The 60348-nt window shown below is 46.7% G+C and overlaps 3 protein-coding genes across 3 annotated transcripts; 2 read left to right on the forward strand and 1 right to left on the reverse strand.

The window, feature by feature from the left end:
- The first annotated feature begins 24532 nt into the window (after positions 1-24532).
- On the forward strand, positions 24533-28910 carry LOC112902478 (disease resistance protein RPP13-like). The gene is made up of 2 exons (XM_025971583.1): positions 24533-25495; positions 26543-28910. Exons 1-2 carry the CDS (start codon positions 24693-24695, stop codon positions 28572-28574), a joined length of 2835 nt encoding a protein of 944 aa, XP_025827368.1. The 5' UTR covers positions 24533-24692; the 3' UTR covers positions 28575-28910.
- An 8812-nt stretch (positions 28911-37722) lies between these two features.
- Positions 37723-39386, reverse strand: LOC112903584. The gene is made up of 4 exons (XM_025972834.1): positions 39062-39386; positions 38765-38977; positions 37897-38499; positions 37723-37802 (listed from the first exon to the last, which is right to left on the reverse strand). Exons 1-4 carry the CDS (start codon positions 39384-39386, stop codon positions 37723-37725), a joined length of 1221 nt encoding a protein of 406 aa, XP_025828619.1.
- An 8206-nt stretch (positions 39387-47592) lies between these two features.
- LOC112902477 (disease resistance protein RPP13-like) lies at positions 47593-51899 on the forward strand. The gene is made up of 2 exons (XM_025971582.1): positions 47593-48545; positions 49558-51899. The coding sequence occupies exons 1-2, from the start codon at positions 47734-47736 to the stop codon at positions 51602-51604; spliced, it is 2859 nt and encodes a 952-aa protein (XP_025827367.1). The 5' UTR covers positions 47593-47733; the 3' UTR covers positions 51605-51899.
- Positions 51900-60348: the final 8449 nt, after the last annotated feature.

A 60348-nucleotide genomic window follows, 5' to 3' on the forward strand; every position in this document is an offset into this window, starting at 1 on the left:
ACGCTGCTCCGATCATGCTCCGCATGGTCGGAGCAGCGTCGTGTTTATCTGTTTATCTTTGTGTTTCTCGTACTGAAGCGTTATTGATGGCGAGTAACACTAGTTATCTTAAACGGTTACGATACTGCATCAGTTATTGATAGTATATCTATGCTTCGCTTGCTGTTCGTAATCATTTGGATGCCCTTGCGCGTAAACCTAGGTGCAAGGGCAGCACCTTGCTCTGTTTTCGGCTAGTAGATCTAATCTGTTATGGTAGTTCTTCGTATCTGCAAGAATTCGGTTTAATATGCGTATGATTAGGCCCTTCAAACGGGTTGAATGTTCCGGCTGCATGATTGGTGCTTTATGGTAATTTAAGGAGGGATTGTTCCCGGAATCAGTTTATTAGTTGGTTTTTAGGTCTCTTTTTAGGTTAGTGTCCTGTTATCTTTCATGTTCGTTAGGCTTAACCACGCGTGGGATGTTCCGGTTGTACGGTGAAGACTTTTACTATCGTAGATTAGATCAGCTTGGTGATTACAGAGCAGGCTTTTGTCTTTTCCATCAGATTCGTACGGACATTCGTATATTTGTAGATCCGATCTATTAAATGAGTACAATCGGCTTCTTTCAGCCAATTTTGTGGGTTACCCGGAGGTCCGACTCAGTACAGAGGCTCCATCGGCTCTTCCAGCCGATCTTGGGAGTCGTTTTAAGAGCCGATTGCAGCTTGGACTAACGTTTGACGTGGCTGTGAGTGCAGGAAAATAACTGATAACGACTTCTACACCTTCCTGATCAGGTATAGGTCAGGTGGCACGCCGAGCACTTCACCAAGCCAGGGCGTGTGCCGGACTTCTGGGCCGTTGACCGAGGGACCGGGACCCACCAGCCATCTCGGAAGCCTCCCGGCTCGTGTTGCCTGTCGCTGCTCGCCGGTGGATTTTGACCGACAACATATTCTGGCACGCCCGGTGGGACCTCATCGACTACTTCATCGACCACATCGACTACTTCATCGACTTCATCGACTACTTCATCGACTACATCGGCTACTTCCCTCGACTACATCGACTACAACCGACTGCATCATCTTCTTCGGCTACATCGACTTGTGCTATCAAGATGCCGAACGAGAACCCGATTACATATGAAAAGCTGTCTGATGAGCACAAGCAGAAGTATAATGAAATAAAGGTTGCTTTTGAAGCCGATCTCATCGGCTCATTTGAAAGGACCCGTCACCACGGCATCAGATGGAAGGGATTTTCATCTGAAGGTGCACTTGACGAAGTGGATCTGTCTACTCCTACGGAAGAACGCACGCGAGCTCTCTGCCAGGAAGTCAACTACATGGTGGCTCATTCGTTACATCGACATTCTGAGAGTTTGGTGAACACCCTTGAGCGCGTCGCGGTACGTATGGTGCAGGAGATTATGAAACACCAGTACTCTCCAACAGGACCTGCTTTAGGGAGTCACAAAGGGGAGTTGCCTTCTCAAGCCAAGCCACCAGTGCCTTACACATTTGCAGCTCCAGAGCAACATAATTCTCCAGCATACGTCATATATAAGGTGGGAGGCGACCCTGCTGATCTCCAATTCTTCAGTGAAACCCCCCAAGGAGGTACCGCATGGGTATGTTTGTGCGTATATACCGGATGGCGGTAACCCGGCGCAACCCACACAGAGAACAACTGGGGGAACATCTGTAGTCGATGCCGAAAAACAGGCATGGCTGGCTACTTACGCGACGGGGCCGAGTCACGAAGGTACGCACTCGGCCCCAGGAGTTCATACAGTGGATCAGATTAGTGCCATTTTGAGAGATCAATTTGGCATTCTCCCAAGAAGGCGAGCGATCGGCTACACCAAGCTGTATCCAAGCGAGTACGACTTGGTCCCCTACCACCCAAGTATCGGCTGCCTGAGTTCACCAAGTTCAGCCCCATAGAGCACGTGAGCCGATATCTGGCGCAGCTAGGGATGATTTCGGTGTCGGATCCATTGTGAGTGAGGTTTTTCTCGCAGTCTCTCACAGGGCCGGCTTTTGGATGGTACACATCATTGGGTCCTGATTCTATCCGCACCTGGAAGTAGCTAGAGGAACAGTTCCATATACAATATCATTCAGAAGTTGCAGAGGCTGGGATTGCTAATTTGGCACAGGTCCGCCAGAAGCGGGGAGAAACGGTGGCGGAATACATCCAGCGTTTCAGAGAAGTTAAGAACCGGTGCTACTCGACTCGGATTTCAAAAAAAGAGGCAGTTGAATTGTCATCTTTGGGATTGGTAAAACTGATTAGAGATCTGGTTTTCCAGCTGGAGTTCAACTCTTTGGCACATCTGGTACAAAAGATGATAGTATACGAGCAATGCCACCTAGAATTATACCAAGACAAATTCAAACGTCAAGTAGTAATGGTTGACGCTGAAGACTCCGAAGATTCTGAGGATGACCAAGAGATAGCAGTTGTAGAGTGGGCACGGGGGGCAAAACCCATGTCCTGCAAGTGGATGAAACAACAAGGACCTTCGAAAGGATTTGATTTTGACGTGAGCAAGGTTGAACAAATATTTGACTTGCTCTTGAAAGAGAAGCAATTGAAGTTCCCTAAAGGTTGCAAGATCCCAACAGCTCAGGAGCTCCAGGGAGATCGTACTGCAAGTGTCATAACTCTTTCACTCACGGTACCGGTGACTGCAAGGAACTCCGGCGACAGATACAATCGGCTATTGAGCAAGGCCAATTAATTTTGGGGCAGTACGCCATGAAGGTTGATACTCAACCATTCCCGAATGTAAACATGGTGGAAGGGTACGATCAATCAACATGTCGTCAACTAGATTTTACGTTCGGTATTAGCATGGCAGGACACACATCACGTCAGTATGCAAGTAAGCAGAAGGCCGATTCCCGCGATCGGCCCCAAAAAAAAGAAAGGGACTATATCACCGAAGAGCAGGTGAGACACGTCAGGAACCAACGAACAGTTTCCTCTCATCTTCTAAGAAAGTACGAGTATCAATATCAACAGCGTCTCCAACGTGAGACTGAAGAAGAAGAGTACGAGCGGCGCACTGAGAAATGCCTCAGGAAGCGAGAGGATACGCGAGATCATTGGCATTGCCCGTTCTTCAAGTACTGTTGGGACTCTGGCATGAAACGATTACCCACTCTTGAGGATTGCCCAAAGTGTAAGTCTCAGAAACAAGATGCAAGGAGTGCCTCAGTTTTTCAGCGTTTAGGACCAGTGTAGCCCCGCCATGGACAAGTCGAGTCATCACGCATAGTGGGGAACTCAGAAGATGAGGAGGACAAATGTCACCGACCGCGCTGGTGCCCTGACGGGCTTAACCAGTCCCAGAAGCGGAGGGTGCAGCGGCTGCGTAGCCTAGAAGAAGCCGAGGCCCAATATTTAGAAACACTGAGGAAGGCGCGGCCGGATTTGGCGGAGAAAGTTCACCGGCCTCAAAAAGCAGAGAGTTCTTCTAAGAAGGTGTGGCGTCCCAAGAAGTCGAAAGCCAATGTAAAGACATCGGCTGATGCACACATGGTATTTGTTCTTCCTGCAGAGTTTCATGCACCAGGCCACGAGGAGGTGCCAGTGGCTCAGCTTGACTTGGGGCCACGGCCAGTCATATTTGAGAAGCCCCGGGAAAGGAATTACAGGCACTTGAAGGCTTTGCATCTCAAGGGTTACATAAACGGCTAGCCTGTCAGCAGGATGCTAGTCAACACAGGAGTGGCGGTTAACATAATGCCGCACTCAGTGCTGCGCCGGTTGGGGCATTCTGTTGGGGATCTGATTAAAACCAACATCACGTTAAGTGACTTCAACTGACAGACTTCGGAGGCGCAAGGAGTCCTCAGCGTGGATTTGACGGTAGGAGGCAAGACCGTCCCTACTTTGTTTTTTGTTGTCAACAGCAAGGGCTCGTACACCGTCCTACTTGGGAGAGATTGGATCCATGCCAATTGCTGTATCCCTTCTACAATGCACCAGTGTCTGATTCAATGGGATGGAGATGAAGTAGAAGTGGTCCATGCGGACGATTCTGTTGAAGTTTCACATGCCGCCATGAGTGTCTGGGACGCGGAGGACCAGGAGCCAATCTTAGGGATTAGCTTGGAAGGTTGTGACCGCGTGGAAGCTACAAAAAACGGGGTGAGGCTGGTCTTATCCACCGGCCTTACGGAGTAGATGGAGTGCCAAAGTTAGTTTGTACCAAGGTAACAGGAGAGGCCGATCCCTGCGATCGGCCCCAAAAAATAAGAAGTGAATTGTTTTTATCATCCATGTTACATCATTATGATGATCACAAAGAGGCCCGCTCGAGCAGCCGGCCATGTGTTGATTGTAAAGTGGCACAAATTAATGAAAAGAACAAGTCGGCCGGTCCCTGCGATCGGCCGAATCCTTTTACATCATATTCATTGTTTATTTGCAGTGTCGACTTAATGGATGAAGGGAAACTAGGATACGGGTTTACATCTGCTGACGAGCTGGAAGAAAATGACATTGGTCCTGGGGATAAGCCACGGCCAACATTTATCAGCAAGAAGTTGTATCCAGAGTTGCGAGAGCCGATGATAGTGCTGCTGAAAGAATATGCGGATTGTTTTGCCTGGGATTACACAGAGATGCCCGGGTTGGATAGAAGTACTGTTGAGCATCAGCTCCCTCTTAAGCCAGGGTTTCGGCCGTTCCAGCAACGAGCGCGGCAAATGAAGGCCGAAGTCCTAGAAGAAGTCAAGAAAGAAGTTGAAAAGATGTTAGAAGCAGGCTTCATCAGGACATGCAGGTATGTTGAATGTATTTCCAGTGTTGTGCCTGTACAGAAGAAGGATGGCCGGTGGAGAGTCTGCGTAGACTTCAGAGATCTTAACAGAGCTACACCAAAAGATGAGTACCCGATGCTAGTTGTGGAGACGTTGATTAATGCAGCTGCTGGTCATAAGATGTTGAGTTTCATGGATGGCAACGCTGGTTATAACCAAATTTTTATGGCTCTAGAGGATATCCATAAGACCGCATTCAGAGTACCAGGTGTAGTGGGATTATTCGAGTATGTGGTCATGACTTTTGGGCTGAAAAATGCTGGTGCTACATACCAACGGGCCATGAATTATATGTTTCATGACTTGATCGGTAAGCTGGTGGAAATTTACATTGATGACGTAGTGGTGAAATTTGCATCGGCTGAGGGGCATTTAGGAGATCTACGGCGAGTTTTGGAACGAACCAGGAAGTTCAGGCTTAGAATGAATCCAAAGAAGTGCGCCTTTGGTGTATCGGCCAGTCAGTTCCTGGGTTTTCTAGTTCATGAGCGAGGAATTGAGATCGGCCTAAAAAGTCAAGAAGCTGTAAGAACAATGGTGCCACCTACTACAAAGAAGGAACTCCAACAACTCATTGGCAAGATCAATTTTTTCAGGAGGTTTATTTCCAATCTGTCAGGAAGAATCGAGCCATTCATGGAGTTGGTAAAAATTAAAGCCAATGACGAGTTCCGCTGGGGGGCAGAGCAACAACAGATGTTTGAAGATATCAAAGAATATTTTTCCAAACCGCCTGTGTTAGTCCCACCCCAGCATGGTAAGCCATTCCATATTTATCTATCAGTAGGTGACACTTCCATTGCTTCGGTCATCGTACAAGTGCATGATGGCAAGGAGAGAGTTATTTTTTTACCTCAGCAGAAGGATGTTAGATGCAGAGACTAGGTACCCCGAAATTGAGAAATTATGCTTGTGTCTATTCTTTACCTGTACGAAACTCCGCCACATCCTGCTTTCCGCCGAGACGGTTGTCATCTGCAAATCAGATGTTATCAAGCATATGTTGTTGGCCCCAGTGTTGAAAGGCCGACTCGGTAAGTGGATGTTTGCTTTGTTAGAGTTTGATATCCGGTACCAGCCTGCGAAGGCAGTCAAAGGGCAGGCGCTGGCCGACCTCGTTGCAGAAAGGACCGGCTCAGACATAGCAGCGCTTTCCATCCGCGCATGAGCATTGTAATTTGATAGGTTGGTCTGTGGAGATGGTTCTGGCATAGGTATCCTGCTCGTTTCGCCTCGGGGGGCAACATATTCCTTTTCAATCAGATTGCCAACACCTTACACCAAGAATCTAGCCGAGTATGAAGCAGTGCACAAAGGTATGGAATTACTTCTTGAGGCCGGAGCAGAAGCAGTAGAAGTTTTTGGGGATTCAAAACTGGTTATCTCTCAGCTCACGAAAACGTACCAATGTGAGAGTGAGTTGTTATTTCCCTTGTGGAGACAATGCCAGGAGCTAATGGCCCAGTTTAGATATATAAATTTCTACTGGACACCAAGAGTACAAAATTTTGAGGCCAATGATCTTGCCCAGATGGCTTCAGGTTACAAGGATACGGCGGATGGAGCTGATTTCCCTATAAACCTGCTGGATCAGGGGGATTGGAGAGCCAATATCTTCAATTACTTGAAGGATCCGGCTCGGGGGCACCTAAGAAGACAGGTTACAAAGCCATGAAGTACGTCTTGATAGGGGACAACTTGTTTTACAGGACTCTGGAAGGGCTACTGCTTAAGTGCTTGGGGCCGATTGAATCCAATCGGCTTTTACATGAAGTCCATGAAGGTACGTGTGGTACTTATCAATCAGCCCACAAGATGAAGTGGTTGATTAGACGCTCGGGATATTATTGGCCTGATATGCTGGAAGATTGCTTCAAGTATTATAAAGGATGCCAGGCCTGTCAAAGGTTTGGGAAAATACAAATAGTACTAGCATCAGCAATGAATCCTATCATCAAACCTTGGCCGTTCAGAGGCTGGGGCATCGACATGATCGGTAAGATTAATCCTCCATCGAGTAAAGGCCATCAGTTTATTTTGGCTGTCACAGATTATTTCACCAAGTGGGTAGAGGCTGTTCCTATGAAGTCAGTAACATCGAGGGACGTCATCAATTTCGTCAAAGAACACGTTATTCATAGGTTTAGGATTCCTTAGACCATTACAACAGATGGAGGGTCGGTGTTTATATCTGATGAATTCAAAAAGTTCGCTGCGACATGGGGATTAAATTGATCAGGTCATCTCCATACTACGCTCAAGCAAACGAACAAGCCGAAGCATCCAATCAGAGCTTGATCAAGCTGATCAAAAGGAAGATTGATGAATACCCACGGCGTTGGCATGAAGTATTATCAGAAGCGTTATGGGCTTATCGTGTTTCATGCCACGGGGCAACAAGAACTTCACCATATCATTTGGTGTATGGGCAGGAGGCCGTATTACCATAGGAAATTACGGCCGGTTCGAGATGGATAGAGTTTCAGAATGATTTGACTGCTGAAGAATATGCTGCTCTAATGAGCGACAATGTGGAAGACGTTATCGAACTTAGGCTTTGGTCGCTGGAAAAGATCAAGGAAAATAAGGCCAAGGTAGCCCGCGCGTACAATAAGAAGGTTAAACCGAAGGAATTCCAAGTTGGAGATTTAGTATGGGAAGCGGTGCTAGCATTTGGGACTAAGGATGCGACATATGGTAAATGGTCTCCAAATTGGCATGGGCCTTTGTTGTCGGTCAAAACCCACCGGCGAGCAACGACAGGCAACATGAGGAGCCGGGAGGCTTCTGGGACTGCTGGTGGGCCCTGGTCCCTCGGTCAACGGCCCAGCGATCCGGCACACACCCTGGCTTGGAGTCGCTAGGCGTGCCACCTGACCCTGCACCTGATCAGGAAGGTGTGATGTATTTAATTCCTGTATGCACAGACACGTGTAAAGATCAGCCCGAGCCATGATCGGCTCATCACCTCCTCCCCGGTATCGGCTATGTAGAGCCGATTGCAGCAATACCAGATTGGATCTTTGGAATAGGCAATGTATATACATGCTTAAAAATAGATCTCGCTTCGCAAATACCAATCTAATCCAATCTGTGACAACTAAGCCCTCATTGCACGATCGGAACATCCTACACGTGATTGAGCCTAACGAATACGCGAAAGCATCGGAACAAACAACCTAAACAGAGATCCTAAAACAGCCGAAAAGCCGATTCCTAGAGCGACCTCTACTCAAGCTATGACCCGATACTGAACATACTGCCGGAACCTTCAACCCGTTTACAAGGCCTAATCATGCATATATTGAACTAAATCCCCAAATAAGCGGAAACTAGCCATAACAGATTAGATCTATTAATAAAGACGAAGCAAGACGCAACCGTCGCATCCATGATTGAACACAACGATTACTAAGCATACATAAGTAACAAACAAAGCATGATCGGGATACAGAGAAAATAATGTTACTCTATGCACGCTAAGATAACTAATGCTACTCGCCATCTACAAGGCTTCAGAACGAGCAACATATGAAAACGAACGGGTAAAGATGATGCTGCGCCGATCACGCATAACGTAATCAGGGCCGCACGGCACATACCCGAGAAAAACCCTAGAACAGGGGAGGCGATGCGCCGAGAGTTGTTGATGAATTCGATTCCTTTCTTGTTTATTCATGGTACATATTTATAGTCCGTAGACTTGTCCTTCTTAACTAACCCTAACCAAACACGACACGATTCTTAACAACTTATATCTGTATTACACGGCCTTTCTGGCCCCAATCATCCGCACAAAGGCCGATTCGCAAGCTTATCATAACTGTCTTCTAGGCCCATCCTGCTCCATGGCCCACTTCCGGCCCGTCCAGCTTATGGCGATAACACATGCCCCTCTAGTTTCGGCAATGGTAATTCTGAAATCAACTATTTAAAATCGCCTCGATCCTTCGGCTTCCGACCTGTACAGTCACGCCCCTTCAACTTCCAATGAATTTGACTGCTCTGTATCAGTCTCCTAGGGAACCGTCACAGTGTCGATTCACTTTACCTCTCTGTTTTCCTTTATAAACTTACCCCCGGTATCTTCCCCAATGGTCTTCCTCTCACAACTATTGACATTTGCACTCCTTTCCTCCTCTTGCCATGGCTTCTTCTTCCTCTGCCTCCTCCGTCATTTCTTTTGAATCCGAATCTTCCTGAGAGCCCACTCCAGAATATGATCCGATAGCCGCTTATGAAGTCCGTGCCCCTCTGCATTGGGATGCAGAGGAATGGGACTTCCATTCTCAGTCAGAGGATGATGAATCCCTGACTGACGGGGAGGATCTCGCACTCCTCTTCGGAGCCAAGCTGGAGGAAGATGAAGATGACGCATCTTGGGGGGAAGACTTATCTTTTCGGAAGAAAGAGCCGATTCCCTCTCCTCCGACGAAGATCTGATGGCAGGTAACTTCCTCTTTGACCGGTCATCAGATGAAGCTTCCAACGACACCGAAGAAGCCAAAGACGATGACGGCTTCACCAGCAACAGCAACGGGAATGACGACAGCGGCAACAGCAGTAGCGACGATAGTGGTGCTAGCGTTGCTCCGCCGACCAAGCGCCGCAGGACCACTGGCGTGTACTGGTGGTAGGCTGTAGCACCACCATTAGGTTGTTTCAAGGTGCAGTCGGCCCCTCTTTTGTACTTGCTGCCTTGCTGTGAATAAAATCTTCTTTTGCATCAGTAAATTTCTTGCACATAACTACCTGCTCAAGAGCCGATGGCAACGCATCGGCCTTAGAATATACCAATCCGGACCCGAAATCACTTTTCAATTTGTTTTACCCTCTGCCGGGCCTCGAATCCAAAACAGATCTCTAGAGATTCTGGGATCTAGGCTAACTCCAAACTTCTTTTGCTCATAAACCCTAGCCGCAAAAATCCTCCTCTGATCCTTGAGGCGCACATCCGATCCTGCGCCACCAACCCTAGATCTATTCCCCAAGATCTCGATTCAAGACTCCCGATGGCGGAATCGTCGAACACCGCCACCGTCGTCTTCGGTCTGAAGGTAAACTTCGACCCCCATTAATTTAATGCAGCAACCGTAATATTTACTTGCGTGGTTAAATGACTCCTTCCTCGGCAACCTTGTTTTCTTGGGGTTTTTTCAAGCTTCCGATATCTTCTTACCACACCCTTCTTCCCCCAATTCTTTCTGCCTCGGGCCTCGTTCCTACGAGAAGCCCGTAGATCTGATTTCATCCGAAGCCAATCGGATCCCTTTCGTGAGTCAGGACATAGATCTAGAGTCCTAGTCGGATAGCCTCCGTGCTTGGCCAAATCCTCCTGAAGGTTGGATAGTTTGGTATAACAGAATGGCAGATGCCTACCAGCCCTTATGGGAATCCATCGGGATAGCCGATGCTCTGTCTTTGTCCCTTTCTCCTCTTGAAAAAGACAAGAACCGTCTGAAGACCATCGGCTACTTCTGGTCCGATGCCTTAAATTGTTTTCTTTTTGGACATGGTCCGATGACACCAACGCTGCTAGATGTTATGATGATTACTGGCTTAGACATATCATCAGCTTGTCCCTCTGCTTACAGGCTCTCTGTAGTCCCCTTCAAACTGTCCTCCAAAGCAGAATGTACTAACTGGAGCACATACTTGAACCAACACCAGAAGAACAAGGGTCCTGTATCGGAGAAGGAGCACACGGCTTTTCTCAATTTGTGGCTTGAACACTTCCTCTTCTGTGGCCCTTCTCTTGCTCCAACCAAAAATTACCTCCCCCTGGCTTATGAGCTGGCCAAAGGCAACCCTGTTGGCCTCGGTAAATTGTTCCTTGGGGAAATTTATAGATACCTTCATCTGATGACTTCGAGCCTTCTTTCTCAGAAAAAACTCAGAACTGGTGGTTCATCCAGTTATGGGCTCATCTTTACTTCCAGAGCTTCATCCCCAATTTCCCCTCTCTAGTTAGCAATTCTTTCCCTGACCTGAGTGGGAGGCAGATTAGATGCACCAGCTTCGGGCAGGCTTTGTACAGTCTTCCCGGTGGGAAATTGAACCCTCCAGATGCCTTACGTTGGTTTAGGATCTTCTACCGAGGCCTAGATAGCCCAAACTTTCTCCCATATACCGACTCTGAACTCTTTGAGAACCCAGCCATGTTCTGCTGGCCGATTTTGCCCATGACATTGACACCAGGCGTCTGTACTCCATTATGGTAAGGCCCTGTCTTCTTCCGGTCGGCATGAGCACCTCCAATCGGATCATAAAGCTGGGATATGAGTTTTACCAGCCGGTCGTAGCGGCCCGGCAGCTTGGTCTTGGACAAATACCGCCTCACTTCCTTCTTCACCTCCTAACGTCGAATAGAGTGGATCTCCCTGATGCTGTGACCACCCAGAGGTGTTACAGTCTTTTTTCAGACCTTCCCCTATCTGTTCCTGCCGATCTTGTCTTCACTTCTTCGGCTGTTGATTTTGATGGGTGGTGGTCGATGTGGAAAACTCACGTTTTCCGAAGAGCTCTGGGTCCGATGCTGCAGCAAATCCACTCTGAATACGAAGTTCCTGCCGGAGAGGTATTGCCTACTAACCAACGTTTCCTTCTTTTCTGACTTTTATTAATCCCTTTCTGATTTCATTCTTTGCTTCTGCAGCAGGAGGATGGCCCAGAGCCGATGAATGAAGATGGGTCCCCCTTTTGTTTCCTGCCAGTTGCCCCTGTGGTCCTCTTCGGCAAGAATGCGCCTCCTCCTTCAAAGAGCATAATGCAAATCCAGCCGAGCACTACCAAGCTGACCCCCAAGCGGAAGCGATCCTCAGAAGCTGTTGCCCCCCGAGCTCGTGCTAAAACGAGGAAAGTTCTCGTCAAGAAAATCAGGAAGGAAGCAGCACCATCTTCCCCTAACCCAGAAGTCCCGGTTGCCAATCAGGTTTAGATCATCTTCTCCTTTTTATATAATCTGTGTTCTGTTCACTGCCACCCTCTCTAATTCCACTCCTCCCCCCTGCAGCCTGTCATTGTGGATGTCTCTAGTGGGGAAGAACCCCCACGCCAGCAGGGCTTAGCTTTGGAGGTACCGGAGGATGTGGACGTGCCCATTAGAGCTTTGATCACCCTTCATGATCCTGATGCGGCAGTCCTGGAGGGTCCTTCTGCATCGGCTAACGTCCCGGCTGCTTCGCCAGGTCCGCGGGAGCCGGTCGTAACCGCGTCCCTTGTTAGCCCCTCTCTGGAAGGACCTTCTACCGCCTCAGCTACCGCCGATCTCCCTGCACGAGAGGCACATCCAGCAGAGCAGACCATTATCTCATCGGCTGTTGCTCCAGCAAAGCCGACCGCTACCTCATCGGCTGCCGCTTCTTCTTCTGGAGGCGTGGCTTCTCTGGCCTCTACCGTCACCGTTCATCCTTCGGAAGGGACGCGCCCCCAAGAGCCGATCGTTCCTTCATCGGCTATCGCTACCTCCCTCTCGGGACATGTATGCCTTTATTCTTTCTAATTACTTCGGTCTTTTCCCGCAGTGCCTTGCTTACCCTCTTTTCCTCCAGAATCTGAATCTTTCGGAGCTCCTTGCGTTCGATCCTACATCAATCAGGTCGGCGATACTGGAAGCCGATGACTCTCCCCTGGATGCGGCCAGCACTACCAATCGACTTCTCCACGTGAAGAATCTCCTGTCGGGTCCGATCGTCGCCTTGATCCAGGATTCCAGCACGGTGAAACAAGCCCTCGATGAGGTCAACCCCCAGCTCCCTGTGAGCCTTCAGGTCAAGCTTTTGCCGGCCGGGTGCCTCTCTTCTTTTCGAGCAAAGGTGGCAGAAGCTCGCCATAGGATTGAGACTCGGCGCTCTCAATCGCTCCTAAGGACTATCATCGCTGAGACGTGCCAGTCGGTCAACAAGAAGAAAGCTGCACTCGACACCAAGGTTGACACATCCACCTCCGCCCAGCGGCTTCATCTCCTGGAGAGAGAACTAGAAGATCTTGAGGCTAAAGTCTGGGCCACCAAGCAGCGCATTCAGGAGGAGAAGGATCTTATCGCGAGCTCTAGGCAGGAGGCAGCGGTCTTGACTGCCGAGCTGAAGGCGGACTTGGCCGAACTGAGTGGCCTGAGCAAACAAATGGTGCCGGGGCGGATGAAGAGGACGAAGCGGTGATTGCTGAAGTTGACCACATCCGTCTTGACGCCATTGCTGCCATCAATGATTTCCTCTAGAAGACCTGCCCAAGATGAACTCTGTATTTTCATGTCATGACCCTGAAGTCGATGGTCAAACATCGGCTGTTTGGTAACCTGTGGTGTTTAATTGCTAAAAAAAAAATTCTAAAGTCGATGGTTTCACATCGGCTGTTCTAATGCCTCCAGCTAACGTATGAGCCGATCGTACTCATCGGCCTCCTTTTCTTTTATTTACCATCGACTTTGCCTGTGTTGCCTCGCTTCAGCTCGCTGGTTACATCGGCTCGTCGCCTGATGGGTTGCTATCGGCTTTACTGCTCGTCAGCCCACATACTTGGGAAGTATTTCTTAAAATGTTGACCATTGACTGCCACTGGAAACTTGACGCCATCCAATTCTTCAAGCATGTACGCATTCCCGGGTAGGACTTGGTCAACCCTGTATGGTCCATGCCAATTTGGGGACCATTTGCCATATGCCGCGTCTTTAGTTCCCAATGGTAATACTGCTTCCCAGACCAAGTCTCCTACTTGAAATTCCTTCGGTTTGACCTTCTTATTATATGCACGGGCTACCTTAGCTTTATTCTCCTTGATCTTTTCTAGTGACCAAAGCCTGAGTTCCGTGAGGTTCTCAACGTTATCATTCATCAGAGTAGCATATTCTTCAGCTGTTAGATCATTCTGGAACTCTACGCGCCTTGACCCGGCCGCAACTTCCCATGGTAACACAGATTCTTGCCCATAGACCAAGTGATAAGGGGAAGTTTCCGTTGCTCCGTGACAAGATATACGGTAAGCCCACAATGCCTCTGACAAGACCTCGTGCCAGCGTCTAGGGTATTCATCAATTTTCCTTTTAATTAACTTGATAAGGCTCTGATTGGACGCTTCAGCTTGTCCGTTCGCCTGAGCATAATATGGGGATGATCTAATCAGCTTGATACCCATATCAGCGGCAAACCTCTTGAATTCTACTGAAATAAAAATGGAACCACCATCTGTTGTAATGGTCTGTGGGATCCCAAATCTGTGAATGACGCGTTCCTTGATGAACTGAATAACATCTTTAGATGCCACCAATTTCATTGGAACCGCTTCCACCCATTTGGTGAAATAATCTGTGATAGCTAAAATGAACTGATGACCCTTGCTAGATGGAGGATTAATTTTGCTGATTATATCCATACCCCGGCCTCTGAACGGCCATGGTTTAATGATGGGGTTCATCACGGACGCTGGCACCATCTGGATCTTTCCGAACCTCTGACATGCTTGACACCCTTTATAATACTTAAAACAATCTTCAAGCATGGTGGGCCAATAGTACCTTGATCGCCTAATTAGCCACTTCATCTTGTGAGCCGATTGATGAGTCCCACATGTTCCTTCGTGGACTTCGTGCAGGAGCCGATTGGATTTGACCGGCCCCAAACATTTAAGCAACAACCCCTCCAAGGTCCTGTAAAACATGTCATCTCCTATCAGGACATACCTCATGGCTTTGTACCGTATCCTCTTGGGTGCCCCCCGAGCCGAATCCTTCAAGTAATTGAAGATATCGGCTCTCCAATCTCCCTGGTCCAGTAAATACACCTGATGATTTGTTCCATCGGTTTTGTATCCTGAAGCCAGTTGCGCCAGATCATTGGCCTCCGCATTCCAAGCTCTAGGTATCCAATAGAAATTTATATACCTGAACTGGGCTATTAATTCCTGGCATTGCACCCACAACGGAAATAGTAGCTCGCTTTCACACCTGTATTCTTCCGTGAGTTGGGAGATTACCAATTTTGAATCCCCGAAGACTTCTACTGCTTCGGCTCTGGCCTCCAGAAGCAATTCCATGCCTTTATGCACCGCCTTGTATTCTGCAAGGTTGTTGGTACAGGTAGTAGGTAATCTGATCAAGAAAGAATACGTTGCCCCCCGAGGTGATACCAGTAAGATGCCGATGCAACATCCGTCTCCACAAACTGATGCGTTGAAGTACATAGCCCAGGCTTGTACGGAGAGCGCTGCTATATTGGTATTGACCCTTTCAGCAATGAGATCCGCTAGCGCCTGCCCTTTAACTGCTTTTGCGGGTTGATATCGGATATCGAACTCTGATAATGCAAACATCCATTTTCCCAATCGGCCTTTCAATACAGGAGCCGATAGCATGTGCTTTATAACATTCGATTTGCAAATGATGATTACCTCAGCCGATAGCAGGATATGGTGAAGTTTGGTGCATGTAAAAAATAAGCAAGGACAAAGTTTCTCCATATCGGGGTACCTTGTTTCTGCGTCCAACTTCCTCCTGCTGAGATAAAATACCACCCTCTCCTTGCCATCATATAATTGTACTACCACTGAAGCAATAGAGGTGTCACCGGCTGACAAATATATGTAAAATGGCCTATCTTGTTGTGGTGGCACCAACACAGGCGGTCTCGACAAATATTCTTTAATTTCTTCGAATGCCCGTTGTTGTTCTGCCCCCCAGCGGAATTCTTCATTGGTTTTGATTTTCACTAACTCCATAAAGGGTTCGATCTGCCCAGATAGATTAGAAATAAACCTCCTGACGAAGTTAATCTTGCCAATAAGTTGCTGGAGCTCCTTTTTGGTAGTGGGTGGCACCATAGCGTGTACTGCTTCCTGACTTTTTAGGCCAATCTCTATTCCTCTTTCATGAACCAGAAAACCCAAAAACTGCCCGGCTGACACGCCAAAGGCGCACTTTTTTGGGTTCATCCTGAGCCCGAACTTTCTAGTTCGTTCCAGAACCTGCCGTAGATCATCCAGATGTCCCTCGACCGATGCTGACTTTACCACAACATCATCGATGTAAATTTCCACCAGATTACCGATCAAATCATGGAAGATGTGGTTCATGGCACGCTGATACGTAGCACCAGCATTTTTCAAGCCGAAGGTCATAACCACATACTCGAACAGGCCCACCGCTCCAGGCACTCTGAATGCAGTTTTGTGTATATCTTCAGGGGCCATGAAAATCTGATTGTAACCTGCATTACCATCCATGAAACTTAAAATCTTGTGGCCGGCAGCAGCATTGATTAATGTCTCTGCAATAGGCATTGGGTATTCATCCTTTGGAGTGGCTCTATTGAGATCCCTGCAATCCACGCACACCCGCCATCGGCCATCCTTCTTCTGTACAGGCACAACGCTGGAGATCCATTCGGCGTACCTGCAAGTCCTGATAAATCCAGCTTCTAACATCTTTTTCACTTCTTTCTTTACTTCAACCAGGACTTCGGCTTTCATCTGCCGTGCCCGCTGTTGGAATGGTCGAAATCCACTCTTAAGAGGGAGCCGATGCTCAACTATACTCCTATCCAGCCCAGGCATCTCTGTGTAATCCCAGGCGAAGCAATCGGCATATCCCATCAGCAAAGTTATCATCGGCTCTCGTAGGGATGGGTGCAATTTCCTACTTATAAACGTTGGTCGTGGCTTATCCCCAGGACCAATATCTATCTCCTCGAGTTCGTCAGCGATGTGAAACCATATCCTAGCTTCCCATCCTCCGTTAGATCAATGCTGCAGATGGAAAAGGAAGATAGTAAAAAGAATTTCGGCCGATCGTTGAGACCGGCCATACCTTTATCTTTAAAGTCTTCACAAAAAGAATAAGGCCAGCTGCCAGTGCAGGCCGTCTTATAATGACTATGTAAAACACTTGACATAAAAAATTTAATTTTTTGGGGCCGGGGATCGGCCTCTATAAGTTCGCTATAATGACTCATTTTATGCAACTCCTTTACTCTGTAAGGCCGGTGGATAAGACCAGCCTTACTCCGTTTTTTGTAGCATCGATGCGGTCACACCCTTCTAAGCTCATCCCTGAAATCGGCTCTTGATCTTCTGCATCCCAGATGCTCATGGCAGCATGCGAAATTTCAATTGAGTCGCCTGCCTGCACTACTTCCACCTCGTCTCCATCCCACTGGATCAAACATTTGATGCAGTGTAGAGGGGATGCAACAGTTGGTGTGAATCCAATCCCTGCCAAGTAAAACATTGTAGGTACTTTTGCTGTTGACGACAAAGAACGAAGTCGGGACGATCTTGTTTCCAATGGTGAGGTCCACACTGAGGACGCCCTGAGCTTCTGAAGTCTGCCCATTAAAAACACTTAGCGTGACATTAGTCTTGATCAGGTCTCCGGTGGATCGCCCCAAACGGCGCAGAACTGAGTATGGCATGATGTTAACTGCTGCTCCCGTATCTACCAGCATTTTATTAACAGGCTGACCAATAATATACCCTTTAAGATACAAAGCCTTCAGGTGTTTATAGTTCTTGGCTTGTGGCTTCTCAAATATCACCGGCCGTGGTCCCAAATCAAGTTGGGCTACCGATGGCTCTTCACGGGTTCGGGCATGAAACTCTGCAGGGAGTACAAAGACCATGTGTGCATCAGCTGATACCTTCTTATCGGCTTTTGTTGACTTGGGCTGCCATTCCTTTCTGGAAGGGCGCAACTCCTTCTCCTGCACATAATAGACTTGTTCTGCCAGATCCGGTCGCGCTTTTCTTAAGGTCTCGATGTATTTGTCCTCGGCTTCTTCCAAGCTACGTAGCCTCTGAACCCTGCACTTCTGGGAACGATTAAGTCCATCCGGGCACCAACGTGGACGATGGTACCTATCTTCCTCTTCATCTTCCCTTCGTGGTGATCGAACCCGCTCTTGCCGGGTTGGAACAGGTCCTAACCGCCGGAAAACTGAATCCCTTGCCTCTAGCTTCATAGATCCACACTCTGGGCAATCCCTGATAGTAGGCAGTCGGCTCATACCGGAATCCCAACAGTACCTGAAAAAAGGGCAGTGCCAATGATCACGGGCATCTTCGTGCTTCCTCAAGCGCTTTCCAGTGTGACGCTCATATTGTTCTTCCTCAGATTCCCGCTGGAGGCGCTACTGGTACTGGTATTCATATTTCCTGAGAAGATCAGAAGAAGTCGGCCGTTGATTTCTTACATACCTTACTTGTTCTTCTGTGATATATTCTTTTTCTTCTTTTTGGGGCCGATTGCTAGGATCAGCCTCTTTGTTCTTGACCTGGCGACGTGATGTTACCCCCGCCATGTTGATACCGAGCGCAAAGTCCAGCTATCGACTTGCCGATCGGTCGTAATTTTCTACCATGTTCACACTAGGGAAAGGCTGAGTGTCAACTTTCATGGCAGTCTGTCCTAAGATCAATCGGCCTTGTTCAATAGCCGATTGGATTTGCCGACGGAGCTCCTTGCACTCACTCGTGCTGTGGGTAAAGGAGTCGTGCCATTTACAATATGATCGTCCTTTCAACTCCTGCACCGTGGGTGGCTTGTATCCTTCTGGAAACTTTAACTGTTTCTCTTTTAATAACAAATTGAAAATTTGTTCGACATTACTCACATCAAAGTCAAACCCCTTTGTAGGACCAGTTTGCTTCACCCACTTGCAAGGTACAGGATTTGCGCCGCGAGCCCATTCCGCAACTGATACTTCCAGTTCTTCCTCAGAGTCATCGGCTTCTTCTGTATCAGCTACCGCCACCTGACGCTTAAATTTTTCTTGGTACAGCTCAGGATGACGCCGCTCATACGTCGTCAACTTTTGGACTAGATGCGCCAAAGAAGTGAATTCCAATTGAAAAGCCAGATCTCTGATCGGCTTCAATAATCCCAATGATGCCAATTCCACTGCTTCCTTTCCTGAAATCTGTGTTGAATAACATCTGTTCTTCATCTCTCTGAAGCGTCGAACGAACTCCGCCATGGTCTCTCCACGCTTCTGTTGTACCTGCGCCAGATCGGCAATTCCTGCTTTTGCAGCTTCTGAATGATACTGAACATGAAATTGTTCTTCCAACTGCTTCCAGGTACGGATAGAGTCAGGACCTAATGATGTATACCATCCAAAGGCTGGTCCTGTGAGTGATTGCGAGAAGAACCTTACTCGCAACGGATCTGATACGGAGATCATACCCAGTTGTGCCAAGTATCGGCTCACATGTTCAATAGAACTAGAACCTTCTGCCCCAGTGAATTTGGTAAACTCAGGGAGCCGATACTTGGGCGGCAATGGGATTAGGTCATAATCACTTAGATACGGCTTAGCATAGCCGATCGCTCTCCTCTTTGGTAATATGCCAAACTGATCCCTCAGAATAGCGCTGATCTGCTCCGCTGTTTGCAACCCAGGGGCCGAGTGCATACTGTCGTGACTCGGCCCGGTAGCATAAGTTGCTAACCACGCTTGCTTGTCTGCGTCAGCTCCAGAAACCCCTCCAATTGCTTTTTGTGCAGAATGTACCGGGTTGTTGCTATCTGGTATGTACGCACACACATAACCATGTGGGATCTCCTTGGGTGGCTCGCTGAAGAACTGGTGATCCATGGGATCACCTCCCACTTTGTAAACCACATAAGCTGGAGCGCCATGGGATTCTATAGCTGCAAGCGCATAAGGCAATGGAGGTCTGGTTTGGAACGGCAATTCTCCCTTATGACTTTCCAAGGTCGGCCCAGTTGGAGAATGCTGATGCTTCATAATTTCTTGGACCACACGCAAAGCGACACGCTCGAAAGCATTGACTAAACTTTCAGAGTGTCGGTGCAATGAGTGAGCCACTGCATAATTTACTTCCTGTCGCAGAGCTCTGGTATGGTCTTCAGATGGGCAGACAGATCTACTCCATCGAGAGCACCTTCGGGTGAAAACCCTTTCCATCTGACACCATGGTTACGAGTCCTTTCAAAAGAGCCGATGAGATCGGCTTCAAATTGAGTCCTGATTTCATCGTATCTCTGCTCGTGCTCAGCAGAAAGCTCCTCGTAGGTGATCGGATCATCTCTTGCCATCCTGCCGACCACAATTGACGAAGTCGACGAAGACGACGAACTCGATGAAGATGATGGCGATGATGATGACGAAGTCGATGAAGAAGGTCCCACCGGGCGTGCCAGAATGTGTTGTCGGTCAAAACCCACCGGCGAGCAACGACAGGCAACACGAGGAGCCGGGAGGCTTCCGGGACTGCTGGTGGGCCCCGGTCCCTCGGTCAACGGCCCAGCGATCCGGCACACACCCTGGCTTGGAGTCGCTAGGCGTGCCACCTGACCCTGCACCTGATCAGGAAGGTGTGATGTATTTAATTCCTGTATGCACAGACACGTGTAAAGATCAGTCCGAGCCATGATCGGCTCATCACCTCCTCCCCGGTATCGGCTATGTAGAGCCGATTGCAGCAATACCGGATCGGATCTTTGGAATAGGCAATGTATATACTTGCTTAAAAATAGATCTCGCTTCGCAAATACCAATCTAATCCAATCTGCGACAACTAAGCCCTCATTGCACGATCGGAACATCCTACACGTGATTGAGCCTGACGAATACGCGAAAGCATCGGAACAAACAACCTAAACAGAGATCCTAAAACAGTCAAAAAGCCGATTCCTAGAGCGACCTCTACTCAAGCTATGACCCGATACTAAACATACTGCCGGAACCTTCAACCCATTTGCAAGGCCTAATCATGCATATATTGAACTAAATCCCCAAATAAACGGAAACTAGCGATAACAGATTAGATCTATTAATAAAGACGAAGCAAAACGCAACAGTCGCATCCATGATTGAACACAATGATTAGTAAGCATACATAAGTAACAAACAAAGCATGATCGGGATACAGAGAAAATAATGTTACTCTATGCACGCTAAGATAACTAATGCTACTCGCCATCTACGAGGCTTCAGAACGAGCAACATATGAAAACGAACGGGTAAAGATGATGCTGCCCCGATCACGTAGAACGTAATCGGGGCCGCACGGCACATACCCGAGAAAAACCCTAGAACAGGGGAGGCGATGCGCCGATAGTTGTTAATGAATTCGATTCCTTTCTTGTTTATTCATGGTACATATTTATAGTCCGTAGACTTGTCCTTCTTAGCTAACCCTAACCAAACACGACACGATTCTTAACAACTTATATCTGTATTACACGGCCTTTCTGGCCCCAATCATCCGCACAAAGGCCGATTCGCAAGCTTATCATAACTGTCTTCTAGGCCCATCCTGCTCCCTGGCCCACTTTTGGCCCGTCCAGATTATGGCGATAACAGCCTTATAGAGTTGATCAAGTTCTACCAGGGAATGCGTACATGCTTGAAGAATTGGATGGAGTTAAATTTTCGGTAGCCATCAATGGCCAACACCTCAAGAAATATTTCCCGAGCATGTGGGAAGACGAGTGATGAAGCCGATGTAATGCATAAGGCTATGGACCAACACAATCAGGGTATCCGTGAGGAAGGCCGATGTGATACATCGGGCTGCAAGCCGACATGATCGGGTACTTTATGATACATCGGGCTGCAAGTCGAGATGATCGGGTACTTTGTGATACATCAGGTACTTTAAAAGCCGGTGCAGTGCATCAGGCTGTAAGGTAGAACGAGATGAACAAGTCAGATCTGTAAAAAAGGAACAGTGCAGGTCCGTGCACGGAGCTAAAGATTGAATAGCCGATGTTAAGCCATCGACTTTAGAAGCAATAATCAGAACCTGCAAGTCTCGGGCTTCGATAAAAAGCAGAGAAGTTGATTGCAGGTGTCTTATCAAGGTCGGCAGAATGGATTCTGCAGCGCGACTCAAATCAGGCAAACTACAAGGGTCTCTTGATCTTAAAAGAAAAGGTTCGACTTCTTTGCGGGTTTTTCTTGATAATCATATTTTTCGACTTGATTTGGGCTCGGGGGGAAGCAGTAACAACAGGAGCACGTCTGAAAGCCAGTTTCAAGGAAGAGTCAGACGAGTTGCCTTGGCATACAGCTGGATGGCGAAAAGTTGCCTTGGCATACAGCTAGATGGCAAAAGAAAAGTAGGGATGGATCTTGACAGAGTACTCTTGCTATTGGCGAAATCATTTGAAGGGTACTCGAGTTCTCGAAGATCTCTGAGATATCTGATCCGGAATAAAGGAAAAGCTTGGGATTGGATCGGACAATTCAAGGAGAAAGGCCGATGCGATGCCATCGGACTTTAGAAGATTGGATTTTTAGACATTGGATTACTGAAATAAAAGGGTTCATCTACGAGAAATTATTACAAAAGAAGCCAATCTACCGGCTCTGTGCATAACGGCGGAAGACCCTACGAACTACCACCAGTAAGTCCCTAAGGACTTGCGGCGCTTGTATGGGGGAGACGCGCTGGTGTCATCATCGCTGCTGCCATCGTCGCCGCCGCTGTTGCTGCTGCTGCTGCTGCTGCCATCATCGCTGCTATGACCGGCGTTGTCGCTGGCGTCCCCGTCGTCTTCTGAAGTCGATGATCCGCCGCGCAGGAACCCTCCTGCTGCCGAGTCGTCGTTGTTTGAGGTGTCCTTGGTATCTTCTTCTGAGGAAAAGAAGAAGTCATCATCTCAGGAATCTTCATCGCCTTCATCCAGATCCCCATGGAGGAGAATCTGGAGGTCCTCATCATCGGTCAGGGACTCATCATCCTCTGACCAAATGTTGAAGTCCCACTCCTCTGCGTCCCAATGCAGAGGAGCGAGAGCCTCATATGAAGCTACTAAATCAAACTCCGGCGTCGCTTCCCTGGAGGTTTCGGAGTTAGGAGAGGTGATGGAGATTATGGAAGAAGAGGAAGAGGAATTGGAGGAGGCAGAGGGAAAGGAAGCCATCGCCGGGGGATGCAGAATATGTTGGTGTGGTTAATGCACAGAGGAAGGAGATTAATAGAAGTAGATCCCCCGATGCCAGTTTATAAGGGCAGAGATGGAAGGTGAAGCGGCGCTATGATGATTTCCGAGGGAGAAGTCGAAGGGTCGCGTCCGGTGGCCTTGGGAGGCAGCGCGCGCGTACAGGCTCTGGAAGCCGAGGGGTCACGTCCGATGGCGTTGGGAGCGGCATGTACGTGTACAAGTCTTGGAAGTCGAAAAGGCGATGGTTTTGGAATTATCATTGCCAAAACCAGGGGGCATGTGTTATCGCCATAATTTGACTGGGCCAGAGGATGGGCCGAGAGCAACATGGACTGAAGGAGATCATCGTGATGGTTTGAGAATCGGCTCCTGTGCGAGCGTATTAAGGGCCGGGATGGCCGTGTATCTAGTAAGGCTAGTTTAAATGTAGTAAGTTAGAGATTGTATCGTAATCAGTTAGGGTTAGTTAAGAAGATCAAGTCTCCAGACTATAAATATGTATCGTGAGATTCAATAAAGACAACAATCCAACATTCCAACATTCACAACAAACTCTCGGCGCATCGCCATCCCTTTCCCAAGGGTTTCTCCAGATAATCGGCATGCTGCTCCGATCATGCTCCGCATGGTCAGAGCAGCGTCGTGTTTATCTGTTTATCTTTGTGTTTCTCGTACTGAAGCGTTATTGATGGCGAGTAACACTAGTTATCTTAAACGGTTACGATACTGCATCAGTTATTGATAGTATATCTATGCTTCGCTTGTTGTTCATAATCGTTTGGATGCCCTTGCGCGTAAACCTAGGTGCAAGGGCAGCACCTTGCTCTGTTTTCGGCTAGTAGATCTAATCTGTTATAGTAGTTCTTTGTATCTGCAAGAATTCGGTTTAATATCCGTATGATTAGGCCTTTCAAACGGGTTGAATGTTCCGGCTGCATGATTGGTGCTTTATGGTAATTTAAGGAGGGATTATTCCGAGAATCAGCTTATTAGTTGGTTTTTAGGTCTCTTTTTAGGTTAGCGTCCTGTTATCTTTCATGTTCGTTAGGCTTAACCACGCGTGGGATGTTCCGGTTGTACGGTGAAGACTTTTACCGTCGTAGATTAGATCAGCTTGGTGATTACAGAGCAGACTTTTGTCTTTTCCATCGGATTCATACGAACATTCGTATATTTGTAGATCCGATCTGTTAAACTAGTACAATTGGTTTCTTTCAGCCAATTTTGTGGGTTACCCGGAGGTCCGACCCAGTACAGAGGCTCCATCGGCTCTTCCAGCCGATCTTGGGAGTCGTTCTAAGAGCCGATTGCAGCTCGGACTAACGTTTCACGTGGCTGTGAGCGCAGGGAAATAACTGATAACGACTTCTACACCTTCCTGATCAGGTATAGATCAGGTGGCACGCCGAGCACTTCACCAAGTCAGGGCGTGTGCCGGACTTCTGGGCCGTTGACCAAGGGACCGGAACCCACCAGCCGTCTCGGAAGCCTCCCGGCTCCTCGTGTTGCCTGTCGCTGCTCGCCGGTGGGTTTTGACCGACAACATGCATCCGCTTCTAAAAATACATTTTTACCTGCCACTAGAAACTTTTAAGTAGTGTAGCAGTTAAATACGTTGAACGGCACATATTACAAGTCACCTCGATCAAAACACAGATTTTTAAAAACATTTATGTCCGCGTTGATGTGAACAAGCTTTAACGTTTTGTATGGCTACTTGCTGAACCACCATCTAAAGCAGGCCATTTACTTAATGAAGTTGGAGCAGGTATATCCAAAGTGCAGTTTGGCGTGTGCTGTAGCAGGTATCCACAAATTGATATCCTCTCCTTTAGTTTTAATAATCTCTAGGTCCCCACACGCACCATCGGCGAGTAATTAACCTGAGAATTGAAGTGCGCTTCCTCTCTCACACCACTACAATCGAGCTAGCATTTGGCTTAGAGCGAGTGCTTGCGAGGCGTGATGGCCGAAGTGATGGCGAGCGCAGCAACGGGCGTGATGGGCTCCGTGATCGGCAAGCTGACCGCCATGCTCGGCGAGAAGTACCAGCTCGCCCGAGGCGCTGAGGAAGGGATCTGCTTCCTGAAGGAGGAGCTGAGCACCATGGACGCCGTGCTGCAGAATCTCGCGGAGAAGGACGACGACCAGATTGATCCACTGGCCAAAGATTGGAGAAGCAAGGTGCGTGAGCTATCCTACGATATCGAAGATTGCATCGACCGTTTCAGGCTCAATCACAGCCATGGGGGTTCCAAGGCCAACTTCGTGCGCAAGGCTGTGCGGAAGGTGAAGATCTTGTTGCAGGACCGGGGATTGGCAGAGGAGATCCAAAAACTCAAGAGCCTCGTGATCGAGCAGAGCGAGCGGGCCAAACGCTACGACATCCACGCCGCCTCACCTCAGCCAGTGCTCTTGGATCTTCGAGCACCTGCACTCTTTGCAGAGGCGAGGGATCTCGTGGGAATTGATGGTCCTCGCAAGGAGATCATCGAATTGTTAACATGTGAAGAGATGCAGCACAAGGTGGTTTCCATCTATGGAACCGCTGGGCAGGGGAAGACCACTCTGGCCATGGAGGTATACCGCAAAATCACTGAAGCATTTGATTGCCGGGCCTTCGTGTCTGTATCTCAGACTCCAGATATTAAGAAACTCCTCAGAGATATATTGTCTCAAATAAGCAACAACCAGTTTGACGACCAGACCGAAAGGTGGGAGATGGAGCAGCTCATACGCAATATGAGAGACTACTTAATTGACAAGAGGTACACAAGATAGTTTTCTTCTACTAATGGTTACATTATGTGTGTATGATATTTATTTCAGTAGAAAATTTACTCTGTGCCACTGAATACATTTAGATTCAGCAAAACTTTCTGGATAGAGAGAATGATTTTGCAAACCTTTTTTTAAAAGATCATACGCATTTAAATAATGGGACTCTGTTCTAATGTGACACTTATCATTTGGGAGGTTGTAGTCTTTTTATCAGATAACGGAAGTAGGTTCCAGCCTAAATCCCTAGCACGTGTAATCACAGTCACACGGAACGCGGTATGTTGCGACGTTCCCCGTACCCGGTATTTTCGTTCCGGATCGCGGAACAGGAACGCAGCGGTATAGTCGCAGGATCGTGGATGGAACGTATTCCGGTGGTGCTGGGTCGTCACGCGGGAGCTGACGACGTCGGCGAGGGTGGGAAGAATGGCGGGGCACGAGCTGGCGACGCCGGAAAGGGCGGGAAGAAGGCGCGGCTAGCCCGTGCGGAGGGAGGAGACGTACGGTGCCGTGTTCCCGTTCATCCCGCCCTCCCGTCCGCGGCCGCCCGTGCTGCGCCGCTCGCTCTGCCCGCGCCGCGCCGCCATCCCGCAGCCATGCGGCGCTGCTCTGCCTACGCCGCTCCGCATGGGAAGGGAGGCCGGGGAGGGGAGCCGGCGGGGGTGGGGGAGGAGGGGAGCTGGCGGGGGCGGCGGAGGAGGGGAGCCGGCGACAGCAAAGGAGGGGAGGGGGGATCCGGAGGAAGAGAGGAAGGGAGGGGAGAGAGGAATCCGTAGCTACGTTCCGGGTATATCGTCCCAATTAACTAGGGATCATGATCCTAACCTCGATCCAAACGTCCCTAGGAGGTATACCCCTAAGACCCGGGAACTTAAAATTATCGATTCACGTTCCTCGTACCTACGTACTGGGAACTTTTGTTGACTGTGCGTGTAATACACTCTGAGAGAAAATTATGCCACTTACAATCCATCTCTTTTACATTTCGCAGATATCTGCACCATTTAATGTAGTTCCACAACCAATGCATGCAGGTACCTAATCTTGATTGATGATATATGGAGTGTAGCAGCATGGGAGCTTATAGAATCTGCCTTACCTCGCAATGACAACGGAAGCATAGTAATTACTACGACACGCAGTAAAACTGTAGCCAAATCATGTTGTGCTGGTATTGGTGCACGTATGTACGAAGCGCAGCCACTTGGAGATGACGACTCTCAGAGATTATTCTTTAAAAGACTATTTTGCTCCCGTGAAGATTGTCCTCAAGATTTAAGGAAAGTATCCAGTGATATTCTGAAGAAGTGTGGTGGCTTACCACTAGCCATAATCAGTATAGCTGGTTTATTAGCAAACAAAAGGCAAACGGTGGAAGTCTGGGTCAATACATTGAAGTCCATTTCTGCTGCAGTTGACAAAGATTCTCACATTGATAAAATGAAAAGAATATTGCTGCTCAGTTACTTTGACCTTCCTCGCCATCTAAAGAGCTGTTTGTTATATCTGAGTGTGTTTCCGGAGGACTATTTGATTGATTGCAGAGAGTTGATATTGTTATGGGTAGCCGAAGCACTGATTCCTGGACAAGACAGAGAAAGTATGGAGCAGCTTGGGAGAAGTTACTTGAATGATCTGATCAACAGAAGCTTGGTCCAGCCTGCCAAGGTTGGGGTAGATGGCTCAACAGTGAAAATTTGCAGAGTTCATGATGTCATACTTGAGTTTATTGTATCAAAGGCTGTTGAGGACAACTTTGTTACTATATGGAATCGTAATGGGTTCTCTCAAAATTATATTTGTAACAAGATCCGCCGTTTATCCATACAAAAAGACATTTCTGGCCCAGTTGAAGAGATGGTCAAGACAATAAAACACGCACATATTCGATCCATTAATATTTTTGGCTGTAATAATTCAGGGCTGGTAAAGCACGCCTTCAAGTTTTTAAGTAACCAAGTCTTGCGAGTGCTGAATATAAGAGGTCTTCGGGTTGATGGAGAATGCTATCTTGGACAGGTTAAAAGAATCAGTCAAATGAAGTATTTTGGTATTATAAATATTGGGCCCAGCCGGGGCTGCGAGCTCCCAGAAGATTTAGAAAAGCTGCAACATCTAGAGACACTAGACATTAGTAAAATCAACATTAGAAAACCAGCAAGTATTATCCAATTGCAGAGATTAGTGCGTCTTAATGTGGGTTATTGGATGCAACTACCCGATGGCATTGGAAATCTGCAGGCCCTGGAAGAGCTGTCAAGTATCGATTTGAGTTTTCAATCTGTAAAGTTTATCCAAGGGCTCAGCGATCTGACCAATTTGAAGGTACTTGCAATTGTCTGGACGGACGCTACTGAAGTACGTGACGTGGAAGGCCATGAGAAACAGAAAGCATGTATCTCCTCGCTCACCAAGCTGTTCACAAGACTTCGACAGTTTAGTGTGGTGGGGCATCCTGTTGCCACGCTTTCATTCATGTCATTATGCGTCAGTACTCCACCACCACTTCAGAGGCTTGTCCTTGGTGAGTTAATAAGTGCCGTGCCCCATCAAATCAGCTCGCTACTCAATTTGACCCACCTCCGCATCGGACTTTGGGGTGAAGTAAGCAAGGAAGGAATAAACATCCTAGCAAGTTTACCCATCCTAGTCTCTCTTTCTGTTTTCTTATTCCCTGGCAATGAAGGAGATTCAGGCATCTTCCACCCAAGGCATGCAATCAAGAGTCAAGGGTTCCAGAGTTTGGTCAAATTTACATTCCGCTGTTGGTGTGAGGGAGCGTTGGAATTTGAGCCGGGAGCCATGCCAAAGCTCCAAAGGCTCAAGCTGGTACTCCCGGCACGGTGCCAATTCAAGTATGGGGACGGTGGCCTGGTCCTTGGGCTGCAGAATCTGGCAGGCCTCAAATATGTCGATCTCCATATTGACTGGAAAGCTGCTACTTCTGACGAAGTGGATTCTTTGGAGGATGACATCAGAGGTGTAGCAGGAGTCCATCATAACCGTCCCATAGTCCAGGTCGAAAGGTGGAATCAAAATTTGATGGCTCCACGGGTGCAGCCATAACCTTGAATTCATGATGTGGAAAAGAAATATCATGACCATGACCATACTAGAAGAACCATGACCATGAATGCATGATGTGGAAAATAAATATCAGTATCAGTAATCATCTGTTTGTCTGTTTCAGCCCCCCAGGGAGCATAAACTGGTTGTCGCAATTGGTACCGCAGCTTTAGTTTCTACTTTTTGATAAAGGGGTAGTCTATTTCATATAGTAAATGAAAGAGGCCCTAGCCTCCGTATTCTTTGATACAACCATGTTTTGGAACTATTGCCTTACACATCGTAATGGCTGTAACCAAAATTTTTTCTCCTAAGATTATTCTTGTGTCCATTTAACCATGTCTTGAACACTCATTGGATGGTGTAACTCAAAAGGAATCTTGAATGTTCGCCAAATAAACTTAGCAAGATTCCATCCGAAGAATAGATGTTATATATTTTCATTGGAATTACATAGGCTACAATTTTTATCTCAGTGCTAATTTCTTCGAGGTCATATTTGGTGAGAATAATCTATTTATAAATAAACCAGTTAACATCTTAATCCTTAGTGCAAGTTTAATTTGTGAAAAAAAATCCAAATTACTCCCCTCATGTATGGCTAAAATCTGGATAACCTCATGAACTATTTTTTTGGGATCTCCCATCATATATGGCTAAAATCTGGATAACCCCATAAACTATTATTTTGGATCAATTTACATGCACAACTATGTCAGTAGATTCAGTTTACCCCTTTGTATTTTTTTCTCCACGCACAAGTCGAGTCCAAAATTAAAATTTTACGTGATGATATCAGACATCATAACGTACATTAAAAATACATATTGGAATTTTCATTATTCTCTTGATATGATAGGATATTTAATAATAAATTAATCCTCCAATTACAATACAAAAAAGACTAAATATTTATAATACATTTTTATGACGTCCCTTACTTTTGTGTGAAAAACAATAATACCAAGAGGTAAATTGAACCAAATAATATAGTTTCTGGAGAACTGAACCAAGAAATAGTTTAGGGGTTCTCCGAACTTTGGTCATATTTGAGGTGAGCAATTTGGATTTTTTTCTAATAATTTGTAGAGAAGTTAGAAGTCATATGTATAGAACTAAGGCATGATTGGTTTCCTGTATGCCTGTGTCAGCATCCAGTGATGCTTCGTGAAGAAGACGTATTCAATAGAAGGTGTTTTGTGGTGTCGTTTACACAGTTATCACACGTATGTGCATTTTATGTAATAGCTGGGCCATGGGTCCCATAGGGCAGACGCTACGCCTGTGTTTAAGTTCCCTTGCTGTAACAGACTCGGTAACAATCTTAATTCAGAAAGCAAACAGAGTGAGGAGTTCATTTTCCTCCTCAAGCTATCCGTCTCGATTCTCTCTTTCACCTCTCACGTATCGGCGGCGATCGTCGACGACCAAGGGTCGTGACAGTTGGTATCAGAGACTCCTATCCTCGGCGTGGGTGACGTGCCTATTTGGCGGCGCGGGCGGTGGTGGACGGCACGGGTTTTCTCTGCGGCGGCGTGTGGCGGCGGTGGAGTGACCGGATTTTTTGGCGGCGATCTGGGCGGCGGTAGATTCTTCGGCTTCATCAGGTACGCGGCTTTCGATCTCGTTACGCCGTCGGTCTTGATTCATGCATCGGATTTGGTCTGGGTGTGTGATTGGTTTGGCACATCGCTGAGCCGATTGCCCCTGTAATTCCCATCCACGCGTGAGTTGACTTGCAGGAGATCAGCCACGGCGCCTTCTAAACCTTCCGTGCAAACCCAATTTATTCTCGACGCAATGGATCATGAAGCTCAACAGGATCTAGATCGTTGGGATAAATTGAATGCTAGTCTGGACTTGTTGTTCACTCGGGTAGATGAAATTAACCTGAACCAGCAACAGGTAATCGCTAAGTTAAACATCAACACTAAGGCAGTAGGACAGTTGGCTCAGCATCAGCAAGTGATGGCAAAGCAGAGGCTAGATTGACTACATCAGTTGCATGATGATTCTAATTTTGACTCTCTTAGTCCTTCTATGTTGTCTGATACTATTAATCCCTTACATTCAACTCGGGCTGGTCCACATGCTGGGAGGCGAGAGAATCATGAGAGAAGAGAGAGGGATGCCCCTGGTTTTACTCGCTATAATCTACCTAAACTGACTTTTCCAATGTTTGAAGGTGTTAATCCTAAGATTTGGTTGAACAAGTGCAATGATTACTTCAGAATCTGTAACCTGCCTGAAATTATGTGGGTCACTGCCGCTTCTTTACATGAGGAAAATGCTGCTAGATGGTGGCAGGTGTTTAAGGTTACTCAAGGGGCCGATGATTATCGGCAAACCACCTCTGATCTGTTGGAGTACAAACAGTTGAATTCTGTAGAAGAATATGCCAAGGGCTTTGAGGATATGAGATATGTGTTGTTGATGCACAGTACTGGGTTGGGAGAGATGTTCTTTGTTTCTCATTTATGAAGGGGCTGAAGTCTGAGTTGAAAGGTCCAGTGATGTCACAAATGCCAAGTTCAGTGGACAAGGCAATCTCACTTGCTAAGATTCAGGAGAGACTCTGAGATCAGGGGAAATTCAAATCCAACAAGCCAGCACCTAGCAGGCATACTACTTTCTCCAGCAGAGATGATAATAGAACCAATCAGGGGGGTTCCAGTTTGTGGAAGGAGAGGCAACTCAGAGACATGAGAAAGGCTAATGGCCAATGTATGTATTGTGGGGAGCCTTATGACCCTACTCATCCTGAGAAGTGTAAGGAGAGAGTTAAGCCCCAAACGAATGCACTAATTTGCAATGATCTGGATCAGCCTTTATCTGAGGAGGTGTTGAATCAGTTGGCTGTAGAGGATGCACTCACCAATGAAATTTTTGCAGCTCTCCCTACATGCAATCAGTGGTACTGAGACTGAAAGCTGTATCAAGCTCAGATCTCTGGTGAAGAACAAAGTGATGTTGACACTGGTTGACTCTAGCAGCACAGCAAGTTTTGTCAGTGCTGCATTTCTGCACAAATTGGGCCTTTCTGCTACACCTTGTACACCTGTCCAGGTAAGGGTGGCCAATGGGCAGGAGGTCATCAGTGATACAATGGTGTGTGGGCTAGAATGGTGGTGTCAAGGTTACACATTCAACACTGATATGAGGGTTTGTTGATTTGGGTGCATATGACTCTACCTTGGGATATGATTGGCTATCACAGAGAAGCCCAATGAGCTGTAACTGGAAGGAGAAAACAATAGAATTTGTGGAAAATGGAGTGCCACTGAAGTTGCAAGGGGTTCTCAAGCCTCACCCTGAGTTACATGAGATTCATGCTGAACAATTGGTGAAGTGGTGCCATGGTAATGAAGTATGGGCAGTTGCTGTTGTTGAGAATTTTTCTAAGGCCATTAAGCAATCTGTTCCAAAAGCAGTGCAGGAACTCTTGAGGAAATATAGTGATGTGTTTGGGTAACCTAAGGAGTTGCCTCCTATTAGAACTTATGATCATTCTATACCCCTTATACCTGGTGCTGTACCAGTCAACTCTAGACCTTATAGGTATTCTCCACTTCACAAAGATGAGATAGAGAGGCAGGTGAAAGAACTCTTGGAGGCCGGACTGATCACTTCGAGCAATAGTCCTTTTGCTTCACCTGTGCTCTTGGTTCAAAAGAAGGATGGGTCTTGGAGATTTTGTGTGGATTACAGAAAGTTAAATTCATTGGCTATCAAGAATAGGTTTCCCATGCCTATTATAGAGGAGATCCTGGATGAGTTGTTTGGCAAAAAATTCTTTACCAAGTTAGACATGAGGGCTGGGTACCACCAAATTAGGATGAGAGTGGAGGATGAATTCAAAACTGCTTTCAAAACTCATCAAGGGCATTACCAGTTCAAAGTTATGCCCTTTGGGCTAACTAATGACCCTGCTACATTCCAGTGCATCATGAACCAAATCTTGGGTCCCTACCTCAGAAAATTTGTAATGGTTTTCCTGGATGATATCCTTATTTACAGTCAAAATTTGGAGAGTCACTTAATTCATTTACAACAAGTATTGAATGTGTTGAGAACACATCAGTTTTATATCAAGCTATCAAAATGGTCTTCTCCTCAGCAGGAACTGGAATATTTGGGACATATCATTCCTCAGGAAGGGGTATCTACTGATCCTAGTAAAACAGAAGCTATGTTGAAGTGGCCCACACCAACTAATCCTACTGAATTGTGGGGATTCTTAGGATTAACTGGATATTACAGAAAATTTGTAAAGGACTATGGGATCATAGCAAAGCCTCCAATTAATTTGTTGAAGAAGAAGCAATTTCTGTGGTCTGATGTTGCAGAACAGGCTTTTCAGGAACTCAAGAAGGCTACGAGTTCTACCCCTATGTTGGCTATGCCGAATTTCAATGATGTTTTTACTATGGGGACTGATGCTTGTGCTTCTGGAATTGGAGTTGTGTTACTGCAGAAGGGACAGCCAATTGCCTTTTTTAGCAAAGAATTGGCAACAATGCATCAGCATTTGTCCATTTATGAAAAGGAGTTTCTGGCTGTGATTATGGCAGTAGAGAGGTGGAGACCATATTTGCAGCGCCAAGAGTTCATAACTATAACAGACCACAAGAGCTTGTCATGTCTGGGGGATCAATACTTGCAATCTGAATTACAAAAGAAAGCCATGACAAGGCTTATGGGGCTTCAGTTCAAAATTGTATATAAGAAAGGTTTGGATAATCTGGTAGCAGATGCTTTGTCTCGAGTTGGACATGCTATGGCTATTCCAGCTGTGTCTGAGATACTACCATTGTGGATTCAGGAGGTGATAAACTCTTATGTCACTGATTCAGAAGCTCAGCAACTATCGCAGCAGTTGGCAATTACCAGTCCTGATAACAGTGGGTACTATCTCAACAAAGGGGTGATTAGGCAGGGCAGTAAAATCTGGGTGGGCCACAACTCAGCCTTGAGGACCAAACTAATTGCTGCCTTTCATGACAGTGCCCTGGGGGGACATTCTGGTGTCCAGGGCACCTACCAAAGGGTGAAAAGGATGTTTGTGTGGGAAGGCCTTAAACAGGATGTGGACAGTTTTGTCAAGCAGTGTGGGGTTTGTCAACAGGCCAAACATGAAAGGAGCAAACCTGCTGGTCTTTTACAACCCCTGCACCTGCTGGAGCTTGGCAGGATTGGACAATGGATTTCATAGAAAGTCTGCCTAAGTCTGATGGACAGAACACCATCCTAGTGGTGGTGGATAGATTTACAAAGTATGCCCATTTCATTTCACTTAAACATCCATTCACAGCTCCTGTAGTGGCCAAGGCAATGATGGATTCTGTATTCAAATTGCATGGACTCCCTAAATCTATTCTCTGATAGAGATAAGATATTCACAAGTGATGTTTGTAAGGAATTATTCAAGCTGTGGGGAACTACTTTGCTCATGAGCACCCGTTATCACCCTCAAACTGATGGGCAGAGTGAGAGAGTGAATCAATGCCTTGAAATGTATCTCAGGTGTGCAGTGCACAGTTCACCTAAACAATGGAGAGGTTCGTTGCCTATGGCTGAGTTTTGGTATAACTCCACTCATCATTCTTCGTTGGGTTGTTCACCATTCAAGGCACTGTATGGGTATGGCCCTGTGTTGTTGGCGGTTCCTGATCCCTGTCCTCCAGCCACTACTATAGTCCAAGATTGGGTGACAGAAAAAGAGGCTCATAACACTATGCAGCAAATGCTTGCTACTGCCCAGAATAGAATGGAAATTCAGGCTGATAAGAAGCGAAACTGACAGGCAGTTTCAGGTGGGAGAATCAGTTCTGTTGAAGCTTCAGCCTTAGGCTCAACATTCAGTGGTGAACTGACCCTGCCCTAAGCTGGCTTACAAATATTATGGACCTTTTACTGTTTTGGAGAGAATTGGACTCGCTGCCTATCGTCTGGAGTTACCTGTTGACTCTCAAATTCATCCAGTGTTTCATGTTTCGCAACTGAAGCCATTCACACCAAATTATACACCGGTGTACAATGAGTTGCTAAAGGTCATTGATCTGGAGAAGGAACCTCTGATGCCTGAAACTATTCTCCAGCGTCGTCTGGTGAAACAAGGTGACACGGCTATTCCGCAGGTGCTGATTAAGTGGGGTAATCTTCCTGCAGATTCTGCTACTTGGGAGGACTATTATGTCATCAGCAAGAGGCTTTCGGGTGCGCTCGCCTGGGGACAAGCGAGTTCAGCTGGGGGAGGAGATGTCAGCATCTGGTGATGCTTCATGAAGAAGACGTATTCAACAGGAGGTGTTTTGTGGTGTCGTTTATAGTTATCGAACGTATGTGCATTTTATGTAATAGCTGGGCCATGGGTCCCACAGGGCAGACACTACGCCTGTGTTTAAGTTCCCTTGCTATAACAGACTCGGTAACAATCTTAATTCAGAAAGCAAATAGAGTCAGGAGTTCATTCTCCTCCTCAAGCTATCCCTCTCGATTCCCTCTTTTACCTCTCACGTCTCGGCGGTGATCGTCGACGGCCAAGGGTCATGACAGCCCGTTCAGCCTAACTCGTGGGATGCAACGTCCTTACAATTGGTTGTGTGAATCAGTCTTTGAGATAGGCCCGTTCGATGCAAAATGGCTTCCCCAGCCTCTGTCGCCACATGCCAAAAATTTCGGCGTTTCCCCACAATCAGGTCGCACGGCGCGAGGCATGCACATGAGCAAGCAAGCAGCGGGCAAAATGGTGGATTTTTTTCGGGTAAAAAGAGAGCTTTATTCACTAGTTGGAAGGCGTACAATCATTTGCTACTGTGGACTCGACGCACGCAGGTGCACGACCTAACCACACCGCAGTATGCATAGACCTTTTAGCTAGCTGGGCTAAATCATTAGCAACTAGATTACACTCTCTTCTAACCTTAGCGACACGCCACTCCGGCAACAGTCGCGCTTGAACCTTCGCTTCCATCAGGATGAAGCTAATTGCAGATCGATCCTCCCTTTCCTTCATGGCCTGAACTATCCGTGCACAGTCGGATTCGATTATGACTGGCCCTTGCGTCCACTGAGCAGCCAATCGGAATCCTTCACGACAGGCCCGGACTTCGGCCTCCACTGCACCCTGACACCTGAAAAGCACCCGCCTGGCCGTGAGGATAACCTGCACTGAGCTATCGCGAGCAATCACGCCAATTCCCGCTTCACCAGATTGTTGCACAAAAGAGCCATCAACGTTGAATTTGACCCAGCCCACTGGAGGCGGCTCCCATTTAGATTTCCTCTCCTGCTCCTCAACCACCGTTTTGTTCTTCTTCTTCTTGACGGACAATGAACAGGGCGCCTTCCCTTTCCCGTTTGGCCCATCTTCCCCCGTCAGGATTCCGGCTAGTGTAGCCTGCATGGAACACAAAGCATGAACCGCCTCAGGGATGCTAGTTGGTCCTTCCTGGTGTGTGATATTGTTGTGCATTGCCTATGTTTTCCACAACAGCAGCTTGGTGACATCCTGCTCGGTATCTGAACATTGTTCCAGGAGGAGGAGCAACCAGTCCGGCCATGTTTCGTCCAGCAACTGCCAGTGCTCGCGCATAGCCATGTGAAGCCCTCTTGCTTGTGGGCATGATACTGTGGCGTGGAAACTTGTCTCAGCCTCGCGATCACACAAGGGGCAGTGGTCATTTGGTTCCAAACATCTTATGAATTTTGCCCACCGGGTTGGGAGTATATCCCTTGCCAATTTCCAAGTGAAAACATTAACTTTGGGAGGCACTTCATCCCTCCAGACCCTCTGCCACAGTTTCCTCTCACCATCCGGAGCAGAGCTTGATGCTTGGACGTCCGGGCTGAGGTTATAAGCACTGCGCACCGAGAAAACACCACTTTTCTCCAAATGCCAAGCAATAAAATCCTCTGGTAGCCTTGCAGGAATCTTAGTTTTAGCAATTTCTTAAAGATCTGGATGAGCTTGTTGAAATCCCATCCCCTGCCATCGATGTCCAACAGCTCGGACACCCAACGCAACCGACACCTTCCCTGTCGAGATGTTACTCTCAGTGACAGTTCCCTCGGTATCCATGGGTCACGCCATGTTCTAATTTGCTTACCGTTTGCCACTCTCCATATTATTCCTTGGTTGAGCAGCTCCAGTCCGTGCATAATTGCCTGCCATGGTATCGAGGCATTAGAGCAGAATGCTGTATCTACCAAGCTTCCTCTGGGGAAACATTTTGCTTTTAACAACCGCGCACAGAGGCTGTCAGGGAACTGAACTAGGCGCCAGGCCTGGCGCGCCAACATGGCTTGATTGAACAAGCGCAGGTCTTTAAATCCCATCCCTCCACAGCATTTTTTGAGAATCATTTGTTCCCATGCCAACCAGGCCATTTTCCTCTTTCCATTTTCCACGCCCCAACAAAAGCTACGGATGGTGCCAGTGAGATCATCACATAACCCGAGAGGGAGCTTGAACACGCTCATAATCAAGGTTTTCATTACCGGAGAAAAAAAAATTATCGGAGGTTACAGATAAACAGGATAATCAGGATATATCAGATCAAATTCAAATTTTTTAAAATTTTTGGCAGAATTTCACTTGAAACTGCATCTAATCCATTAGTTATCACTGATTGCATATAACACCAAAAAAATATTGCAATAAAGGAGCATATATGAAAGGCTCAGCATAGAATGTAACTAAGTGACACATATTACAGTCACATGGGCCATATTACAGTCCATTGGATAGCAAAGTATTGGCTGCCTTAAATATTAGCATGTTACAAAAGTTTGGAGTGCATTTAAGCTACAGCACAACCACACAAAATTCTGAACCAATGAAGCATGCCACATCTTTTCCTCGGAGTTGTACAGCCCTACAAATAATTACATAGGAAATGTTTAAACTCTATTCATGAAATGAAATCACACTAAAGCAATGGTTATAAAGTTAGCAAAGGAAAGGGTCATCAAACCTTTTATAGTTTATTGATGCTCTTGAGAGTTGGCTTCTTTTTCCTAGTTGATCTTGGCCGTAGAGGAGCTTATTCCCCATGATTAGCACCTACAATGTGATCACATGTATTTATTTTTCTCACCAACCAATACAATTCTAGAAAGCCTACTTGCAAAAGTATGCAATTGTAGTTTAGTCACCTGAGCTAAAACCATCTGATACACCTACATGAGCTCTAGTACCACCACTTCCTTCACCATCATCATTATCACCTTTGCAAGAAAAAATAATATTCCAAAGAACAAAGAACAAAATTTACATGATGTTAATAGAAAATCTAAACTAGAAAATTGAACTGAAACTCACCATCACCTTCATTGGAACTACTATCACCTGACTCAGCATAAATTGGGCTGCCTTGTTCATGAGAAGAATCAGATGCATAGTCCTCTATAACTTCTTCTTCTTCATCCCATTGCTTTCTCTGTTTCTTTTTTCTGCCATTTTTTCCCAAGCAAAGCTTCCTCTTGAATGCAGCCACCTCTTCTATGTCCATTTCCAGACTTTCAATGAGAAAGCTGCTAGGTGTGTTCCAATCAAGATCATCATCATCGTATTCATCGAGAATTGGTGTGGAATCGCTCATTGAATTATTTAGCCAATCCATGATTGAGTTTTGTTCATCATAAAGGGCAACATCCATCATCATAGCACATGGATCAACATCTTTTTCTTGAAGGCTTTGAAAGTCAGCTTCGAATTGTTGGATCTGTAGCTTCAAGTTATAATGCACTTTCACCAACTTGTGCAGCTTGTCAAAGCCTAATTTATTTCTTAATTTTGTGTGAACAAGAGCAAAGGTGCTCCAATTTCTTTCACATCCACTAGATGATACGCATTGTGAGACAATGCGTCTTGCAATCTTTTGCAATGCAGGGCATTGCCCTCCATATGAACCCCACCACTCAACTGCAATTAATTAAAAAAATAATAATATGCAACAACAGCACATAAAGTAAGTTTCTATACATTGTAACTTGCTGCACTAGTAACTTGCAATAAATGATCCAGCAAAGAGCACATTGGATTATTTCACTAAGATTCTCTGCACTAGTAACTTGCCAAAATGATCCAAGAACAGTAGCACAAGATTTTCTGGTTTCAACTAAGGACACAAGGAGTAACTAGGCATAGATATGCTTGTTTCAACTAGTAACTAGGCATAGAAGTGTACCTGGACTGCTTTTGCCATGAAGTGCTGACCAACGAGCTTCTGGATCTCCAAATAGACCCTTCTTTTCAATGAAACAAGAATATTGGTCAATTGCAGTAGCAGCCTCTGAAGTTGAAGTAGCCAGTTTCTTTATTGCCAAAGTTACAGCCAATTGATAACATGATTTTTTTGCATGGTTTGATCTGTATAGCTCTCCAGGGTCAAGTGCAGCAGCTACAAAGGAAAAAAAAAAGACAACAATATTAGAGACATGAAAAAATACACATGAATTGAACAAACTTTCTGTCCGGTTGTTACCTGCAAGCACAAGTGTCTCATTAAGAAGATATCGTGTTCTCTTACTTATTACTTCGGCTGTTTTGTTAAGGAGATCTCTTTTTCCCTGTTCACCTTTTCTCAACTTAGCACATATATCATTATATGCCTGTATCATCTTTGGAAGTAAGCCGGATAGAGTAGCATTCTTTTGCCGGTCAGCAAAGCGAAGAACAAAGAAGATGGGTCCAACAGCATTAAGCACCGATTCCATCTTATCCCACCAAACCCTATTTGTCAGGCAATCATATGCAAAGGCATGGTCTTGCTCATTTCTCCATTCACTGTTTTTCCACTCAGAGACCATCCATGACTTCAACTTGTCCTGCCTATCCCAAAAACTCTGCAAGCACAAAAACACTGTGCCAAACCTAGTGGCATTCCACCGAATCAGCTCTCCACCAATCTTCTCCCTCATCATAGCATGAAGTCTATTATGGTTGTAGAAGAACCTACATATGCGCTTTGCGCTATCCACTACATATGCAACATCGTCAAATCTTCCTATATCCTTCAACATCAAATTAATAGTATGAGCAGCACATGGCTGCCAAGTAATGTGTGGATGTTAGTAGTTTGCTGCTTGCATGCTTTTTTATAATTTGAACCATTATCCGTCACAATCTGAACGACGAACTTAGCCCCAACTTCATCAACCACTACATCTCTAATCTTCTCATAAATAAATTCTGCATTTTGAACTTCTCCGGTTGCATTCACAGATTTATGAAAGAACATGCGACCATTGCAAAAAATCATGAAATTGATAATACACATCATTGTAGGGCTTGTCCATGAATCGCACATAATTGTAACCCCATAACGACTCCAATCTTCCTTAAAAGATTCCATATGAGCTTCCAAGTCATTATAGTTCATATCTAACAGTGGTCCATCTATATCTCTTCCTTTTGGGATAGGTAGTTCCCCAAGCTGTTGAGTCAATTTAACTGCAGCCCAAAAGTACGGGTAGTCAGCTTTCCTACCAGGTAAGTCATTGGCATGAAACCACTTCGCCCAAGCCTTCCAAAGCTTAAGCTTGGAATCCCCATCAAGCATAATATCCACTCGTGGTTGTGATGGTGCCCTACTACGTACCAAATCTATATCAAACGGACTGTTGTGGCCTGGGTAGAAAGAATGCAATGAACTTTGTTTACTCAAGCTACCACAGCTACTGCCACTGCCAGCGCCAACTGTCTTGCCGACATTTCCAGCTTCACTACTAGTTCCACTTGCTCTCCCAAAAGAAGACTTGGTATTTGCCCCTCCAAGATTGGATACCCTAGAACTACTAGCAGCCCGAATGACAATACCACCACCTCTTGCTCTACCATCACGAGTCAAGTTAAAATCCCTTAGCGACTCACTCACTGCTAACTCATATTGTGCCTCTTCATCAAGGCTAGCAATAGCTGTTCTATAATCATGCTCTATGAGAGCCTTCTCAATATAGAGACGACTTTCCCTTGTGTCCCTCTTCTTTTGTTTGCTTTTTGCTAATTCATCCAACAGTATGTCCCTAACTTCGCGTGGCACCTTAGAACATGGCTGCACATTACCTTGTAATCCACACAAGTGCTCCCTTAGACGGGTAACACCTCCGCTTTGGTGGCCTGTAGGACAGTAGCCACACTTCCATCCAAATTTACCAACTTTTGTCCTATGGCTCCATGTGTCTCTAATTTTTCCTTTCAATTCTATCCGTTTCCCTGAAAAAGAATGAGATCTATTGTTACAAAAAAACCACACAGATGGAGGGAACTTGGAAAAAATGACATGTATTTTGTGTCAAACAAACCTGCTCTATCAACTACATATGTCTTGGACGACCCACCAGCTGCACTGCATACCTCGTCACTATCTGGTATGGCCTTCTCTTTGCCCTTGCCACTGCCACGGCAATCCATTCTCTGCAGTATGTCCTTAGCATTAATTTCAATTAATATAAAAGAAAATAAAATCTGTGTATAACCTGTTCGTTAAAGAACAATCAGACAATATATTTTTACTAGTATGTGATCCAGCAAGTCGAAACCAATAAAATAAATCATCACTCAAGCAACTAAAATGAAAAAGGAACTTTCATTACTCAACAATTCAACATTAATCTACTACATTCATGCACTCCAAAATTTCAATCACTTCTTACAAATTTTACACTACACATCATCACAAATAATGTTGCTTCACGGACAACCAATTGGTATTTAACACACAGATGCAGATCATATGGCTCAAAACAGAAATAAAGATGCTAGCTACAAATCAATTACTTTAGTTGAAAGGAGGAACCTTAATCGCTAGAGAAAATCAAGAGCCACTCACAGGGAAGCTTTGCTTCAAGTCCGGCCGCTTGACGTTCTTCTCCAAGAGCTCCTCTCAGGGCCTTCAACACTGACAGGGAGCCGAGGCCAGGATTAGTAGTTGTTAAGCAGGAACACATACACATCATACTAGAAATTCAAATCAATGTGACCCCATGGCACTCAAATCAGCAAACAGTAAAAGCTTGAGCATGCATCCTGAATATAGATGAAGAAATAAAGACATCATATATATCTGAGATAGAGCAGAGAAGGTTATCTTTCTCTATGTCCTGCAAATTAAATTCACTAGCACTGGAAGCACTTGTAGGAGGAGGAGGAGCCGAGGATGGTGGTGTGGTGGTCTGTTGTGGTTCACCGGACGGCAACGGTTCGTCGTCCTCCTCCTCCTCGCCGGTGCCTCCTGACGTCCCTGCGCCCTCTGCGGTCACAACAGGAGGCGGCGTGACGGGAGGGGCGGCGGCAGCGCTCCCGCGCTTGCGCTTCTTCTTTTCATAGGGGATGCCGCGCGCCTTGGCCTGCGCCTCCCGCACCTCGTGGAGCGGCGGAGGTAGATGCGCACGGCGCGGGCGGCGAAGGGGTTGGACTCGGGGCGGCCGCCGAACTCCTCGTACGCGGCGCTGAGGCGGCCGATGAGCGCGTCGAGGCTGCCCCAGGCCTGGCGCAGCGGGCACGCGCAGGGCGCCGGCGGGTTGGGTTGGCCTAACCGCCGAAGTAGGCGCAGCCCTCGGCGGCCTGGAGGCCCGACTGCCGGAGGGGCGGAGGGTGGGGATTTGGAGGAAGAAGGAACAAGCGCCGCCGACGCCGCGAGCCTGTGCCTGGAGGCCGGAGGGTGGGGGATTTTAGGGTTTTGATGGGCTGGAAAGGTAAATGGGCTAGCGTGGGTAAATTTTGGACCACGGTGGCGCGCGCGGGAAAGGCCGAAATTTTTGGCCGGTATGGGAAAAAATCGGACCCCACCGATAAACGAGAAATATCGGAAAAATCGGTAAAAATTGGCCGATAAAAAAAACTCTGCTCATAATATATGTCCGTAAGGCTTGGGCCACCAATTTGATTAGTACTTCTTTTGCTGCAATGGATATATTCTTCTCGGAATAGTCCTTTAGGCGTTTACTTAGCCGCTCCTTGAGATGCTGGAACCGGTCGCCCTTCATTCTGCCCAAGTATTTGGCATCAAACACGGTTCTCTCGACCTGCAATATGGACTTGACTTGGGCTTGCACCTCCTGTTGGCAATTATCATTGAACATAATTGAGCATTTTGCTTGGTTGATCTGCTGCCCAGTACACTTCCCATATGTCACCAGCACCTCTTTGATTACCTCCGCTTGATCCGGTGACGCTCTGAAAAATAGCAAAGTGTCATCTGCAAAAAGGAGGTGTGAAACACCAGGAGCATTTCTGCAGATCCTCAACTCCTTCGGTGCATCAGGGATTGACTGCAGAAAGTTATGTAGATTGTTGAACTATCTAAAATATTGTTACAGGTATATCAATTATATAGGGATTCCAAGTGGCAAATTATGCTGAGTTAAATAGTAAATTGTGTATAAAAACCTTTACAAACAACATCAAGTTACATAGAAACCATGCACCAACTTTAAGTTAGAGTAGGAGGGGCTCTCGTCGCTCGGGAGCGACAAGGACTGGAGCCGAGGTTAGGAATATCTTAGAGGTTGTCCAAAGCCAGCTGGGCCTCTTTCGTCCAGACGAACGTGTCCGACTTCTTGAGGAGTTTGTACAGAGGCATTCCCTGCTCGCCTAGTCAGGAGATGAACTGACTGAGGGCAGCCAAACAGCCGGTGAGCTGTTGTACGCCTTTCGTATTGTGGACTGGGCCCATCCTAGTGATGGCCGTGATCTTTTCAGGGTTGGCTCTTCTGCCGCGTTCGGACACTATATATCCGAGTAGCTTCCCCTTTGGAACCCCGAAAGTGCATTTTTTGGGATTCAATTTGAAGCTAAACCTTCGGAGGTTAGTGAACGTTGTGTCTAGTGTGGCGATCAGATCTCCCGCGCGAGGCGCTTTCACCACTATGTCGTCCACGTAGACGGTGATCGTGGGCTTCGGTGGCTCGAGCTGGTCGGGCTGCTAGGGCGGGTCAATCTGATCAGCCAAATACTTTTGCATGCAACGGCATAGTGACGTAGCAATACGTGCCGAACAGGGTGATGAAAGAGGTTGCGAGCTGGTCGGACTCATTCATCGCAATCTGGTGATAGCCTGAGTAGGAATCCAGAAAAGAGAGGATTTTGCATCCTGAGGTGGAATCGACTACTTGGGGCATGCCTTGTTAAGGTTAGTATAGTCAACACACATTCTCCATTTCCTATTCTTCTTTATTACAAGGACGGGATTGGCAACCCAGTCGGAGTGGTACACATCCTTGATGAAGCCGGCTACCAGGAGCTTGGCGATCTCCTCGCCTATGGCCCTATGCCTCTCATCATCACAACGGCGTAGGCGTTGGTGCACGGGTTCGGAACCTGGCTTGATGCGAAGCTCGTGCTGGGCAACATGCGCAGGCATCACGATTGGCGCGCAGGAAGTTGACGAGCGCACTTTCCTATTTGGCCGGAAGCTGGGCCCTGATCCGCATGGTCTTGGTCAGGTCGTTGGGGTCGGCACCGATCGCCTTGGTGTCCTTGGTTGGGCGGAAGGCTCTGGACGAAGTCGGCTCGTTGGAGTCGGGGGCGCCCTCCATTACCATGCGGCGAAGCTTCTGGAGCTCGACGGAGTTGGTGATGGCGGGGACTGAGGGGTTTGGTTGCTGCGAGCGTGCCCCTCCGACTGGGCAGGAGGCCGCGTGCTGGTGGCATGATGTGGAGCTTTCTGCCTGCTATACTGTGGCACGCTCCACCAACGTCCGGATGTTGCGATGGAGCTCTTGCTGTTGAGGGTCTGCAGGCCCGGGCAGGTTGTGCAGGGGCAGGTTGTGCAGGAGCATCGCTGCGGTGGCGATGTTCTGTCCAGCCTGCGCAAACTGCGGGGGGCCGTTGGTATCCATGACGATGGCCAGTTGGACTTGATGGGCACGCGCCCGCGCGCCGCTTGCAATGTTATGAGTAATTGGCTCGGAGTTGCGTCGGGGGTGCACCGATGGGGGCGGCGGCTGGTGGTGCTGCTGCTGGCATAGGTCCTCGCCGAGGGCTTGCACGTTAGGCAGCGGACCTACGCCTAGCTCCGGCTGCTCAACGATTCCGCCGCCAAGCCACCCTACCCGCCGCGCCTAGCTCTGGTCGAGCTGCCTATGATTCCGCCGCCTCGAGCCCTCGCTCCCTGCAGGTTGCTGCCTACTGCCATGGACAGGCTACGCTGTTTTTGAGCTGGCTCACAAGCTAATCGAGCCAGCTAGAGCTTGCAAACGAGCCGAGCCAAGCCCAATTTCTAGCTCGTCTCGATTATGAGCCAAGCCGAGTTAGCTGGTTATCATAACGAGCCAGCTCAAGCTGAGCTGAGCCGTGCCAAGCTGGCTCGATATCCACCCTTAGTTATTCATAACTACGGAGCTTGATAATCTAAAAGTCATCAAAGGAAATAGAGGGATGCAAAATTTTGCCCAGCTTTCCCCGGTCACAAAGAAGTCATCGCGATTCATAGTGATAGACGGAATACCTTCGGTAACCCGCGCAGGTTCCACCGCAGGGTCTTGCGCAGGCCGAAGGTGTTAGTATCAAAAGAATATTACAACCTCAGTCCCAAATTAAAATGTACCACTCTCCTCACACCTCCCCGGTATTCGAAGGAGCGCCAAGCGCGTCGCCGCCGCCGTCAGGAGCCATTTCGCCCTATTGCGCTTCGGCTTCCACGCTGGAAGGTCCATCAGTGTTCATAGGGACAGAGACTTCCGGTTCAGACGTCAGGCTTCCATGTTCTCGAAGGAATTCCTCAGCACAAGTTTCGGCCTTCCGTTGCAACTGTACAAACAAGCAACAGCTGTTAGTACTCACCACCGGAGTAAGTGACCAAAACACAATAATTGAACACAATTCAACGCACCTGGTCATGTACGCGAAGCCCTTCACGCTGGACAAGCTCTGTTCCTCGGCCCTTGAAAAAAGACTCGATAAAATTCTTGGCAATATTCTTCGGTAGACGAGGAAGGTTTTCGGGACAAACAGCTTCTTCTGAAGGCCAAGCTAAAGAAGCATTCTGAAGAGCCCGAAGCTAAGTTTTGGATATTGTCTGGGCAGTGTCGGATTCCGTGGGCATCAAACCGCACACCGAAGCCGCCAGTGTCCGTGCGGCGACGATGGCGCTCAAATCTCCATACAACTTGCTTCCGGCGTCTAGCATAGCAAGGCAAATCTGAAGCCAATTGAAAAACTGGTTCACATCCAAGCCGTTGACGGCAAGCTCCGGAGCAGTGAGCCCATAAGACGACATGAAGCTCGGCATCTCCTGAAGAACCATCTCCACGGCACCGAGGGCCTGACGCAAGATGTTGAACTTGTCCTTAATCCTTTGGCGCCTTTTGGTGGCTGTGGCAAGCTCAGTTTTCACCTCGGCCATCTCTGCTCAGGATTTCTTTAGTTGATCTTCCAATACCTTCGATGTCTAGACTGCCGAGGCATGCTGTGATTTTTCAGATTCAAGTTCTTTTGCGAGGGCCGTTTTCTCCTCCTCCAGCTTGGCAACTTTCTCAAGGGTCCCCATCTGGGACGAAGGGGACCCATGGGCCTCGATTTGGCGAGCGCCACAGCGTGTCGTGATGAAGGTCTTCCTGGCCAAGTCCCCAGCACAACGAAGCACATTCGAAACACTAGTTTTCATCAGTTCCTTCTCCATCAGCAGAAAGCAAAACGACCCCCCTGCTTCGGATAGAAACCGGTGCTCGCGATCACTACTTTCAAACCGAAGGCTCCCAAGGATGCGACCGCTGATCAGTTTAGCTCCCGATGCGTTCAGTTCAGCATCAACGGCCGCAGGGTCCTCCTGACTCACGAAGTAAGCGTCGCTCTCAGACTGACTGCTGCCTCCTTCGGAGACTTCGCTGACAGCCGACGCCCGGCGAGCAGAGGGGGCATCGGTGACGGGCTTGTCGGCACTGGCATGTTGCTCTTTCTCGTCGCTATCATTTGACAACGATGATGACGAGCCAGCACTCGAAGACTCAGAGGAAGATTGACGAGGGTGGAGCATGATAGTCTCGTGAGGCTTCACGGTCAACGCCGCAGAATCAGCAACTTTAATTTTCTCACCCCCTTCCGTTCCATCATCACTCTCAGGCTCCTGCTCGCTCATTTCCACGTTGATGGGTTTCCGATGAATTGGGGCCGGAGGGGGTGCCAACGTTGAGACAGGAGCAGCGGAGATGGGGTCCGGGGGCTCGCCAGCAGCGTCTTCAGAATTCCCTTTAGACTGCAGGGGAGAGGCGGAGAATAAGGTCTCCACGAAACGGGCACGTGAAATATATTTGGTATATTTTTTATCTATAGTTCAGCGTAGAAGTTTCATCTTTTTATTTGTTTTGCTATATGTAAATATTTAAATGAATTTTAAGAATAAAATTGAAAAATATTTTTAGGAGCGGGTGGTGGCGTCACCCGCCCCTAGAAATGAGAGTTAATATAAAAGAATAGCATATCCCTTAGAGTTAGAAGTGACTGTGTAGTGTGGTGGAGAGGAAAGTACGCGCGAAACTCGAGGTATGCAGTTCTAAATGCAAGTGTTGATATTTCATCAAAAAAAATCGTAACTCGACAGTACAGGTGCTCGTGGTGGTGGCTAGTTGGCTGCAATTTTTTTATTTTGCTGTTTTTTATTTTCTTTTTTAATTTTTTAGAAATCGATTTTTAGGGGTAGGTCACACCATGACCCGCCGCTAGAAATTATTTTTAGGGGCGGGCGCGTTATCTGCACCTAAAAATCGTATTTTTAGCTGCGAGAACTTGGTGCAGTACTGCATCCGCTCCTAAAAATATATTTTTACCCGCCCCTAGAAACTTTTAAGTAGTGTAGCAGTTAAATATGTTGGAGGGCACATATTACAAGTCACCTCGATCAAAACACAGATTTTTAAAAACATTTATGTCCGCGTTGATGTGAACAAGTTTTAACGTTTTGTATGGCTACTTGCTGAACCACCATCTAAAGCAGGCCATTTACTTAATGAAGTTGGAGCAGGTATATCCAAAGTGCAGTTTGGCGTGTGCTGTAGCAGGTATCCACAAATCGATATCCTCTCCTTTAGTTTTAATAATCTCTAGGTCCCCACACGCACCATCGGCGAGTAATTAACCTGAGAATTGAAGTGCGCTTCCTCTCTCACACCACTACAATCGAGCTAGCATTTGGCTTAGAGCGAGTGCTTGCGAGTCGTGATGGCCGAAGTGATGGCGAGCGCGGCAACGGGCGTGATGGGCTCCGTGATCGGCAAGCTGACCGCCATGCTCGGCGAGAAGTACCAGCTCGCCCGAGACGCTGAGGAAGGGATCCGCTTCCTGAAGGAGGAGCTGAGCACCATGGACGCCGTGCTGCAGAATCTCGCGGAGAAGGACGACGACCAGATTGATCCACTGGCCAAAGATTGGAGAAGCAAGGTGCGTGAGCTATCCTACGATATCGAAGATTGCATCGACCGTTTCAGGCTCAATCACAGCCATGGGGGTTCCAAGGCCAACTTCGTGCGCAAGGCTGTGCGGAAGGTGAAGATCTTGTTGCAGGACCGGGGATTGGCAGAGGAGATCCAAAAACTCAAGAGCCTCGTGATCGAGCAGAGCGAGCGGGCCAAACGCTACGACATCCACAAGTACCAAGCCGCCTCACCTCAGCCAGTGCTCTTGGATCTTCGAGCACCTGCACTCTTTGCAGAGGCGAGGGATCTCGTGGGAATTGATGGTCCTCGCAAGGAGATCATCGAATTGTTAACATGTGAAGAGATGCAGCACAAGGTGGTTTCCATCTATGGAACCGCTGGGCAGGGGAAGACCACTCTGGCCATGGAGGTATACCGCAAAATCACTGAAGCATTTGATTGCCGGGCCTTCGTGTCTGTATCTCAGACTCCAGATATTAAGAAACTCCTCAGAGATATATTGTCTCAAATAAGCAACAACCAGTTTGACGACCAGACCGAAAGGTGGGAGATGGAGCAGCTCATACGCAATATGAGAGACTACTTAATTGACAAGAGGTACACAAGATAGTTTTCTTCTACTAATGGTTACATTATGTGTGTATGATATTTATTTCAGTAGAAAATTTACTCTATGCCACTGAATACATTTAGATTCAGCAAAACTTTCTGGATAGAGAGAATGATTTTGCAAACCTTTTTTTAAAAGATCATACGCATTTAAATAATGGGACTCTGTTCTAATGTGACACTTATCATTTGGGAGGTTGTAGTCTTTTTATCAGATAACGGAAGTAGGTTCCAGCCTAAATCCCTAGCACGTGTAATCACAGTCACACGGAACGCGGTACGTTGCGACGTTCCCCGTTCCCGGTATTTTCGTTCCGGATCGCGGAACAGGAACGCAGCGGTATAGTCACAGGATCGTGGATGGAACGTATTCCGGTGGTGCTGGGTCGTCACGCGGGAGCTGACGACGTCGGCGAGGGTGGGAAGAACGGCGGGGCACGAGCTGGCGACGCCGGAAAGGGCGGGAAGAAGGCGCGGCTAGCCCGTGCGGAGGGAGGAGTCGTACGGTGCCGTGTACCCGTTCCTCCCGCCCTCCCGTCCGCGGCCGCCCGTGCTGCGCCGCTCGCTCTGCCCGCGCGGCGCCGCCTCCCGCATGGGAAGGGAGGCTGGGGAGGGGAGCCGGCGGGGGTGGGGGAGGAGGGGAGCTGGCGGGGGCGGCCGGAGGAGGGGAGCCGGCAATGGCAAAGGAGGGGAGGGGGGATCCGGAGGAAGAGAGGAAGGGAGGGGAGAGAGGAATCCATAGCTACGTTCCGGATATATCGTCCCAATTAATTAGGGATCATGATCCTAACCTCGATCCCAACGTCCCTAGGAGGTATACCCCTAAGATCCAGGAACTTAAAATTGTCGATTCACGTTCCTCGTACCTAGGTACCGGGAACTTTTGTTGACTGTGCGTGTAATACACTCCGAGAGAAAATTATGCCACTTGCAATCCATCTCTTTTACATTTCGCAGATATCTGCACCATTTAATGTAGTTCCACAACCAATGCATGCAGATACCTAATCTTGATTGATGATATATGGAGTGTAGCAGCATGGGAGCTTATAGAATCTGCCTTACCTCGCAATGACAATGGAAGCATAGTAATTACTACGACACGCAGTAAAACTGTAGCCAAATCATGTTGTGCTGGTATTGGTGCACATATGTACGAAGCGCAGCCACTTGGAGATGATGACTCTCAGAGATTATTCTTTAAAAGACTATTTTGCTCCCGTGAAGATTGTCCTCAAGATTTAAGGGAAGTATCCAGTGATATTCTGAAGAAATGCGGTGGCTTACCACTAGCCATAATCAGTATAGCTGGTTTATTAGCAAACAAAAGGCAAACGGTGGAAGTCTGGGTCAATACATTAAAGTCCATTTCTGCTGCAGTTGACAAAGATTCTCACATTGATAAAATGAAAAGAATATTACTGCTTAGTTACTTTGAACTTCCTCGCCATCTAAAGAGCTGTTTGTTATATCTGAGTGTGTTTCCGGAGGACTATATGATTGATTGCAGAGAGTTGATATTGTTGTGGGTAGCCGAAGCACTGATTCCTGGACAAGACACAGAAAGTATGGAGCAGCTTGGGAGAAGTTACTTGAATGATCTGATCAACAGAAGCTTGGTCCAGCCTGCCAAGGTTGGGGCAGATGGCTCAACAGTGAAAACTTGCAGAGTTCATGATGTCACACTTGAGTTTATTGTATCAAAGGCTGTGGAGGACAACTTTGTTACTATATGGAATCGTAATGGATTCTCTCAAAATTATACTTGTAACAAGATCCGCCGTTTATCCATACAAGAAGGCATTTCTGGCCCAGTTGAAGAGATGGTCAAGACAATAAAACACGCACATATTCGATCCATTAATATTTTTTGCTATAATAATTCAGGGCTGGTAAAGCACGCCTCCAAGTTTTTAAGTAACCAAGTCTTGCGAGTGCTGAATATAAGAGGTCTTCGGGTTGATGGAGAATGCTATCTTGGACAGGTCAAAAGAATCAGTCAAATGAAGTATTTTGGTATTAAAATTATTAGGCCCGGGGGCTGCGAGCTCCCAGAAGATTTAGAAAAGCTGCAACATCTAGAGACACTAGACTTTAGTAGCACCAACATTAGTAAACTACCGGCAAGTATTATCCAATTGCAGAGATTAGTGCGTCTTAATGTGGGTTTTTGGGTGCAACTACCCGATGGCATTGGAAATCTGCAGGCCCTGGAAGAGCTGTCAACGATCAGTTTGAGTTTTCAATCTGTAAAGTTTATCCAAGGGCTCAGCGATCTGACCAATTTGAAGGTACTTGCAATTGTCTGGACGGACGCTACTGAAGTACGTGACGTGGAAGGCCACGAGAAAGAGAAAGCATGTATCTCCTCGCTCACCAAGCTGTTCACGAGACTTCGACAGTTTAGTGTGGTGGGGTGTCCTGATGCCACGCTTTCATTCATGTCATTATGCGTCGGTTCTCCACCACCACTTCAGAGGCTTGTCCTTGGTAATTTAAGTGCCGTGCCCCATCAAATCAGCTCGCTACTCAATTTGACCCACCTCCGCATCGGACTTAGGGGTGAAGTAAGCCAGGAAAGAATAAACATCCTAGCAAGTTTACCCATCCTAGTCTCTCTTACTGTTTTCTTATTCCCTGGCAATGAAGGAGAGTCAAGCAGTTTACCCATCCTAGGCATTTTCCACCCAAGGTATGCAATCAACAGTGAAGGGTTCCAGCGTTTGGTCAAGTTTACACTCGACTGTGCGCTTGAGACGGCGCTAGAATTTGAGCCGGGAGCCATGCCAAAGCTCCAAAGGCTTGAGCTGCTACTCCCGGCACGGTGCCAATTCAAGTACGGGGACGGTGGCCTGGTCCTTGGGCTGCAGAATCTGGCAGGCCTCAAATATGTCAATGTCTATATTGACTGCAAAGCTGCTACTTCTGACGAAGTGGATTCTTTGGAGGATGACATCAGAGGTGTAGCAGGAGTCCATCATAACCGTCCCATAGTCCAGGTCGAAAGAATGAATCAGGATTGGATGGCTCCACGGGTGCAGCCATAACCTTGAATTAATGACGTGGAAAAGAAATATCATGACCATGACCATACTAGAAGAACCATGACCATGAATGCATGATGTGAAAAATAAATATCAGTATCAGTAATCATCTGTTTGTCTGTTTCAGCCCCCCAGGGAGCATAAACTGGTTGTCACAATTGGTACCGCAGCTTTAGTTTCTATTTTTTGATAAAGAGGTAGTCTATTTCATATAGTAAATGAAAGAGGCCCTAGCCTCCGTATTCTTTGATACAACCATGTTTTGGAAATATTGCCTTACACATCGTAATGGCTGTAACCAAAATTTTTTCTCCTAAGATTATTCTTGGGTCCATTTAACCATGTCTTGAACACTCATTGGATGGTGTAACTCAAAGGAATCTTGAATGTTCGCCAAATAAACTTAGTAAGATTCCATCCGAAGAATAGATGTTGTATATTTTCATTGGAATTACATAGGCTACAATTTTTATCTCAATGCTAATTTCTTCGAGGTCATATTTGGTGAGAATAATCTACTTATAAATAAACCAGGTAACATCTTAATCCTTAGTGCAAGTTTAATTTGTGAAAAAAAATTCCAAATTACTCCCCTCACGTATGGCTAAAATCTGGATAACCTCATAAGCTATTTTTTTGGATCTCCCATCATGTATGGCTAAAATCTGGATAACCCCATAAACTATTTTTTGGATCAATTTATGCGCACAACTATGTCAGTAGATTCAGTTCACCCCTTTGTATTTTTTCTCCATGCACAAGTCGAGTCCAAAATTAAAATTTTAGGTGATGATATCAGACATCATAACATACATTAAAAAATACATCTTGGAATCTTCTGTGGCAGAACCGCCTGAATTATTCCGGTTCAAGTGCACTAATCATCGCTACAAAGGCAAGATGATCTCAAATGCACTTCAAACGGAACAACCCATGGGTCTGTCGGGTCACCGCCCGATGCAACGACGGTTTCACAGGATCGAAGTAGGTTATACTCATACAAGATGAGCTCCAGGTACATAACAGTGCGAGCCTTTACCACAGAGTAAGTAGCATTATTACAAACCAGTTTTATCCAGCCCTGACTGGAGCAAATTAACAAAGGGTTGTTTAAAAGCAACGGGTAAACACCCGTTGACCAAAGTCACAGCGGAAAGACAACACGACTAACAACGTCGCCATCAGCAGCACCATGCGTAGCCCAGTCGATGGTGTCACTCCGAGGGGTTAATGCCGGCCGGGGACGGATCCCATTCCACGGACCAACCAGGCGGAACAGCAAAGGGGCAGGACGCACTATCGGCCTGGTTCTCAACCGGCATACCTGAAAGCAGTTCTAGCAAGACTGAGTATAAAGACACTCAGCAAGACTTAACCGGGTTCTAGGAGAAGTCCCAGAAACTAGACCATGCTTGGTTGGAAGCTCTAAGTTTCTTTTGCTGAAAAGCAACAAAGAGTATGAACTAACTTTTCATATTTTAGCCATCAAATTCTAGTAATTTTATCCATTCTAGGTGAGCATTACTTCTAATCAAACAAGGTAGATCTTCATCAAACAACAAGTTGTATCCCTCATGTTACACTTGTTACTCCGTGTGGCAAAAGTGTCAAGTAGTCTCAATCTCCGCGAGAAACGGATGATTCTGAATCAAATTTCAATACCTTGCAAGGGATCCTAACTCGCACACTCGGAAACTTCAATTTTCCGGGCAACCGTTTCCATCATATTCCGGGTCGTAGAACAGGGCCACCACAAGCGACTGCAGGACCATACGCACATCACCATGCGGGACGTATTCTTACAGCGCGACTGTATGACCATACTCCCGTCTGCCATGCAGAACGTATTCCCGCCCGTCGGTGCGTGCAACAAAAGTCAATGTCAAGTGGTGGGGTAAGTCCACTTGCCGGGCCAATCAGGTAATAGGCTTACCGTGTACCATATTTTACGGCATACGGTTAGTACTTTCAAACACTTGACTACCACTACCACACTTTCCGACTTTAACAAATTTCATCAACACAGACGGGGTATGCTGTTATCATTTCTACCATAACCATGACCCCGTCCGTCATCCTTATAATGATTGACAGAATTGATAAACAATCAATTCCTATATCGCGCGAGTGACAGGAAATCACTCGACTTCTACCGATCCTATTAGCAAGGCATCTATGCGATAGGACTCGGGATAAGCATTACAAAGGTTCCTAAGATACATGCATCTAGGGTTTCATTTCAATTCCTAGAACTTAAATGCACAAAACTAAAATAATAAATAAGTGCGTAATTTGAAAACTGGGTTATGCCACAGAGCTTGCCTTCGGAAGCGAAGTTAGGGTCAGACGAGTTAAAAACTTCCGAACCTTGGTTCGGGGCTTCAGTCACTTCCTCAGTAACTTGGATGGAGTCTTTAGATAGCCCGGGTTCGGGTTCCAAGATCAACTTGTAGTCTCCATCTTCAAGTATCGGCGAGTCTACATGATATGCAAGGATTGATGTTTAGTGACAAACATGTTAAGCCTTTCTTTTATGATAAAGTTGTAATTCAACAAATCAACACACACCCATCATTAACAACAAAATGACAAACTCATTAAGCAGCTAAGTATTTGTTCTTAAGTAAGCATTATAAAGCTAAGGCAAGTTATTCCTAATCATAGGTTTAAACACATTTAGCATTAATTATACCCAAAGCTTAGCTATTTGAACTTATATACAAAGTAACCTCAAATTTTATCTAAGTGGGTTTATTAATAATAAATAAGCCTACCATAAATTTTTCCTAATTTTTGGCTAATATTTCCTAAAGCAATTTGAATTGCATTCAAATTTAAAGTTTAAATTTAAAACTTAATTCAAATATGAATAAAAATTCTTCAAATATTTTTAGCAGTCATATTAAGTCCATAAGATTCTAACATAAAGATATATAAGCATGATTTTATTAAAAACTTACTTAATTAAACCTATCTTGATTTGAACTTAATTTGACCAAATTTGAAATTACTCAAATTACAAAATTGTACTGGTTTTGAATTTTTCACACAAAACTAAACACTACTTAAGCTAACTAGTAGCCAAGAATTACAGGAAATAAAATTAAATCACACAAGTTATACACAAAAGATCCCTTTTTAAAAACATTTAAATAACTTCAAAAATAATTAGTTTCAAACTACACTTTAGTAACAAAAGTTGCAGATCTCATTTTTATGAACACAACAGAACTGGTTTTGCCATTTTTGGATTTTTCTACAATTCCCTATGAATTTTCAAAGCTGGCTGAATTGGAATTGGAAAAAGGTACTGATTCTTCACAAAAAGGCCCCTGGAAAGTTTTAAAATAAAGCAATCAGGTCCCTAGCTGGTTTTCCTCTTGGGGTAGATCACCGGCGACCAATTCCGGCGAGATAGCTCGTCGGCGGTGAGGGCAAAGTGAGGGGAAATGCTCAGGGGCTTACGGCGGTCACGTGGGTGGCCGAAGTTGGGCTGGGGAGGAACTGTAGCGGTGGAACGGCGGTGACAGAGGCGGCGGCGGAGCTTTGAAGCTCGGTGGCGGCGTTCCGGTGGCCGGAGGGCCGGAGGGTGGACGAGAAGTGCCTGGGGAGCTTCGTGAGGATGATGTGGTGCTGATGGTGTGCTTGGCCGGGGCTGGGGAGTACTGGAGGAGCGGGATGACGACGAGGCCGAGCGGCGGCGGAGGAAGAACTCCGGCGTGCTCGCGGGCAGACGTCTCCGGTGGGGGAAAAGGAAAATGGCCGGTGCGATGAGCTTCAGGGAGTAGCTGTGGTGCTGATGGAGGTCTGGATCGAAGGTGGGAGGCTCTGGAGGAGGCTACCGACGGCGAGGCCGAACGGCGGCGTGGCTTGGACGGCGGCGGCGCGAGGAGGAAGATGACCGAGGGTGATTTGAGCTCGGGGAAAAGGCAAAAGGGGTTGCTCACGAGGTACTGAAGGGCTTTATACGCTCGGAGAAGCACTGGGGCGCGGCAAGGAGGAGATGGATGCCGGCGACGTCGTGGCGGCCGTGGAGAGCTCGGGGATGGCATGGCGGCTCGGGAAAATGGCCACCAGGGCCTGGCAAGCGGCGGGGGCGATGCGCTGGAGGTGGAGGTGGCACTGGCGAGCGGCGCGGGGGCAGGTGGCGGCCGGGGCAGCTCGCTGGAGTTAAAGCGGCGGTGGCAGGAGCTCACGGGGGAAACAGAGAAGCTGGAGGTGGACGATGAGGACCCGGTTGTAAATGTTCAAAAGTTCAGGGAGCTCACTGTAAAGCTTGAGTAACTTTCAAACCAGAGCTCAAATGAAAATGCTCCCAAAACAAAAAGTGTAGAGAATAAAAAGTTCTACAACTTTTCTTTAGGGTTCAACTTCAGGAGAGTTGAGGTTTCAAAGTTATTTTAAAAACTATACAACTAGTCAAATTTCTTTTCAAACCTATTTGAATTTTACATTTTAAAAAGCTCCCTGGTTTGTTTTCACTTCTTACAGTGGTTTAAAAGTAAAAGCATCATTGCAAAAAAGCCCTTCCTATATTTCAAAATTATCCACCCTCACACACATTTTGCACATTAAGCCCTATATTTTTCTAAAATTACAGAAAACACCCTAAAATCTTGCCCTTAAATAGCATACAAGAGCACATCCTACACTTAATGCACTATGTCTGGCTCCCATATACCTGAGATGTCACATCTTCATTATTATCTTGATATGATAGGATATTTAATAATAAATTAATTCTCCGATTACAGTACAATACAAAAAAGACTAAATATTTATAATACATTTTTATGATGTCCCTTACTTTTGTGTGAAAAACAATTATACCAAGAGGTAAATTGAACCAAATGATATAGTTTCTGAAGAACTGAACCAAGAAATAGTTTAGGGGTTATCCGAACTTTGGTCATATTTAAGGTGAGCAATTTGGATTTTTTTCTAATAATTTGTGGAGAAGTTAGAAGTCATATGTATAGAACTAAGTACAGCCCTGTACATAGAATGAACAGAGAAAATCCAACTATAATTCAAAGCCCACACAAAACCGTCAATTTCATTGTTTAGAAGAATTGGTGAGGTTTATCTACTGAATACGTGCATGTGCGTAAATTAAAATGTGGCTTTGGGTCGACAGCAAATCTGAAGAAAGGATGTATTGGCTGTGCAAACCGTGGCTTCGGCCCAGCTGAAACCTCATGCGCTAAGCTATGTTGGATTGAATTGATCTCACAAAATCCTAAACGCCCGCGACGTTAGTCCCGCGTCAGGGAAGCGGCTCATACACCATACTTGGGCACATAGAAAAGCCTAGAGCCTTAAGGCATGATTGGTTTCCTGTATGCCTGTATCAGCATCCAGTGATGCTTCGTGAAGAAGACGTAGTCAATAGAAGGTGTTTTGTGGTGTCGTTTACACAGTTATCGCACGTATGTGCATTTTATGTAATAGCTGGGCCATGGGTCCCACAGGGCAGACGCTACGCCTGTGTTTAAGTTCCCTTGCTGTAACAGACTCGGTAACAATCTTAATTCAGAAAGCAAACAGAGTGAGGATTTACTCTTCCTCCTCAAGCTATCCCTCTTGATTTCCCCTTTCACCTCTCACGTCTCGGCGGCGATCGTCGACGGCCAAGGGTCGTGACAGTTGGTATCGGACACTCCTATCCTCGGCGTGGGTGACGTGCCTATTTGGCGATGCGGGTGGTGGTAGACGGTGCGGGTTTTCTCTACAGCGGTGTGTGGCGGCGGTGGAGTGACCGGGTTTTTTGGCGGCGATCTCGGCGGCGGTAGATTCTTCGACTTCATCAGGTACGCGGCTTTTGATCTCGTTACGCCGTCGGTCTTGATTCATGCATCGGATTTGGTCTGGGTGTGTGATTGGTTTGGCACATCGCTGAGCCGATTGCCCCTGTAATTCCCATCCACGCGAGTTGACTTGCGGAGATCAGCCACGGCGCCTTCTAAACCTTCCGTGCAAACCCAATTTATTCTCGACGCAATGGATCATGAAGCTCAACAGGATCTAGATCGTTGGGATAAATTGAATGCTAGTCTAGACTTGTTGTTCACTCGAGTAGAGGAAATTAACCTGAACCAGCAACAGGTAATCGCTAAGTTAAACATCAACACTAAGGCAGTAGGACAGTTGGCTCAGCATCAGCAGGCGATGGCAAAGCAGATTGCTGAAACTGGTCGTGCGGGTGGCTAGATTGACTACATCAGTTGCATGATGATTCTAATTCTGACTCTCTTAGTCCTTCTATGTTGTCTGATACTATTAATCCCTTACATTCTACTCGGGCTGGTCCACATGCTGGGAGGCGAGAGAATCATGAGAGAAGAGAGAGGGATGCCCCTGGTTTTACTCGCTATAATCTACCTAAACTGACTTTTCCAATGTTTGAAGGTGTTAATCCTAAGATTTGGTTGGACAAGTGCAATGATTACTTCAGAATCTGTAACATGCCTGAAATTATGTGGGTCACTGCCGCTTCTTTACATGAGGAAAATGCTGCTAGATGGTGGCAGGTGTTTAAGGTTACTCAAGGGTCTTGCACCTAGAAGCAGTTTTGCTGAGCTGTGGAGGAGAAGTTTGGGGCCGATGATTATCGGCAAACCATCTCTGATCTGTTGGAGTACAAACAGTTGAATTCTGTAGAAGAATATGCCAAGGGCTTTGAGGATATGAGATGTGTGTTGTTGATGCACAATACTGGGTTGGGAGAGATGTTCTTTGTTTCTCATTTATGAAGGGGCTAAAGTCTGAGTTGAAAGGTCCAGTGATGTCACAAATGCCAAGTTCAGTGGACAAGGCAATCTCACTTGCTAAGATTCAGGAGAGACTCTGAGATCAGGGGAAGTTCAAATCCAACAAGCCAGCACCTAGCAGGCATACTACTTTCTCCAGCAGAGATGATAATAGAACCAATCAGGGGGGTTCCAGTTTGTGCAAGGAGAGGCAACTTAGAGGCATGAGAAAGGCTAATGGCCAATGTATGTATTGTGGGGAGCCTTATGACCCTACTCATCCTGAGAAGTGTAAGGAGAGAGTTAAGCCCCAAACGAATGCACTAATTTGCAATGATCTGGATCAGCCTTTATCTGAGGAGGTGTTGAATCAGTTGGCTGTAGAGGATGCACTCACCGATGAATTTTTGCAGCTCTCCCTACATGCAATCAGTGGTACTGAGACTGAAAGCTGTATCAAGCTCAGATCTCTGGTGAAGAACAAAGTGATGTTGACACTGGTTGACTCTTGCAGCACAGCAAGTTTTGTCAGTGCTGCATTTCTGCACAAATTGGGCATTTCTGCTACACGTTGTACACCTGTCCAGGTAAGGGTGGCCAATGGGCAGGAGGTCATCAGTGATACAATGGTGTGTGGGCTAGAATGGTGGTGTCAAGGTTACACATTCAACACTGATATGAGGGTTTGTTGATTTGGGTGCATATGACTCTACCTTGGGATATGATTGGCTATCACAGAGAAGCCCAATGAGCTGTAACTGGAAGGAGAAAACAATAGAATTTGTGGAAAATGGAGTGCCACTGAAGTTGCAAGGGGTTCTCAAGCCTCACCCTGAGTTACATGAGATTCATGCTGAACAATTGGTGAAGTGGTGCCATGGTAATGAAGTATGGGCAGTTGCTGTCGTTGAGAATTTTTCTAAGGCCATTAAGCAATCTGTTCCAAAAGCAGTGCAGGAACTCTTGAGGAAATATAGTGATGTGTTTGGGTAACCTAAGGAGTTGCCTCCTATTAGAACTTATGATCATTCTATAACCCTTATACCTGGTGCTGTACCAGTCAACTCTAGACCTTATAGGTATTCTCCACTTCACAAAGATGAGATAGAGAGGCAGGTGAAAGAACTCTTGGAGGCAGGACTGATCACTTCGAGCAATAGTCCTTTTGCTTCACCTGTGCTCTTGGTTCAAAAGAAGGATGGGTCTTGGAGATTTTGTGTGGATTACAGAAAGTTAAATTCATTGGCTATCAAGAATAGGTTTCCCATGCCTATTATAGAGGAGATCCTGGATGAGTTGTTTGGCACAAAATTCTTTACCAAGTTAGACATGAGGGCTGGGTACCACCAAATTAGGATGAGAGTGGAGGATGAATTCAAAACTGCTTTCAAAACTCATCAAGGGCATTACCAGTTCAAAGTTATGCCCTTTGGGCTAACTAATGCACCTGCTACATTCCAGTGCATCATGAACCAAATCTTGGGTCTCTACCTCTGAAAATTTGTAATGGTTTTCCTGGATGATATCCTTATTTACAGTCAAAATTTGGAGAGTCACTTAATTCATTTACAACAAGTATTGAAGGTGTTGAGAACACATCAGTTTTATATCAAGCTATCAAAATGTTCTTTTCCTCAGCAGGAACTGGAATATTTGGGACATATCATTCCTCAGGAAGGGGTATCTACTGATCCTAGTAAAACAGAAGCTATGTTGAAGTGGCCCACACCAACTAGTCATGTCTGGGGGATCAATACTTGCAATCTGAATTACAAAAGAAAGCCATGACAAGGCTTATGGGGCTTCAGTTCAAAATTGTATATAAGAAAGGTTTGGATAATCTGGTAGCAGATGCTTTGTCTCGAGTTGGACATGCTATGGCTATTCCAGCTGTGTCTGAGATACTACCATTGTGGATTCAGGAGGTGATAAACTCTTATGTCACTGATTCAGAAGCTCAGCAACTACTGCAGCAGTTGGCAATACCAGTCCTGATAA

The sequence above is a fragment of the Panicum hallii genome, chromosome 8 (genome assembly GCF_002211085.1).
Source record: "Panicum hallii strain FIL2 chromosome 8, PHallii_v3.1, whole genome shotgun sequence".
Taxonomy (NCBI): Eukaryota; Viridiplantae; Streptophyta; class Magnoliopsida; order Poales; family Poaceae; genus Panicum; species Panicum hallii.

Excerpts from the sequence above, each read along its gene's own strand:
- LOC112902478 (XM_025971583.1), top strand. The coding sequence starts at position 24,693 with ATGGCCGAAGTGATGGCGAGCGCAGCAACGGGCGTGATGGGCTCCGTG. Across the intron at positions 25,496-26,542 it reads GACTACTTAATTGACAAGAG|GTACCTAATCTTGATTGATG; the intron begins GTACACAAGATA and ends CAATGCATGCAG.
- LOC112903584 (XM_025972834.1), bottom strand. The coding sequence starts at position 39,386 with ATGGTCTCTGAGTGGAAAAACAGTGAATGGAGAAATGAGCAAGACCAT. Across the intron at positions 38,500-38,764 it reads TCATGGCAAAAGCAGTCCAG|TTGAGTGGTGGGGTTCATAT; the intron begins GTACACTTCTAT and ends AATTAATTGCAG. Across the intron at positions 37,803-37,896 it reads TAGTTCCAATGAAGGTGATG|GTGATAATGATGATGGTGAA; the intron begins GTGAGTTTCAGT and ends TTTCTTGCAAAG.
- LOC112902477 (XM_025971582.1), top strand. The coding sequence starts at position 47,734 with ATGGCCGAAGTGATGGCGAGCGCGGCAACGGGCGTGATGGGCTCCGTG. Across the intron at positions 48,546-49,557 it reads GACTACTTAATTGACAAGAG|ATACCTAATCTTGATTGATG; the intron begins GTACACAAGATA and ends CAATGCATGCAG.